The sequence below is a fragment of the Lampris incognitus genome, chromosome 2 (genome assembly GCF_029633865.1).
Source record: "Lampris incognitus isolate fLamInc1 chromosome 2, fLamInc1.hap2, whole genome shotgun sequence".
Classification (NCBI taxonomy): Eukaryota; Metazoa; Chordata; class Actinopteri; order Lampriformes; family Lampridae; genus Lampris; species Lampris incognitus.
The window spans coordinates 102,904,761-102,976,849 of record NC_079212.1 but is presented as its reverse complement, the minus strand read 5'-3'; the positions used below and the strand labels follow the sequence as shown (position 1 = coordinate 102,976,849).

General features: G+C 41.8%; 4 protein-coding genes across 4 annotated transcripts in view; all 4 read left to right on the top strand.

Annotated features, from left to right (window-relative positions):
• The window catches only part of LOC130134298 (deoxyribonuclease-1-like), a 12,273-nt gene extending 12,018 nt beyond the window's left edge, over positions 1-255 (top strand). The window contains exon 10 of the mRNA XM_056302215.1: positions 1-255. This exon is cut by the window's left edge and continues 133 nt beyond it. The gene's annotated coding sequence lies outside the window, so the exon portion shown is untranslated.
• A 1,944-nt stretch (positions 256-2,199) lies between these two features.
• si:dkey-222f2.1 (intermediate filament protein ON3) lies at positions 2,200-15,420 on the top strand. The gene is made up of 10 exons (XM_056302040.1): positions 2,200-2,514; positions 10,147-10,355; positions 11,422-11,482; positions 12,874-12,969; positions 13,405-13,569; positions 13,791-13,916; positions 14,289-14,432; positions 14,537-14,613; positions 14,909-14,955; positions 15,314-15,420. The coding sequence occupies exons 1-10, from the start codon at positions 2,200-2,202 to the stop codon at positions 15,418-15,420; spliced, it is 1,347 nt and encodes a 448-aa protein (XP_056158015.1).
• A 6,099-nt stretch (positions 15,421-21,519) lies between these two features.
• On the top strand, positions 21,520-58,308 carry rbl1 (retinoblastoma-like 1 (p107)). The gene is made up of 22 exons (XM_056273921.1): positions 21,520-21,778; positions 23,280-23,413; positions 29,438-29,641; positions 29,748-29,812; positions 30,993-31,121; positions 37,537-37,700; positions 38,161-38,225; positions 39,651-39,825; positions 39,996-40,162; positions 41,292-41,404; positions 42,200-42,303; positions 42,486-42,623; positions 42,905-43,069; positions 47,544-47,682; positions 48,003-48,248; positions 48,446-48,639; positions 49,309-49,485; positions 49,858-49,929; positions 50,302-50,389; positions 51,227-51,375; positions 52,671-52,835; positions 56,770-58,308. Exons 1-22 carry the CDS (start codon positions 21,617-21,619, stop codon positions 56,962-56,964), a joined length of 3,210 nt encoding a protein of 1,069 aa, XP_056129896.1. The 5' UTR covers positions 21,520-21,616; the 3' UTR covers positions 56,965-58,308.
• An 8,944-nt stretch (positions 58,309-67,252) lies between these two features.
• LOC130131259 (protein ATP6V1FNB) lies at positions 67,253-69,386 on the top strand. The gene is made up of 4 exons (XM_056300899.1): positions 67,253-67,413; positions 68,398-68,584; positions 68,869-68,974; positions 69,268-69,386. The coding sequence occupies exons 1-4, from the start codon at positions 67,253-67,255 to the stop codon at positions 69,384-69,386; spliced, it is 573 nt and encodes a 190-aa protein (XP_056156874.1).
• The last annotated feature ends 2,703 nt before the right edge of the window (positions 69,387-72,089 follow it).

The following is a 72,089-nucleotide window of genomic DNA, read 5'->3' as shown; positions in this document are numbered from 1 at the left end:
AATCACAATTTTACAGAGAATTCAGACCAAACTATAAAATCAAATTGCATCAAATAACATTATTTTGTGTGTGTTAGCAACAGAACAGTCTATCTGGTATGTGTATTCATACCACAGGAATGAGAAGCATACTTCTATCTGTATAAGCAGTGGACAAACAGATGTGCATTCTAACTGAGGATGGATCATGTATGAAAATCTTATGTTTTGGAGAACATGTATGAATGATCTGAAATCATCCAAAAATGAATTAAACTGATTCCAAAATGTATTTTTACATCTGTGATGTCTGGGGCTGATACACACATGTGAACAATAAATACAGGGAGTGGAGCTGATCAGTTAGCTCAGTGTGTACAGGGATCCACCATGAGACAATATTTATATACAATTGACAAAGCATTCAAAAAGTCAACCTGCCATCCGAAGACCAGAGACTTGTAATTGATGACTCATATATCAGTAGGAGCTACTGTACCTCTATGTCAAAGTCCCCCCCCTTTTTTTCTCCCCAATTGTACTTGGCCAATTACCCTATTTTCTGAGTTGTCCTGGTCACTGCTCCACCCCCTCCGCCGATCCGGGGAGGGCTGCAGACTACCACACGTCTCCTCCGATACATGTGGAGTCACCAGCCGCTTCTTTTCACCTGACAGTGAGGAGTTTCACCAGGGGGACGTAGCACGTGGGGAGCTCATGCTACCCCCCCCCCCCCCCAGTTCCCCCATCCCCTGAACAGGTGCCCCGGCCAACCAGAGAGGGCGCTAGTGCAGCGACCAGGACATATACCCACATCTGGCTTCCCACCCACAGCCACGGCCAATTGTGTTTGTAGGGACACCCGACTAAGCCGGAGGTAACACGGGGATTCAAACCAGCGATCCCTGTGTTGGTAGGCAAGGAAACTGCAAACCACTGCCCCACCTGAAAATGAACTTGAAATGGTTCTGTTAAATACTCTGTAAATATGATTAAGTTAGTATAGATATACTTTGTTTTGTTTTTGTTTTTTTTACAATAAAACTCTGTTCATTTTGGTGCTCACGCTCCCCAAAATGGGAACGTCACAGAGTCACAGAGTCAGACGTAGAGCAGCAAGGCCAAGGCATAGTAGGTGCATTTGACTGGAAGAGAAGAGAAGGTCCTCCATCTGCAGAGCTATGATGGATGACACTGTGCATAGAAATGGTGCTATAATAATGTGCAACAGACTCTGCCACCTCAGAGCCTGTTGGGGATGAGAGAGTAAAGCACTGCCCTCTAGCACCGACCAATCCCATTCTTCCTGGTTGTCAGTCCATGTCCCCTAACAGTATTTTTCATGTCTTCAGAAGATTTTGCATTGACATGTGATCTCAAATGAGGATAAGGTTTGGATTATGGCGAGAGTAAGGTGATATATTCAACTTTTGAAGTGAAAAGGCCTTTGCCGTTTGTCCCCACCCTATTTGTTAGTTCTCCATCAATGAATATGCAGTACATCCCCTCTACCCGTGCTCTCTGTGGCTCTCTTGTGTATGTTTGTTTTCTTTTTTCTTTTTTTTTTATCTGTTAGGGTTATCAAGGGCAAATTGTTCAGCCAGTTAGTTCACTTAGTCTTAACATTGTGGTGCCCGATCTGACATGTGATCTGCATTTCATGTCATAACACCAAAGTGATCTACCTGAAGCATAAAAAGACAAAAAGGGGAATGAAACGGGATCAAGTTAAAAAGAAAGAAAAGAAAACAGATGCTGATGGTGACTAGGCTCCCTACTTTTTGCTAAGCTCTGTGACACCTGACTCCTCAGGTGTATCCTCCCCTGACTCCACCCTGACAGACGTTTAAAAGGAGACCTGTGTGACGCCACAGGGCACATCATCGGGGGTCAGACCTCTCATTTTTCACCCTCCACTGCTTCTCTCATTTCTTATCACTCACTCGCTCACTCATCTGCACATTCAGAGCAAACTCATTCTCTACACTCACACTATTCTCTGTTCACCTGTTCCCTTCTCTGGTCTGTTATTAAACTTACTCATCAGCTCCTTCTGACGTCCACCCTCCAGTTTAAGATTCTCTTCCTTTCTCGTTTCACTCTGCATCTCTGTCCCTTCATACTCCTGTCACCCTGCTAACTTTTCATCTGTCTTTCCATTCTCCATCTCTCCATCATCTCATCTCTATCGCTCTGTCTCTCTTTTGCTCTCTCTCCATCATGAGTCTGAGTCGTACCAAGCGGATCAGCTCCAGCAGCTCAGTGCGCTGCAGCGGTGGCAGTGGGAGGAGGCTGAGCGGCTTCGGCCCTGGTGTGGCGGTGTTCAGCGGCCTCTCCCTGAGCAGCAGCTCGCTGTATGGGGCCACCAACGGCCATCAGCCCAGCCTGGGCACCCCGCTGGCTTCCCTGTCGGTCAACAAGAGTCTGCTGGCGCCCCTCAATCTGGAGATCGACCCAAGCCTGTCGATGAACCGAGCCCATGAGAAGGAGCAGATCAAGAGCCTCAATAACCGCTTCGCCTCTTTCATAGACAAGGTACCGAATTTCAATTGGAGAAAAGTCGACTTCGCTTTAGCTAACCTTAGTCAAACCGCAGGAGTGTAGCCAGGGGGGAGCCGGGGGGGGGCTCCTTTAACCTAATTACCCAAGAAATTGAAAGGTTCAAAAAGTCCAACTCAAGTGTATTCAATAAAACCAAGCAACACCTAAAAACAAGATATTTTAAGCCTGACATATCAACGTGCATATTTAATAATCCTTCCACTACGTTGATTACAAGTTTCAGTATGCCATAAAATGTATTTGTAGCCATAGCTGGTCAATGCTAGCTAACATAAGGTATCCTGTGCTTGGAATAAAATGTGTTGTTTTGGGGAAAAAAGGACTGTCAAGGAGGCTGACTACAACCCTAATCATGTTAAGATGAACTTAACTATGGCCACCAGTAATTAACTAGCACCAACATCTACAGCCAGCATTTTACTCTTATATTCCAGCCATGAGTCATTGGTGTCATGCTGGGGAACATTTTTTGGTTTTGGAAAGGTCTCTCGAAGCCCTTTTAAGACATTGAGAAGAGAAGCAAAATATTGGCTCATCTACTATGTATAACTGCAACTAACTTACATATATGTTAATTTTGATTAATATATCAATTATCAATTGATTTATTAATTGATTAATAATTTATAAAATGTAAAAAAAACAAAATAAATGACAATTTTTCTTTAAGCCTTTGCTTTAAAATTGTTTACCTAGACTGAATATAACAGCTAAAAATCCCCAGTTTTTCTTGAAAAGAAAAGATGAATGAAATGAAATGAAAGAAAGATGAAAGACTATGAAAGAAAGTTTTTCTTTTCATAATGATATGAATATGACAAATACGAGCAACTCTTAACATTTGAAAAATTGTAAGCAGAAAATGTTTGGAATGTTTACTCATGAAATGACTCAAATGAATAATCAATTACCAAAATTAGAATCAATCAACTATTTGTTTTAGCACTGACTGCAATGTGAAATTAAAAATGATTTTACACTGCATCATGGATATGATCTTTGTAAAAATGTGTCACCACAAGTCATTCAGCACTAATTAGCTACTTTTATTGACAAAATTTGCAGAACAGCTTCTCTAAAAATTATTTGTTTCAATGTTTTACTGTTCCAACTCCTGTTATTTAGCTCAACAGGTAGGCTAATCTCAGTATGATCTCTGTATATTTTTAAGCAAGAATATGAATCAATACTTTCGTGCATTATTAGGCTAAATATTCATGAATTAATCAAAGCTAGAATTTCACTAAGCCAAGATGATTCAAGAATTTTGAGCTGTCATAGAAAGTCCCAATAACGCTGTTCATTCCCTAACTCTGACAACAATGAAAAAACTGCCTCTTCTACCTTACAACAAAAAACAATCTCCCCTTCTTTAGATCATAACTGCACATCGCTCACATTTTACTGTAGGTGTTGTGTGCAACTGTCATTGCAATTTAGATATCAACGCACCGACCACAAATCCTCATATGTACAGGAAGTACAGGATTTCTCACTAACTAATTCTATTCATAATCCAATTGTTATGAATTAAAAACCAAATACCGATTGAACATTTGCATTTTACTACAGTGTTGTGCTGCTATTGTTTTATAAAAGCAATTAAAAAAAGTTTCACAAAAATGAAACGGATGAGCTGTGTGGAAGCCATCCATCTTAGATGTGTTTGCATGCCAGGTCATCAGGAGTGTTTTGGAAGTATGCGAAATGCTGGTGTCCAAGCTCCAGTGAAGAACAGGGACATCACAGATTTCCCATAGACAGAGAGACTAGCTCTGTGATAATGTCGGACATCGATACCCTACTTAGAGAACAGGTCTACTTTCTCACGGAGTAGGTAACACGCTCAATAGAGGCATTGTTGCATGAGCAGAGATACACTCCAATGCCCCCAGTCATAAACCCTGTCACGATAGCAGGGCTATGGCAACAATAGGTTTCTTTCTCACATAGGTCACCGTAAAAATATCAACCACAATAAAAGAAAAAAGAACCCTTTTTTCAACTTGGTGGGTTAAATGAGCAATCTTATGGTTCTTCCAGTGAGCCTTAGCTTCACCATCCTGAAAATGAGGCATTGTTGTGCATTATTTTAACAGGGACTATTGAAGCTGTTTGCTTGACAACTGAAATCAAACATAGGTCAGATAGCTGAAATGTTTACATATATAGTTTTTAGAAAGACAGGTATGGCAGAGATACACATTTCATTTTCCCCTTTCATTTTTTCCTTTAATTTGTTTATCTACCCCCCCCCTTTTTTTTCTCTTCCAATTGTACTTGGCCAATCGGCCCACTCTTCTGAGCCATCCCGGTCACTGCACCACCCCCTCTGCCGAGCCGGAGAGGGCTGCAGACTACCACATGCCTCCTCCGATACATGTGGAGTCACCAGCCGCTTCTTTTCACCTGACAGTGAGGAGTTTCACCAGGGGGATGTAGCGCGTGGGAGGATCGTGCTATTCCCCCCAGTTCCCCCTCCCTCCCGAACAGGCGCCCCTACTCACCAGAGGAGGCGCTAGTGCAGCGACAGGACATACCCATATTCGGCTTACCACCTACAGACATGGCCAATTGTGTCTGTAGGGACGCCCGACCAAGCTGGAGGTAACATGGGAACTCGAACCGGCCATCCCCATGTTGGTAGGCAATGGAATAGACTGCCATGCCACCTGGACGCCCTTCCCATTTTATTTTTAAATCGACCTAGATTTCCAACAAAGCCCAAGGAATTGCTTCCCCATTTTTGCTGTAATTGGATGAACATATCTCACTTTCTTGATGGATAGCCATCAATTAACTCAGAAAGTTTCCTAGTGTATCACCACCCTAACGTTGCCTCACCTGTAGTGTTTTGATATTTTTGCAGCGCTGGTGAGGAATTCACTCAGCCTTCCAAACAAAGCTGCTCATCGAGGATTAATTTTAGTTTTCAGACCCTACAAGGCTGCTGAGTCAACTTTGTGTGTAATCTGCCCACTCGCAATAACACATGTTTGCTTACCAGTTGCAAGAATATTATTTTTTTAGAAACTTGCTTCTTCTATTTTTTTTCTTCTTTCTTTTTGCTGTTTATTGGCAGCCAGAGAATTTATCAGTGACGATTACAGATACTTTACTTCATGACTGTTTTCACAAGTTACATCTCACAACAAAACCAACAACATCCAGGTTCAAAAGGATCTTCGTAAGATTTGTCATCAAGACAGCACTGATGACGAACTGTCACTTTGGAGACGATGACACTGATGAAAAGACAGGAGGCGGAGCTGGAGGTGGCAGAGTTGAAGATGCTAAGATTTTCATTGGGAGTGACGAAGAAGGACAGGATTAGGAATGAGTATATTAGAGGGACAGCTCAGGTTGGACAGTTTGGAGACAAAGCAAGAGAGGCAAGATTGAGATGGCTTGGACATGTGTGGAGGAGAGATGCTGGGTATATTGGGAGAAGGATGCTGAAGATGGAGCTGCCAGGAAAGAAGAAAAGAGGAGGGCTAAAGAGGAGGTTTATGGATCTGGTGAGGGAGGACATGCAGGTGGCTGGTGTGACAGAGGAAGATGCAGAGGACAGGAAGAAATGGAAACGGATGATCCATTGTGATGACCCCTAACAGGAGCAGCTGAAAGTAGTAGTAGTCATCATCAAGACAGTCATCTCTATTATCTGAAGGAATCTTTTATTTTACGTTTCCTTTACATAGAAACTTACTTCTAACAAAAGTAAGTTCACAAAGTGCTGACCAATGACTCTTCAAATGAGATGTTCCCACACAGCTTCAAAGTCTGCTTTCCACATTAGCAAAACCACACTTCTGGGCCCTGAGATTTAATACTTCACAAGGTCAGACATCAATAACCTCAGATCTGTATTGCATTTTTGCAGTTTTTGTTGATCTAGATCAGGAATTCTGTCCGTCTTTATGAGCAACAACAGATATAGGGAGCCATCTTGAATTATTTACCTGAGGTAATAAGACCGACTGTTGTTTCGGACCCACATTCAGTTCTTGCAATGTCCCTTTGCAACCACTGATGTCCTGTTGTCCACCAAAGAATTGAATTGAATGCCTTTCTTAAGAGCAACTCAGCAGTAGTCATTTTAGTCCAATGCAATTTCCTGAATCCAGTGTCATTATGGTTCAGGAAAGAAGTCTTCTACATGCTGCATGTTAAAGGTTAAAAAATATTATGCTGACCTATTGCCGGTGATCTACAAAGACCTATCTTATCCAATGAGTTAGAGCCATTAAATGGACCCTCATCCAGAGATGAAAAACAAAACATGGAACCATATTTGCAGCTTATGCATTTGGGATTTAAACTGCTCTTTTTAAATGTTAAATACAAGATCTTGTGTCATTGGACATTTAAGATATCTGTCCCATTTGCACTGCATTGAAATGAGTTGTAATCTGATGAAAGAGGTCAGATGTGGTGTGGTCATGTCCCAGACGGGATTAGTCGCCAAATAACACAAAATGGGCTTTGTGTTAGAGGTGGAACACACAATGGACAGAGTGAATACACCTGGCCATGGGCTGGAAATACTAGCCCCACAGATAGGCACTTGGAAGACAGTCAAAAGTGCTGGTATTTTGACACTGAGATAAGATTTTTTTTTCCTTCGGTAGACTCATCCACCAGAATAACAACAAATGTACAGTCTTGTTAATCCAGGAAAATTTTTGTCGGCTAACATTTTTTCTTTTTTACCAACTTGCCTCTCTTCATATTGACACAGTAATACAGACTGACAGCTTGGAGATGTCCCAGTATGACTGCAGTCACCTGCTGTTAGGCACTGAACAGCTCCACTGGAGGAGATGAGGGGAAAAGTCCTTGCTAAAGAGCACTACTTATCCGAGGTTGTTATGTGGTTACTATACCTCTCCCTCTCTCCCTCTCCCCCCCCCCCTCTCTCACTCTCTTTCTCTCTCTTTCTCTCTGTGCATGCTGACAGTCGATGTGTGACTGGGTGTGTTTAATGAGAGTGACCTGCTGTTAGTAACTTCGATGTATTAATCCAATTTATAGTAGTTTTTTTTGTTTTGTTTTGTTTTTTGTCTTTAGGGCTGATGGTTTCAAGCTGAGTTTGATTTTTTTTTTTGTCATGGGCTACATTTGCTGTATGTAGTCTGTGTGTTTTGTTTGTCATGTTTTGTTTTGTTTTGTTTTGTTTTTTTCTGTGTGTGAGAGATGGCATCCTCACAGACACTTCTCTCTCTATCCGACGTAGACTGCGGGTTCAGCCCGATCCATCTGTTCCAATAGAGGCGGTTCTCCTGGCTGTGGGACACACAGTCTCCCACAGCCAGGAGAACTGCCAAGAGAACCTGGAGACATAGGACAGGCCAACCTGTCCTATGTTTCCAGTGAGCCCGAGTCAGGAGAGGGATATAGCAGGCAGGCAGAATCAGTCCGGGGAACAGCGAGTTGATTCGGGCAGTGAGAATGTAATTGATGACAGCTCGTCTGTCCTGAGTATCACAACAGAAGAAAGGAAAGGAATAAAGGAAAAACTGGCAGCAGGGAAAAGCAGAGGAAAAGGGCCTGCAGCTAGACCTGACCATAGTCAGGCTGGTGGTGCAAAGGAGAGAAAGGTTGTGTCGTGCATAATGGAGTGTTACTGGTGAGGATAAGGTGGAGGAAATAGGGTATGACACTGACTGACTGTATCTCTGTTACAGACTCACAGTCACACAGTGGGGATCTTTACACGCTATAAGAAATTAATGGTTTCTTAGATGACACCTTTGGAAATTCTGTAAAAGTATCTGTGCATTTTCCAGATACAGGAAAATTTGTTGAAAGCATGTTGACTTTGCATAAAGTAGTTGGATTTGATTTGTTAGAAGAAAAAAATATATTTGTGTTTGAAAAAACACATAACAGGTCTCAGAAAGATGCTTAAGACTAATAAAGGAAAAGGTTCAAAAAGGTTAAAGACTAAGTAAGTAAGGTCATGATAATTTTATTGACCTGGGTGATCTTCCTCTTTCCATTTCTTCTAACTGTTTATTTTATATCATTGCTCTCTCTGTTTTTTTATGTACAATGGGAAGGATTGCTCCTCCTCCCAAACTGCTATGCCAGTGCCAATCAATGTCAAGGTAGCTCTCCTGAATCCCACAGCAACCAACAGAACTGACTTGATCATGTGCCGACTTGACTCCAACTTTAGACTCCAACAAAAGGGATGCCAAACATACACTACCCAATGCTGCTGCAAAGAAAGCCTTCATCACAGAGATGCCTTCTTCCTCAGGCCAGCTCGGTCAGGGAAAGATGATTGGTCACAGAGGTGTGGATGCTTCAGGAGAGACCACCTACAAGAAGCCCACATCCTCTACCCTGAAAGGTGCCATCCAGTTGGGTACAGGTTACACAGCTAGTAACCTGAGCTCCAAGCCGGAGAGATATGTTTTGATGCAGGACTTCTTCATGGTTCTTCCCCAGTGAGGGCAGCAATTTGACCCCAGCCCACCATTTCCCAGACTTTCACTTCAAAACCTACACTCCTGTGGCTTTTCCGCTATTTCAGAGAACTGTGTGGCATCAGACCAGATGATTACCTGTACTCACTGTGTAATGAGCCCCTGATCAAGCTGTCCAACCTGAGAGTAAGTGGGTCAGTTTTCTATCTGACCAAGAATGATGATTTCATCATTAAGACTTTCATCTATAAGGAAGCTGAGTTTCTACAGAAATTGCTGCCCGGATACTAAATGTGTGAAAGGTTGGAGCCTGCAGCTTCCTTGCACTGGCTGCTGGAGGAGCCCCTGATTCATGAAGCCAGGCTGGATTTCCAAGATCAGTGCACTCCAGGACTTTCCCAAAAACTGGTTTCCACCAGGAACATCACCCTGCAACGCATAGTGGCTGCAGCAGGATCAGGACTTAACAACACCGAGGTGGTAGCTCAGCTGCTTAACATGAGGGCTACACACCACACAAGAGACATTTTAAATCTATGGATCATGAGTGTCCTTTTGATAACATGTTTGAAACTTTTTTTCATGCTTACATCGAGTGTAAATTACTCAAACCTTTTTGTGCCATTCTAGAATATTTATTTGTGTCTTTTGGAGAGGTATGCACTCACATTGGTTTTACTTATGGTGCCGGGTGCAAAAGTCATATGGCAAAACAAAGTGGTAATTGCCTTTATACAGGGGACAGCTAAACTAGCCATATACAAGAGCAGATAGATTGTGTTGAAGAGTGGCCAGGACCTGGGAGCAGATGTCCTGTTTGCTGCTCTGGTTAAGGCCCAGATCTGGGTGGACGACAGATTCTAAACACACTGATGAACAGTATGGAAGGGTTTATCCAACAGTGGTGCTATGTAATCTCCTTTGTGACAGGAGAAAACCTCACCTTTAGCCCCATCTTTTATTAGTTGACAGGAGTGCTTTTTTTAAAAAAATTTGTATTGGTATATTTTGCTATGTGTACTTAATTTGGTCACAAAGATGTCCTAAAATTATGTAAATAAAGGTCTTTTAAAAATCAAATCTCTCTCTCCCTCTCTCTCTCTCCCTCTCTCTCTCTATCTCTCTCTCCCCCCCCCCCCCTCTCTCTCCCTCCTATTGGTGCCCCACCCAGGTGCGCTTCCTGGAGCAGCAGAATAAGATGCTAGAGACCAAGCTAGAGTTGCTGCAGGGCCAGATGGTGGGCCGCTCCAATGTGGAGCCCTTGTATGAGGCTTACATGGCTGGCCTGAGGCGTCAGATGGACCTAGTCAACAATGACAAAACCAAGCTTGATGGAGAGCTGAGGAACATGCAGGGTCTGGTCGAGGACTTCAAACACAAGTTAGTTAAAGGGAAATTTCACCATTGGTTTTGTGTATGTGCAATCAGTACTGATGAGTAAAGTGGTGGATTAGAGCAATAAAGTCCTTACTGTGTACTATAATGACAGAGAAATTAGTGTTGTCCTGCTCAAAGTTTTTCTCTCAGCGCCTACATGTACCAGAATGCATTGCGTGTAAGCCTCTGTATCATCGTCCATAAAATCCTCTGGGCTAGTGTTGTTGGATGTTACTCCCCCCATCAGAAACAAGGCATAGCTGAGAGGAGGGTTTGTTTTTTGAACAACATGTTCAGAGTAGATTAGAGCATCAGAAACCCTGCTAGGGTTTCAATGCCGCTCCAGAGATGCAGAAACAATCGAAAAACTTCTGTAGGAGATTTTCATGCACTACCCCCTTCACAGATAGACAGAGATAAGGTTAAAAATTCATGAATTCTCCCTTTAAAGTTAGAATCCTTGATAGTGCTCATAATAAATAGGTGATGGATTCAAACAGTTGACTTTTAGTCCATGTAGTTAGTAGTTATCATTTTATATGTAATATTTGTAATGCATCATTTATGAAGGTAATGCACTGCAACAAGCGACAGTATTTTGTAATCAAAAGCTAAGGAAAATTCAGTGACAGCTGAGGATTTCTTGTTCATTTACAAAAAAAATATACACCACTGTATAATCAGACTCTTATTTAGCCATAGTATTACCATGTAAGCAAGAGCGTTGAGCGCCTCCAAACAAATGTTCTAAACTTCAACTCAAGGGGACCCTAACGTGGTTTTGTGCTGTCATCCATGTGTATTCCATAACAAAATTGAACTTCTAAAACACAAAGATGTCCGTCAATATATAATTCACATTACATTGGCTTGTATACAGCCAATCTTTGTGTATATATCTGAAGATTGTTGTGTTGTAGTGTTATTATTCTATGTTAAGTACACTGAGAGAGCCATGAAACCAGAGTCAAATTCCATGTAGTGCAAACCTACATGGCCAATAAACATGATTCTGATTCTGATATAAGTGCAGTCATGGTGTGCCACATCTCTCTCCTCTTTGTCCCAGATATGAAGATGAGATCAACAAAAGAAACAACTTAGAGAATGATTTTGTCATCCTTAAGAAGGTCAACACACGCACACACACACACACACACACACACACACACACACACACACACACACACACACACACACACACACACACACACACACACACACAGTCACAATCCCCCACCCCTGGGAGCTACTGTCTCCATTCCTGGTCTCAAAAGCCTTGTCACTCAACCCTGAGTCAGCTCATACTCTTGTTGTCATTGTTATCTCTCTCTCTCTCTCTCTCTCTCTCTCTCTCTCTCTCTCTCTCTCTCTCTCTCTCTCTCTCTCTCTCTCTCTCTCTCTCTCTCTCTCTCTCTCTCTCTCTCTCTCTCTCTCTCTTTTTAGTTAAATAAAGACTTGTTTTAAAATTCTAAAAATCTCTCTCTTTCTCTCTCGGACTGATACACCCTGGAGAGCCCAGCTGGGTTTGGGAGAGAATGTGAAGCCAGTCTGGAGGGGCTTATACAAACCACCGTTAGTTAAAAAAGCTGGTGATCTGCAGTGGAGGGTCTTGCATGGCATAGTGGTGGCCAACGCTTTTGTTTCTGTGCTAGACCCTAATGTGAATGACAACTGTCCCTATTGTGCCCAGAGAGAAAAGTTTTTCATTGTTTTTTAGAATGCGGGAAGCTTACACCTCTGTTTCTGCTATTAAAACATTTATTTAGATCATCTGGGGAAAGTTTTTGCAAACGGAATTTTATTTTTGGTTTCAAATATAGCGAATGTGTAAAATTTAAATGCCAACTCTTAAACTTCATTGCAGGGCAGGCAAAAATGGCTATTTATGTGAGCCAGAAAAAAAAGAATTGAGTGTATACAATGTGATGTTGAACTGTTGTTTAGCAGGATGGCCAAGGCCAGGATAAGGGTAGATTTCAATTATTACAAAGCAATGAAGGATGTGGACAAACTCACAACCATGTGGTGTTATAAAGGGTTGCTGTGTTCGACCATTGAGGATGAGCTGGTTTTTGCTGCAGAGCTCGGATAAAAGGGGTCTTACCTGGTTTTTTATGTTTTGAGTTGTTGTTGAATGATTGTTTTTTTGGGATTGTTAAAAGATGCATGTTGAATGTTGGTTTGCAATTTGACAAATATTGTTTATGTTAAAAATATTTCAAGTCTGTTTTTTGATAATTTTTTTTGTTAAATAAAGACTTGTTTTAAAAATTCAACAAAAAAATCTCTCTCTCTCTCTCTCTCTCTCTCTCTCTCTCTCTCTCTCTCTCTCTCTCTCTCTCTCTCTCTCTCTCTCTCTCTTCTCTCCGTTTTTCTCTCATCCATTTAAACAGTTCATTAGATTTCAATTTCAAAGTGAGTTTGAGCTTTACTGGTATAAATGCAGTTGCACCAGATGTTGCCAAAACATGTGTGTTTATGTGTGTGTGTGTGTGTGTGTGTGTGTGTCTGCTTTCAGGATGTGGACTCAGCCTATCTAGTGAAGGCAGACCTGGAAGACAAGGTGGGAGCTCTGACAGATGAGATCAACTTCCTTCGCAGCGTCTATGAGGAGGTAGACACACCTTAATGGCCTCAAGCACTGTTTCATCCACAGCCATTTACCACAGCATTTGCTTTTATTATTATCATTATTATTATTATTTATTTGACCATATTGTTTACTCCTTTTGACTAATGGTGAAGTTTATCTGTCTCAAAAATTTAATATGTAAAATTACTTAGAGTATTGTTCCTCACCTATTGTTAAGTAACTGTCATTAGTTTCTTTATCACATTATTATTAGTTAAAAAGATTTGATTTGTGCTGTGGCGAGATACAGTCACTCATTCATTTATTTATGCATTGCTAAAGTCAAACTGAGAACATGGAATACATTGTTTTTGTGAGTCATGCATTAAATGTATGCTTTCGTATTTCAACAGTAATAATTTTGAACAGCAAAAAAATGACTCACATGCAATAATTTGTTTCCCCAACCCTGCCCAGGAGCTGCGTGAGCTGCAGGCCAGCATCAAGGACACTTCAGTGGTGGTGCAGATGGACAACAGTCGCAGCCTCAACATGGAGCAGATAGTGGCTGAGGTCAAACTCCAGTATGAGGAGATCGCAGCCCGCAGCCGAGAGGAGGCAGAAGCCTGGTACAAGAGCAAGGTGAGGATGAGCAAATCAGGTATGGTTCAAAATCTTACTTACATCTTTGCCAGTGGCCAAATGCCAACATATTCAAAGTCATTTTTTTCTTTGTATGTAGTGATTTACAGACCATTATCATAAGATAAATTCATATTCTCTAAAACTTTATGCTTGGGGGGGGGGGTCAGTGTGATGTTGTCAAATCGTGATTTAGTTGTGTCTTTTCGTTCTCTGTGTAGTTTGACCAGATGGCCGTGCAGGCTATCCAGTTTGGAGATGAGCTTCGCATTGTGAAGGGAGAGGTTGCTGAAGTCACCCGACTGATCAGCAGGCTGCAGAGCGAGATAGAGGCTGTCAAAGGACAGGTACACACACATATACGCATGTACACATGCACACACGCACGCACACACAGCACAAACAAACATATACAGTATATATACTCACAATAACACACCCCTGCACACTGGCATTAGTTAATACACACAAACTGCTTCTCAATATTTGAATTGAGAAAGTAAGCGTGAACAGAAGTCGTTCTCCTCCTGCTCCTCCTGTCCCTCCCCTCCTTCTCACATCTATTTGTCCACAAACGATCCCTTTCTCCTTCTCCACTCCATCCAGTTTATAGGCCGAGGAGCCAGCGGGACCAGAGACATGCACACAGCCTTTAACATTTATCTTGATCCATTTAACCATCCCTCTATCATAGCTTCTCCCACACCGTCTCTCCATAGCGGGCCAGTCTGGAGAACCAGCTAGCTGAGTCTGAGGAGCGCGGGGAGCTGGCTGTCAAAGAGGCCAAAGCCCGGACCAGGGACTTGGAGGATGCCCTGCAGAGGGCCAAACAGGACATGGCCAGACAGCTCCGAGAATACCAGGTGGGTGGAGGAAGGAGGCAGTGAGAGAGAGGGGGGGGGGTGTTTCAAAAAAAAAAAAAAAAGATCCAACAAATCACAAGATCATTTCCCTTCTTACCTACCAGGACTTGATGAACTTGAAACTGGCTCTGGACATTGAGATCGCCACCTACAGGAAGCTGCTGGAGGGGGAGGAGGACAGGTGAGAGACGAGGCAGGAGTCATCGGGGTGCGTTTGGTTGACGGGGTTAGTAGAGGACATTGGACATTATATCTACTGGTGGTAGAACAGATCAGAGGGAGAGGTGTGTATGTGGACGATAGTAGAGTATCTTCACTGAGTTCCAACTTGAGCCATCGTGACCAGTCTATAAGAAAATCAAGACGAGTAATAAGAGCCTGAAACATGCCCTAATTTGCTGATAGACATCAGTTATGTTGGCTAGTAGACATGGACGTTACGGACATGCACATTAAATGGTGTCTAACTTCCACAGACTTGGACAGCAGTCAATCCTCAACATCCAGTCTGTCTCCAACTACAGTAAGTACAAATTCAACAATATTTACAGTACTGTCCACCACATTCTATCATACCTAAAACAGATTTACTATTCCATTTTTCTATTCTTTGATTTTTTTAGATGCTCATTTCTATATTTTCTTAGATACCTCTTGTTTTTCCTACTTTTGAATGCCATGTCTTTGGGTTCTTTACATTGAGAGTCCCATGCATGTCAAAATCCTTGTGTGTGCAAACTTACTGGGCAAACAATCTACTACTACTTTCGGCTGCTCCCGTTCGGGGTCGCCACAGCGGATCATCCGTTTCCACTACTTGTCTCCACCTCCCTCTCTCCCTCTCTCTGTCCTAACATCTCTCCCTCTGTCGCCCTCTCTAGGTGCCAAGAGTACTAATGGTTATCACAGTAACAGTAGCTCTCCTGCCGGTAAACTGCTGATAAAGACAACCGAGACCAGAGACAGCTCCCGATTCAGCATTCACTGAGAAGATTATATGCGCTCACATGCACACATATACACACAAATGCACAAGCACGCACACATGCATTTAAATGCACACATGCAAGCACATACAACCACACATAGATTTATAGATTATATAGACACGCACACAGGATCTTGTACATTTATACAGCACCGAAATGCTCATGTGAACATATAAACATACATCCATGCACAAATGTCTTTATGCATGCTCAATAATCCAGGAAAGAAAATCACAGAAATTTGAATCAGTTCATCTGGACACAACATTTATTGAGAGAAACGTTTCATCACTCATCTAAGTGACTGCTTCAGTCTAAACTGACTGTAGGTATTGCCACCCTTATAAACAATACAGTGGCATGAATACATACATATACATACATACATACATACATATACATACACATACATACATACATACATACATACATACATACATACATACATACATACATACATACATACATACATACATACATACATACATACATACATACATACATGCAGAAGTCCATGTAACATGATATTGGGCTATAAAAATAAAATTGACTTAACAACCGAAGGGGACACACACACACACACACACACACACACACACACACACACACACACACACACACACACACACACACACACACACGGTGACAACCTGAATGCATGACCCCTACAGTGTGGGGGTGTGGGGGCTCTGTTATGCTGTGGGGGGCGTTTTTCTGCCATGGTTTAGTTCCACTTGTCCCTTTAGAGCAGGGGTGGGCAATCTTATCCAGAAAGGGCCAGTATGGGTGAAGGTTTTTGTTCCAACCAAGCAATTACACACCTGTGTCTCCTAATCAAGTTCCTCAGCAAAGATTCTACTGGTTGATTAGTGGGATCAGTGTGTAACTGCTTGGTTGGAATGAAAACCTTCACCCACACTGGCCCTTTTTGGATAAGATTGCCCACCCCTGCTTTAGAGGGAAGGGTCACTGCAAATCATTACAAAGGGATTCTGAGTGATCACCTTTATCCAATGATGAGACATTTCTATCCTGATGGGAGTGGTCCCTTCCAAGATGACAATGCCCCCATCCACAGGGCACAAGGGGGTCACTGAATGGTTTGATGAGTATGAAACTGATGTAAATCATGTGGCCTTCAGTCACCAGATTGCAACCCGATTGAACATCTATGGGAGGTTTTGAATCAACGTGTTAGACAGCGCTCTCCACCACCATCATCAAAACACCAAACGAGGGAATATCTTTTGGAAGAATGGGGTTCATCCCTCCAGTAGAGTTCAGACACTTGTAGAATCTGTGCCAAGGAGCATTGACGCTGTTCTGGAGGCTCGTGGTGGCCCAACACCTTACTAAAACACTTTATGTTGGCTTTTCCTTTAATTTGTCACCCATCTGCATATATATATATATATATATATATATATATATATATATATATACATTTTGTTGAATGTGCATTTACCAGAGATAACTTAGAAAGTATCAGGGTTCAAGTGTGCACAAGGGAACTATAGTGAATACTATTCTCAATCCAACTAACCTAAATGAACTTTATTTGAGAAGTCATATTAAAATGACGTCTATTATTTACTGTTTTACTGAAACACTGAATACAATTCAATGTTTAATGAGAAATGTCATTTTTACTGTAGACTTACATGTAGGATTCTTAATCATTCATATTGGCCAGAAATCATCATAGCCATATATTCTTCCTACTAAACCTTGGCTACCTGGAAGGAGACCTGCCATTGCAAACCCTGTGTACCACTTTGGGATTCTAATTAATAGTTTAAGAGAAATCATTTTAGACTGCCGCACTATTAATTCCATGTAACTGAACATGTAACCTGCATTAATATTAAGAGAATATAAGAATGATAAGTGCTATAAGATAAATCCGAGTATATCCTTTTTACAGTAGAATTATATCACGTGTGTTTGTTTGTTATGGCAGTTCTGCAGCGTTAATAAAAAAAGTACAACAGTTACTGGTGTTTTTCTTTACTGATGTTGATGGGTCCATTCACATCACAACACAGAATTTGATAAAGTACGTGTATCATTAATAGTAATTTGATATCCAATGGTTTTAACTTATTTTCGAATATTGGTCCATGTTGTATAATGCAAATCAATTATTTAATATTACTGACTTTGACTTCATACAATTCTTTAAACAATTGTATAATTGTGCAATCTTTTGATTTATAAACTCTTCATAGCCTACACTTCTTTATACAGTTGCAGACAGATATGGGCTGTGTTCTAAATCATACAGGATGTGTCACATTGCGCAATCAGCAGTTCTTGGAATTGAGGAAGTTCAAGGACAGGGCGAGAGAAGTGGGAGAGAAGGAGGGAGTTAAAGAAACGATGTAAAGAAAAAAGACGAAGGAAGGAGGAGCAGGGGAGAGAGGATGAACCAGAAAAGCAGGGATTTACTGATGGTACGAGGGACGGCCTACAAGAGGAAATCCAGAAGTGTTGGATTGAGGAGGGGGGCTGAGGAGTGGGGCTGAGGAGGGAGGCTGAGGAGGCTGAAGGAGGCAAAATCAGAGGGAGGAAAAAGGACAAGAAGAGAAGGAGGAAGTAAATGGAGAAGGGGGGAAAAGAGAAGAAGAGGAGGAGCAGGGTGTCTGAAGGGTGCTGTAATAAACCCTTTTGGTGTTTATTGTTAAAATAATCCAGTGTCCAGTCTTAGGATGTTTGTTTTGTTAACCTTTACTTAGCGTAACTCAAGCACTACATTCATGCATCACAGTCACCGTTCTCCCCACGTCCAACCCCCTTTACGGCTATACCACTCTGCTTTACATCACTCACACTGTTGCAATCAAGCATACCATTTCATCTCCCCCATTAAACGCTTTCCCCTCTCATCATAGTGCAACTGCTCAACATTTAAGTAACAGTGAAGCATATTCTGGTTCACTACAAAACATTAAATAACCTGAAATAGAACATTACATTTCTGTTACTGAGTTTTACTGTTCCAATTGGCTACTTTTAGTTTTCTTACTTTTCTAGAACTATTTTTACTTTACAGGAACAATAAGTAACCACTCATTAGTTTACAGTTTTCTCTGGAGCTTTTTTTCCTTCACATTACATAAGTATTTCAACGGTCCATTTCTTGCCCATACACCCCCCCCCTTTTCCCATTAGTTTTTTTTCACAAGTCCAGTCTCTTGACTGGTTTATTGGCTCTGCAGGACCTGGTCCGTATCAGTTCATCAGTGTCTTTGGGTTTACTCCCGCTCAGGACAGGAGGATCATTCTTTGGCCTTACTTGGGTGTCCGGCGGCTGGTCTGGGGTAGGTATGGGTGTGGTGTCTGGCACCAGTGATCCTGCAGTGGGCACTGTCTGGAGGTGGCGCCTGTTATGGCAGAGTGTAGCTCCCTGCTCCGTCTCAATGAGGTAGGACCTCGGTGTGAAACTCTCGTTGGTCACTACTGCAGGTGTAAGCCAGGACTTTTGGTTGTCTAGCATCCTTTCCAACTCCTCCTTGATTGGCTTCAAGAGAGGGATGGGGAGCCCGTGTGTGGTGTGGACTGCGTAGGGTTGTGCGTCCTCCCTTAGCACTATTTTTACTGGCTGTGTCTTGAGCAGGCCAAACTCTCTGGTGTTGTGAACCACATAAACTTTGTTCACTAGGCCCATTTCCTGTGTTACTGGTCAGCTGAGTAAATTAATCACGCTGTCTCCTCTGACAACATAGACCTCAAACGTATAGTTGTTGTCCTTGTGCACCGCGTGTGCTGTGAATTGGCCTACACAATTCAACTGGCCGCCTGGGCCACACAGTCCAGTCTTAGCCTGGCGCAACTTTCTCTCTGGTTTTAGTGTTTTGAAGGTCTCCTCACTCATGACACACACGTCGGCCCCAGTGTCTATTTTGAATGTGACATGTGTGCTACCTATGTCCAGTTGTACAGTCCACTGTTTGTTGCTTGTGAGTGTGCTATTAACTGAGCCCAAAAAGATGGATCCTCGTCACCCTCTGTGACGTCACTCACCAGTTTGCTTTTGCACATCCTTTCCCAATGTCCTGTTTTCTTGCACCTGTGGCATGTGGACTTGGCTGCGGGGCATTTATCTTGCTTCTTGTGCATTGCTTTACCACATCTACCGCACGTTTTGGTGAGGTTCGGGGTGAGTTGTAGCTTGAGAGACAGTTCCTGATCCTGGATTCCTACCACGATTCGGTCCCTAATGTGTTCCTCACGTTTAGCTCCGAAATCACAGTGCTCTGAAAGCTCATAAAGAGCGCGAATAAATGTCTCCACTCTCTCCCCTGCACATTGCACCCGCTGGTAAAAACAGGCTCTCTCGTGAATGACGTTACGCTTCGGTATGAAGTAGGCGTCAAACTTCTCCATAACCACCCCATAGTCCGTGTCCTCACCTTCCTCAAAAGTGAACGAACTAAATATATTGTAACGATCATGGATCACCCGTATCTCTCGCAACGCGGGTGACAACTTTACCCGCTCGACTAAAGGGTCCGACCCGTTAGCCAAGGGCTAACGTGTCTACTTATCCATGCACGTTACAATGTGTTCTGCCTCGCTACCTAATGCATAGATAGGAGGGCTTACTTGCACGCTTCCGTCCTCTTTATCTAGCTTTGTAGCTGTCCGATAGCGCGTGAAGCGTTTCTTCCAGTCCTCCCACTCCGCTGGATTTTCGAGGCAGAAATTCTCCAGTGGATTAAACTTTGCCATCTTCTTTCCGCCGCTTCTGACACCATGTAATAAACCCTGTTGGTGTTTATTGTTAAAATAATCCAGTGTCCAGTGTTAGGATGTTCATTTTGTTAACCTTTATTTTGCGTAGCTCAAGCACTACATTCACGTATCACAGTCGTCCGCCTCCCCACGTCCAACCCCCTTTACGCTCTGCTTTACATCACTCACAGTGTCACAATCAAGCATACCGTTACAGGTGCCACAGCAATGGTTTTAAACTCTTTTGTTTAATGATATGAATGGATGGGAGACCTGACTGTGGTCCACTGTGGAAAGCTTGTAAATGACTCTAAAACTCATTTTAAATTTGAAAATTTTAAGGTATTGGCATTTAGGATGTTTTTGGTCAACCCACAGTAATAATACTAAAAAATTATGTCACACACAAATTATTTTTCTTTTTTTTATAAATATAAAAAAAAAATCAAAATAGTTGCGCTTTGGCCTACTGGACTAATACTCATAGACTGATTTCATAGCTACTATAATTTTTTTTCTTGGACAATGCAATGGTAGCTTGCAGATGATAACAAAGATTATATATATATTTTTTAAAAAAGGTTGTCTTGATGCATGCTCAATAGTCCAGGTAAGCAAATCAAGGAAGGTTCAGTTCATCTGGATACGTTTATTGACAGATTGGTCACTTGAGTGATGAAAGGTATCTGTCAATAAACGTTGTATCCAGATGAATTGATTCAACCTTCTTTGAAAGATTAAAAAAGAGTTGTACTCCTCCGTTAGATTTGTTATTCTTACGTTATACTTTTTAAAATATTTGTCTGTCTGGATGTGCCCAAATCCCCCCCCCCCAAAAAAGCCTTCATAGATGTATTGTGAGGTGAAAACCGTAATGACTTCAGCTCAAGTTTTGATGTGTTAAAACTGGCAGTCTGCCCCACTAGAATCCTATCGTTATGTCAACGCTGAATTTTCCCCCTTTATTGTCTAATTAGCAACAAGTTGTACATGTCACATTTTTACAACATGAATGACTACAGTACAAACAAATAAAAATTGATAATAAAAAAGGAAAACAAAACAAAAACATTGAAGACACAACAGCTGAGATCACAGTGCATTTACATACATATTTTACTGAGAACACATACCATTACAGTTCTGTTTTTTTTTTGGGGGGGGGGGCTTTTTATTGGCACGTCAACGTTGAATTGTGAAAGATATATAAAGCGAGAGCTGGTTAAAGCGCCACGAGGCGAGAAGAGGGTTGGGCGAACATATTGTTCCCGCCCATGTTTATTCGTCTGTCATTGGATGGAGCTGGGCCCTTTTCGCGCCAAGACAATGCATTGTGGGAGACAGTGGCGGAAGTTGGTCCGGGACGTGGTGTTTAGGTCTGGACACTTTACTAGTGTTTTGGTTGCTAGACTCTGAACGGGGATTTTAAACTTAACCGGACTCTGTACTTAAGTTTTACGAATGCGGGGAGACGAGTCGTCCGATTCCGATTCAGGAAGAATGGACGAAAGTTCAGCGCGGAGGAGTTTGGAGACGCTCTGTCAGGAGTTGAACATGGACGAGCAGACCGCTACTGAAACTATGGAAAACTTCACCGCAATGTGGAACACGTACACACTGGAGGTAACGGTTAACATGCTTGTACTTAGCTGCTGGACTGTCACCTTTTTGTGTTAGCTACACATTCATGGACACATTCACACGGCTCTCCACCGACCCTTAGTTGTTCTTGAGGAAAAACCCAACCTAAAACTTAGATGTCAAATGAAAGACGAACACCGATTTGTGCTTTACCCCTAAAATGATGGCTTTCGTCAGCATGTTAACGTTATTTCCCGAAGATTAGATCGTCTACACAGTGGAATGAAGTGTGTCGTACAAAGCTTTGGTGCTTCAACGCTTTATCAGTTATTACACAACTTATCATAATATGACACTTCCTCATGAGCATGTTATGTCACTGGCCTTGCTATTTTGGCCAGCATCCTCAACAAACTGTGTGTATGGATCAAATTGATCTTGTAGTGGCATTGTGTTGTATCTGCTGGTTATGGCTGGTTGTCCTGTGATATTTTGGCCAGTGACTCACCATTGTTTGGGTGCTCCTGCAGCTGATAAAGATAGATTGGTGAGAGTAGCTAGGTAATACTTCAAACACCTGCAGCTTGTGAAGAACAAATTCGATTCACTTCAATTCAAAAATTTATTGCAGACTCAGGGTCCACAACAAAGACAAATAGGTAAAAGACAAACCCTTGACAGTATACAGAGTAAACACAATAAAATAACATAAATGGAACAAATCAGTGTCTTATAAGAAGGCAGCTATACCAGTGGTCCCACCGCCAGGATTGGTAGCGTGTGGCACTGAATCTTTATATTAGTTAAACCCTTGATGATTACATTATCAGAGTCATTGAGCCGGCAAATAAATTTGTACGTGAGATTTCTTAGAAGCGCCTGAAAGGTATTGACTCCTGCAGCCTGCAAGCTTTTCACTTGCAGTACACCATCTAGGTCTTTTTAGTTGTATTCTCGTTGCATCATTATAAACTTCTCTGTAAAGTCTCTGTAAACTTACTTTTGTGTAGTTTGACCTGTATTCCTATCCTGATATTTATAGTTTGTGACTCAGGTCCTGTGTTGCCATTGGAGTTGTTCTCGGTAATCTTGTTCTAAGTAATAATTGGTTATACTGTCATTGTGCAGTAGGTTTTGAACAATTCAAATGTGAAATATTCAGCTGATACAGTTGTTCTTTCTATGTAGCATGTTGTTTCCACTTTCCTTCAAAATCCTGTTTTGCCAGATTAGAAAACAAGATCAGCCAAAGGCAATTACTGATATATACTATATTGTTATAATACACTTGTAACTGTGTATCCTGTTCCAAGCAGACTGATTTTCCATGTTGTATATTTTTTGCTGTTCTTGTCAGTAAATATCATATTTGATTGATGTGATACAGTAACTGTCATGTTCTCTGAAAGCAAAGTTGCTTTAGTTGAAGGAAGCTGTGGTTGACAATGTTACCACAGCACCTTTCTCATAATCATCACCTTGTTGAAAAGTTTCTCCTCCCATGCCATTATCACTGTGTAATAATAATGGTATCATAATCCAGGGGGAGGTGGTCCACTGGCTGGCCTGCTCCCTGTATGCGGCCTGTCGGAAGGGCTCTACCCCAACCGTTGGTAAAGGGCTGATGGAGGGAAACTGTGTCTCTCTCACAAGGATTCTCCGGACGGCCAAGCTCAGGTCAGTACCAGTCAGCTCTTCATAGTCAAAAAAAGAAAGATTATGGTGTTGTCTGTGCCCAGTGATGACTGGGTGGTGAAGTCCCCTGCCTTTGGTACCATATGTACTGCCACAGTGACTTTGCAGTGAACCCTGCCAGAGAGTTTCTCCTGTAGTCTGACTACTCTCCTCTTTCCAAACTGTCTGAAATCCATCCATCCATTATCCAAGCCACTTATCCCAATTGGGGTCACAGGATGCTGGAGCCTATCTCAGCAGTCATTGGGCAGCAGGCGGGGAGATACCCTGGACTGGCTGCCAGTCCACAGGGCATCGCTGTCTACAGTATGCAATGAAATTAATGCTGTGGCCCTTCTCAAGGGGATTTTATTGTCTTAGAAGAGTGAAATTTAGTTTGAATCAAGGTGTAAAATTAAAATCGTATAATAAAACCAATAGTATCCATCAATCAAAAGATAATAATGTAGCAAATGACAAAAGTGTGCTGCAAGCTGCCACAACAGTTGATGTGACCAGATAGCAGACCTGAAAGCTTGACATGGTGCAATGGTTTTTTGGAAAAAAAAAAAAAGTTGATAATGTTAAAATGTCTTTATGCATGCTCAATAATCCAGGTAAGAAAATCACAGGAAGTTGAATCAGTTCATCTGGACATAATGTTTATTGAGAGAAACGTTTCATCACTCATCTAAGTTACCTCTTCAGTCTCCCCACCCATATAAACAATACCCAAATCAAAATCATCTTTAATGGCCATGTAGGTTTGCACATACATGGAATTTGACTTGGGTTTTGTGGCTCTCTCGGTGTACTTAATATAGAATAGCAACAGTACAACACAACAATCTTCCGATATATACACAAAGATTGACTATATACAGGCGAAATAAGAGGCAATTAAGTGCAATGGTGCAGAGAATATATCAGAGATGCTGAAATAAATGTTAACAGTTTACTTACGTGTTTGAGGTAGATGGACATGACAGAGCATACCAGTGTATGTACAATGTACAGTATATACAAAATTGTTGGCTTTATTGACAATGTTAAGCATTAATTTGAATGACAGGCTGCAGAAAGAAACTTTTTATATCTGGTTGTTTTGGGGTACAGTGCTCTGTAGCGCCTACCCGAGGAGAGGGGTTGGAACAGGTTGTGACCAGTGTGTGATGGGTCTGCAGTGATGTTGCCTGTCCATTTCCTGACTGTGAATGGAGGACGGGTTGGCACCAATGATTTTCTCTGCAGACCTAACTGTCCATTGTAGTAGTCTGTCCCTGTCCTGTTTAGTGGCCGATCCAAACCAGACAGTGATGGAAGTGCAGAGGACAGACTGGATTATTGCAGTGTATAACTGAGTCAGCAGTTCCTATGGCAGGTTGAACTTCTTCTTTTTTTGGGGGGATTTATTTTCCCCCCCAATTGTACTTGGCCAATTACCCCACTCTTCCGAGCTGTCCCGGTCACTGCTCCACCCCCTTCTACTGATCTAGGGAGGGCTGCAGACAACCAAATGCCTCCTCTAATAAATGTGGAGTCGCCAGCTGCTTCTTTTCACATGAGTGAGGAGTTTCACCAGAGGGACACTGTTCCCCTGTCCCCCGAACAGGTGCCCCGACCTACCAGAGGAGACGCTAGTGCAGTGACCAGGACGCATACCCACACCCAGCTTCCCACCCACAGACAAGGCCAATTGTGTCTGAGCAAGAGCAAAAGAGCAAAACCAGTGATAAAGTAAAAGCACAAGAAAGAGATATTTTTGTTTTTTGTTTTTTAAGTGAGTGAATACAATAAGTGCAAATAACAAGTAACAGGGTAGTGGTAGTTGTTGAAGAGGTGAGTTTTCAACCTCACGCTGAAAGATGGGTAGTGATTGCCAAAAGGATGGCGCAACACAGAAGAGCTAATGTGTCAGGCCAGGACGCCACAGTCTACACCCATCTACAGGCCATAGATGGCCAAAGAGGCCATTTGTGTGAAGAGGGAACAACCATCCCTGAACCGGGGGGGGGGGGGGCACTAAGAGTACATCTGTCGCCTTCTTACAATGCTGTAATTTCAACCATTCCCCAATCTTCTGTGAATAGTACACATTGCCATTGTAACTCTGGTTAATGGCCTCAACAATTTGCATATGAAACCGATTGTTGTTTTTGGTCGTTATGTCACTGTATTGTTTATAAGGGTGGGGATACCTGCAGTAAGTTGAGACTGAAGAGGTCACCTAGTTGAGTGATGAAACGTTTCTCTCTCAATAAACAGATGAACTGATTCAACTTTCTGTGAATCAGTGTTAAACGTGAGGTCATTAGCTCTCCATAGGAAGCTACGTTATTTTGTGTTTGACTTGGTTTGTTCATCCAAACTAGGGCTGAACGATTAATTGAATTCAAACTGAAAGTGCGACTTAATAGAACGAGATTTTCAAATCGTAAAAGCTGCAATAAAAAAAAAGTTTTTTTCTGGCTTTTTTTTTTGTTGCTACATGATCTTGCCAATCAGAGGGTCGGAAACAACCTAACCACATGGGGTTCACTTACACACATGCTACCTCTATGCTCACGTGACATGCGAGTGAGAGCAGTAATTGAAGAAAACAACTTGCCACGCTATGCTTTGATTCTAGCAGTAACATTACTATTTTGTGAACATGGCGTTGGCAGAACCGAACACTGAAAAGGTGACTTTAGTGTCAAAGAAGAGCAGTCCGTCGGTTGTCTGGACCTATTTTGGATCTAGGAAAGAAGATGCTGCACAGTCAGGTATTGTGCAGAACATGTCTTGCTACCGTAACTACAACAGGGGGCAACACAAACCTGTTCCAGCATTTAAGAAAGCACCACAAGGCCATCTATGACAGTTGCTTGGCTAAAAACCCAACCCCCAGTATGTCAAATAGACTGAATACCACCCAGCAAGGATCACTGACCGAAATGTTCGAGAGTATATCTCCATATCAATGAGATTCAAAATGGCACTGCGAAATTATTCAGGCGATAGTGGACTTCATAGGGAAAGATATGATGTCCCTCAACACAGTCACCAAGGCCGAGTTTACGGCTTTGGCAAAGACATTGGATAAACTGTATGGAATGCCACCCCACACATATTTTAGCCAGGTTGCCATACCGGAGCTATATAAAATGTGCAGACAAAGTTGCAGCAGAGCTATAAACATCGGTGTTATTCGCTACTATCATGGACATGTGGTCAAGCTGTACAGCAGAACCCTATCAGAGTCTGACCATGCATTTCATCAATGAAGAATCCGACCTCAAAGCTCGCTGTCTTCAGACCGCTTACTTCCCGGATGACCACACTGGGGAGAACATTGCAGCCGGCCTGAGAGAAGGCCTAACCAGCTGGGACCTCGATGAAGACAACCATGTCTGCCAAACGACGGACAATGCATCGAACATGGTGAAGGCAGTGCAGCTTAATGAGGGGACCAGGCTCAAGTGTTTTGGCCACCGATTATATCTTGCCATTGGTAAGTTGTTTTCAGTATTTGTGTGTGTGTGTGTGTGTGTGTGTGTGTGTGTGTGTGTGTGTGTGTGTGTGTGTGTGTGTGTGTGTGTGTGTTGTGTGTGCGTGCATGCGTGCTTGTGATAGCCTAATAACACTAAATTTAAAATGTCTGAAGTAGACTTTTTTTTTTTAAATTTCTTTCAGAAAATCCATCCATTATCCAAGCCACTTATCCAAATTCGGGTCACGGGACACTGAAGCCTATCCCAGCAGTCACTGGGCGCAAGGCACCCTGGACAGGCCGCCAGTCCAGCACAGGGCGGACACATTCATACCTAGAAACAATTAAGTATGGCCAATTCACCTGACCTACATGTCTTTGGACTGTGGGAGGAAACGGGAGCACCCGGAGGAAACCCACACAGACACAGGGAGAACATGGGAACTCCACACATAGGACAACCTGGGATGACTCCCAAGGTTGGACAACCTCTGGGTTTTGAACCTAGGACCTTATTGCTGTGAGGTGACTGCGCTAACCACTGTGCCGCCGTGCCGCCTTCTTTCAGAAAATGCTATAGAAAATGACAGTGTCAGCAGCAACAGGGCTGTGCAAGAAGCACATATATTAATGTTCACACAGTGTTTCTTTTTCTTTTTAGATTTTATTAAAAATGCAAGCCACATGTTTATATATTACATGTTTATTACAATGACTTTGAGTTATCTAAATATTTTTAGAGTGGTAGAGCCACAGATTTGTTATTTTTTAATATTTCTGCACTAGTTTGTGTGATTTCTTACTGTTACTGACTGGAGATCAGTAAGAGTCATATTTATTTTCATATTAATCTTCACACCAGGCCTGTTGGTCTGCAGTGCTTTGTTGTTCCTCTTTCAGATTTTATTAAAAAGTTAAGTCATGATAATTACATGTTTACAAGCCTTAATGTCAAATGGGTCAATATTCTACTGTGATTAAAGTTTTGTCTTTTTACGATTAAATAGTGAAATGGAAATGTGTTATTCATATTAATTCATGCATCAATGCCTCTCATTTCATCATAACGTAGGCCTGGCCTACAGGAAAGAGCAGTTTATATGTTGGCTGTTGTGTTGTTCATACTATAGGATGGTTTATTGCTGTGTTTAGTGGATAACACAGAAGATAACGAACTTTGGAAAAAATCGCATATTAAATCATAATTGCAATATTGGTCTAAAAAAAATCACAATTAGATTGTTTTCCCAAATCGTTCAGCCCTAATCCTTACTCATAGTGGCATTTCAGTGGATTTCCTGAACCACATAATTGAATGCACACTGTTTGACTGAGACTCATCTACCCCCTTAGATTTTCTCTTTCCTCCACCAGACTCTGAATGTCTGATAGTACCTACAATAGTTTCGATCGTTTTATTTATTTTTGTGCCACTGAAAGAAACGTTTGTAAACCTGTGTCAACTAAACGGTACAAAATATAAGTTTATCTACTTAAACAAACAATTAAATAGAAATATCACATCCATGGGAACCTTATGAATAAACTAATCAAAGTCTTGCTTTTACAAAAAAAAAAAATCACCCATTTTTTATGTTTTAAAAAAAAATGTTGGCCCTAAAAAGTCTGTTATGTTTTGGTCTGAATTCAGATGCAACGCTAAGCCATGCATTCCCATGTGGGACCTGCTGTTGTGTTTGAATTCAGACCACAACACAACAGCTTTTGTAGGGCCATCAAAGTTTCTAAAACAAAGAAAGATGGGGAATATTTTTTTGGGGGGGGGCAATACTTTGATTAACATATTTCTCCAATTCCTGTGGGTAGGCTATTTTCTTTTGTTGTTTGTTTAACAAGACAAACTGACATATTATACGTTTTAATGCTAAGAAGTGTTTCTCAAATGTGCAGAATTTTTTTTTTCATGTCTATGTGCAACACAATATTTTTCCACATTTATAACTGTAGATATTTATGATTTTGGTTCTTGACCACTACATATATAACTGCTAAACGATTATAACTCCTCTATCGGTCAGCTTTACCTTCATTCACTTCTGATGACTGATAGTCGGGTAACTAAACCTGACAGTACAATTAAATCCTTACCTGCTAGGCGATGTGAAAAACACCTGTTGAAAATTACTAAAGCCACATGACCTCTCCCTTCCCAACACTGGCCTCTTCCTCTTATTTCCTACCAAAAGGACGTACCAGTGCACAATCCTGACAGAGCCAATGATCTTGTGTTTAAGGACTAAAGCTGCAGACTGAAATTTAAATAATTTTTAGGTTTAGTAAACCCTAAAAGTTCAAATGGGTTAAATGTCACTTAGCAACAACAAGGCAACGTCTCCTCAAGTTTTTTGTCAAATTAAGTTATTTGTGAAAAACACACTGTGAGTTGATGTGACTTGGTCAGAGCTACATTTAATGGTTCCTAGCACAGCTGTTTAAGTAAGATGTGCTGGGATACGTGAGCACAATGACGATATTATTAAAATGCTCGTATTAATATCTTCGTTCCCTCCCCTCACTTCTTTGTCGTTCTCCAGTCTGATTCAGTTCTTCTCTAAGATGAGGAAATGGGCAGATATGTCAAACCTCTCACAAGACTTCCGTCTTCGCATGGACCGCTTGGAGCGCAACTTTGAGGTCTCTACAGTGATATTCCGCAAGTTTGAGCCCATCTTCATGGACATGTTCCAAAATCCCCTGGGAGGAGAACCACCCAGGCAGCCTCGCAGCCGGAAACACAGGTAGAGAGAGACACACACACCTTTTACCATGTCAGTAGTCTTTTTATGTTTGTCTTCATGGATAGTGGTGCTCAACATAATGTGCTGCCCTCCCCTGTCTTCCTAGGCGGTTGCCCTGCCACATCAGCGATGTCTTCAAATTTTGTTGGACCTTGTTTGTCTACACTAAAGGTACTAAAGCTAAAGACCACATTAATAAATTTGAAATTCTTGAGGTCCGCCAGACTCGTAAACCATAAACTGTCTTGGTTTTTATGTTGAAACCTCTGGCCAACTAGATCAACAATTTCAAGAATCATGTACAGGACAAGAAACTGATTAATCTACCAACTGCATTTTATTATATCTATTAATATGTTTTATGTATGCATATTTGACAGTCCTATGTAAAGGGCAGTGCAGAAGCCTCATAGATGGAACTGTTGCTTCACAGCCATAAGGCCTTGGTCCCAGTTCCAGTTCTTTCTTTATTGACTTTGCATGTTCTTGCCATGTTCACATAGGTTTCTTCTTTATTCCCTGGTTTACTCCCACAGTGTGCAGACATGCAGATTAAGTAAATTGAAAGTTATAAATGGTGTAGATATGAGCGGCAGTGTGAGTGATTAGCTGAAAACCAAATGGAGCCCTCTGGACTCTTGGCCTATCAACTTTCAGACGTTAATAGCTGATTTTCAGGGACAGGTATGTCAGTGAGCGAACAAGGGCTCAAAGGCATAAAAAGGGGAAATGGAACAGCCTTTGTGTCATTACATATAGCAAATAAAAAAATGTAAATCACATGCACAACAGGATTAACAATTACATGTGAGCAAAAAAAACAACCAAAACTATCAATATCTGTATTTGCACATTAACATTTTCTTGTAAATTTTAAAACATACTAGCTTGTTTAGATTTAAGGTACTCCCCTGATGTCTCTATTGAGATAAAGCTGAGGACACTTCCCTCTGATAAGTCCGGTAAAGTCTGCAAATATGCGGATTTGCCAAAAGTTTGTAGAAATGTCCACATAACAGCCTTCATGAGCATATCACTTCTGTAGTGGGACAGCACTAAACCCTTGCGGATTTAACAGGAATGTGCCTGATAGTCTGAGAATCCACAAGTCTGCCGTATGGAATTTGGCCATTGTGTGTCTGTGCCTGGGTTGTGATGGACCTGTCCAGGATGTCTCCCTGCCTTCCACATGATGTTACCCTAAAAAAGATTAATTAGGAAAAGAGGATTTTTATATGGATGGTGGATAGATGGATATTTAGATAGTCCAAGGTAACTTTTTATCAGAACACTAGACCTGTCCATATGTTTATACAAACAACTAAATTGTGTGTGTGTGCATATGTCATAGGTAACTTCCGAATGATAGGCGATGACCTGGTGAACTCCTACCACCTCCTGCTGTGCTGTCTGGACCATGTGTTTGGGAATGCCCTTCTTTGTGCCAACAGAAAAGACCTCATCAACCCAGCATTCAAAGGTAGGTTTCTGCCTGCAGAAACGGTTTCAGTTCTGCTCAGTTTATCCACTGAACTATTCTAGGCATTATGGTTGGTTATTGTTTGGATTGTATGGACTCCAATTATGCTTATCGAATCAGGTTCTTAAGGAATACCGGTTCTGATTTTTCACATAATTTTGGAGGAAGAAACTAAAATGTAAACAAAAAACAAACAAACCAACAAAAAAAAAAAGATTAAGGTATAGCATTAGTTAACAGCTCGTTTGAAAAAAAGAGTACTTAGCATCCCTGCACCACCCACGCTAAGCAGTCCTCTAAGTCTAGACACTGTCTCACACCCCCTATGGAAACTACACCCCACTGGTTGGTTAAGGTAGGTCACCTGCCTGTTTGTCATTAAAGGCCTGTATATGACTCTGTGCACACACATGCACCGATCAAAGTCAGTGCGACAGCAGTTATGAGAGCCTGCTGTGTGTGCGTGGTGGAATCTGTAGCAGGTGGGAAGGTGGGGCAAATTCTGTGAAGAGATTGTGCTTTTTTTTTGCAGTGCAATGGTAGCTGGGGGTGTTTGATAGCTTATATTTCACCTACATTAGTCTCACTCGTCTGCTTCTGTGTTCAGCCAAACACAAGCCTAAAAAGAGCAAGAACAGATCACAACAAGACCAAGGCGGTGATTGGCCGCAACCTGCCAGCCCTCCAGGACCTATACACCTCAAGGACACTGAAGCGTGCAGGAAAGATCATGGTCGACCCTTCCCACCCAGCACAGAGGTGGAAAAACCTGGTCCAGAAAGTAAAAACCCTAACTGTGTCTTTACTCCACCCATGTACTAAACCATCAGATTGCACTGACTAGTTTCCCAAATCAGCTGGTTTAATACATGGATAGAGTAAGGACATGGTTAGGGTTTTTACTTTCTGGACCTGGTTGTTCCACCTCTGCACCCAGGCCGTGGTCTCTTTAAAACACTTCCCTCTGGCAAGAAGTTAAGGTCTATAAAAACCAGAACCTCGCACCACAAGAACAGCTTCTTCCCGGCTGCAGTAGACTTTTCCAACAGGCCCCCAGACACCCACAGATACTGATGCTGCTTCCCACCCACCCGCCAACCCCTTTGACCCTCTCTCTACACCACAATATGACATACACCTACGTACATGCACACACACTCGAATGCACACAGTGCAGTATATCTACCATGCCATGTACTGTTTACGTCCTGCGCTTCCCTCCTGGAGCCTCCACTTCCTCCTGTGGTGGCATGTGATGGTACTGTTCTGCCCACTGACTCCCTCCTGTGGCCTCATCTGTCATTGACCCTCTCACTGGGAGTGTTCCTGAAACAGACCATTACACCCCTTTCACACTGGCCAAAAAACCTGCTAATGTCTGCCTTTGGTCAATGTAAAAAGGTGGATGTTTTTTGGCAAATGTGAAAGGGGTATTATTAGGCACTGTGCCTTTCATCCACATGACGTATCTAATTGTAGAAATAACAACAACCGAATATCTGGAGCAAATATCTGCCATTTGCGTCCTATTTGTTGCACTCCCATTGGTTTTAAATCTGCTTTGACACCAAACAATTTTGGCCTCTTGAATGTGAGAGCTCCAGGTAATAAGTCCTTTATCATTAATGATTTTATTGTTTCTAATAATCTGGACTTTTTTATAATTACTGAGTCATGGCTGTCCCCAGGGGACACTGTTCCCCTGATTGAGGCTAGCCCCCCTGATTTTTCATATTTTCATATTCCCAGGCCATCTGGTAGGGGGGGTTGTCTACCTGTTTTGTATAAGTTAGGTCTTAATTAAATTAAATTAAATTAAGTTCAATTCAATTCAGTTTATTGTCATTAAAAACAATGTGCAGGCACATGTTAAAAATGAAATGAGGGCTGTGGCTTCACTACACAGTGCAAGACAGACACAGACAAACACAGCAAACACAGTATAAGATATACACACATGAGGACCAAAAGCTAAAAATAAGTTAAAGAAAGAGCAAGAGTACAAAATATTTAAAAATGTCTACAGACATTCAGTGGGTAGCCAGGTTCAGGTGGGCAACAGCTTGTGGAAAGAAGCTGTTTTTGAGCCCGGTAGTGTGGGCTCTGAGGCTCCTGTAGTGCCTCCCAGAGTGCAGGGGGGAGAGCAGTCCATGGTTGGGGTGGGTGGGATCTCTGCTGATGCTCAGACCCCTTCGAAGGCAGCGTTTATGATAAATGTCTTTTATGGCTGGGAGCCGGGTACCAGTGATATGCTGGGCCGCCTTGACGACCCGCTGTAGAGCTTTCTGGTCTACTGAGGTGCAGTTGCCGTACCACACTGAGATGCAGCTGGTCAGGATGCTCTCTATGGTGCAGTGGTAGAAGCTGGTGAGAGTTTTGGGGGATAGAAAGGCGCTCCTCAGCCTCATCAGGAAATGCAGGCGTTGTTGGACCTTTTTCACAAGGGCCTGGGTGTTTGAGTGCCGTGCTGTTACTTTGGTAATTTTATCTCATTTGAGGTTTTATGTTTTTTAATCATTGGCCCTCCCCCTTTACTCTGCATCTTAAATTTATAGGCCCCCTAATTCAGCTTTCAGTATCTATTGTCATGCCAAAATATGACAGCGCTTATTCTTGGTGATTTTAATATTCATGTGTGTTGTCCTTCCCATTCCCAGACTTCACATTTTTTGTATGTTATAGACTCTTTTAACCTCATTCAATCTGTTAAAGGGGCCACACATTCCAAAGGCCATATCTTAGACCTTGTACTCTCAACTCATCTCTCTTGAATGTCTTAATCTGGGGGTTATGCCTGTATCTGACCATAAAGCTGTCATTTTCAAAGTCCCACTACAGCTCGCTGTTCCTAGTCACTATCCTAAAACACGCTGTCATATTCTCAGTGCTGGCTCTGCAGTTAAATTCTGTGATGCTTTGGAGTGTCTGGGTAGCATAGCGGACGATTCTGTTGCCTACCAACACGGGGATCGCCAGTTCGAATCCCCGTGTTACCTCCGGCTTGATCAAGCATCCCTACAGACACAATTGGACATGTCTGCGAGTGGGAAGCCGGATGTGGGTATGTGTGGGTATGTGTCCTGGTTACTGCACTAGTGCCCCCTCTAGTCGGTCGTGGCACCTGTTCAGCAGGGAGGGGGGGCTGGGGGGAATAGTGTGAGCCTCTCACGCGCTACATCACCGTAGCGAAACACCTCACTGTGAGGTGAAAAGAAATGGCTGGCGACTCCAAATGTATCGGAGGAGGCATGTGGTAGTCTGCAGTCCTCTCTGGCTCAGGAGAAGGGGTGGCGCAGTGACTGGGACGGCTAGGAAAAGTGGGGTAATTGGCCAGCTACAACTGGAGAGAAAAAAAGGGTGGGGGGATCTCGTCTTAAAACGTTTCTTTTCATGAAAGCTTTTACAAATGTTTAATATTTGTTTTTATTCATTTATATTGTTTTTACTCTTACTTATTTGGTCTTACTCTTTTTTTGTTGCCTTGTCTGGTCTTATTTTTTTGTAAAGCACTTCGTAGCATTGCTTTAGAAAATTGCTATATAAATAAAGTTATTATTATTACATGGACACTTTGCATAAGCCCAGACTACCCTGTAAATAACTCTTATTCTACAACAGTTTATCATTCTGATCAAGGCTAGTCCCTCTGATTTTGCATATTTTCATATTTCCAGGCCATCTGGTAGAGGAGGTGGCCTAGCTGTTTTGTATAAGTTAGGTCTGAAGTGCCATGCTGTTACTTTTGGTAATTTTATCTCATTTGAGGTTTTTATGTTTTTTAATCATTGGCCCTCCCCTTTACTATGCATCTTAAATTTATAGGCCCCCTAATTCAGTTTTCAGACCTTCTATCTATTGTCATGCCAAAATATGACAGGGTGCTTATTCTTGGTGATTTTAATATTCATGTGTGTTGTCCTTCCCATTCCATGACTTCACATTTTGTGTATGTTATAGACTCTTTTAACCTCATTCAATCTGTAAAAGGGGCCACGCATTCCAAAGGCCATATCTTAGACCTTGTACTCTCAACTCATCTCTCTTGAATGTCTTAATCTGGGGGTTATGCCTGTATCTGACCATAAAGCTGTCATTTTCAAAGTACTTTGGAAGAGTGGGGTAAATGACCGGCTACAACTGGGGAGAAAAAGGGGGGGAATCTTGTCTTAAAACATTTCTTTTCATGAAAGCTTTTACAAATGTTTAATATTTGTTTTTATTCATTTATATTGTTTTTACTCTTACTTATTTGGTCTTACTCTTTTTTCTTTTTTTTTGTTGCCTTGTCCGGTTTTATTTCTTTGTAAAGCACTTCGTAATATTCCTTTAGAAAATTGCTATATAAATAGTTATTATTATTACATGGACGCTTGGCATATGTCCAGACTACTCTATAAATAACTCTTATTCTACAACAGCTTATCATTCTGTAAAGAACTTCTTATTTAAAATTTCTCATTTAACATTTTGTAAATAGAATACTTTCCATATTCCCAATGTTTCCACATTATTGCACTTTATTTAGATTATTTTTATTTTATTTTGTCGTGTGTGTGTGTATATATATATATATATATGTTATTATATTTTTATTATTCTTTTAACTTTTACCTTACTGTTGCTGTTAATTTTTCCCTCATGCACCAACATACCAAGTATAATTCCTTGTATGTTATTGGCAATAAATATGATTCTGATTCTAATATTTTATAGCAACTTTCTTGGGGGTTTAACATCATTAAGAAGCAACAAGTCTGCTAATTAGCTATAATGACCATGATTTATTGTACTCATGATAGTGAACAGTGAGTGTCTATTGAAGTCATATTGGTTATGCTGCTGACAGTGAATAGAAAGGCAACATATAGACTTTATTTATGTAATCCAGAGTTATCGTGGATTGCTGTATATGATATTTGCGTCACATGTAAGTTTGATAGCATAATGTAACACTGCAGTAGAGGATGACCATACACTTAACCTCATTAGTTTATTACTGAGCGAGAGACTGTTAAGCTATGGAAAACTATGTGTGTATCTGCCATTCAGTGAGTGATGTAACACCGGAGGAGTCTGATGTAACGTAATCAAGCACTTTTCTAAACAAGGTTACAAATTGCTTTACAGAACACAATGAAATTGTTAAAAATGACACATTAAAAAAAAATTGTAAGAGAATAAAACAAAAAGCACTAACAGATAAAACCATAAAATAAGCAAAAGGAAAGAAAGGAATTTTTAGATCAAAATAGTTACAAAATAATTAAGAGTAAAAGTAAAAACAGTAAATAAATAAAAACAATATCAAACATTTGTAAAACCTTAAATAAAAAGAAAATCTTTAAAATTATATTTAAAAAGCTAAAGACTCGGTTTGTCTTAGTTAAATAGGAACAGAGTTCCGTAGTGTGGGGGCTCTAACAGCAAAAGCCCAACCACCCTTTGTGACAAGGACTGGGAATGACGGGGAATAACCAGCAGGGCTCCATCTGCGGATCGTAATGGTCAAGAGGGTGTATACCAGGCCAATAAATTGGAAATGTAAATAGGAGCAAGACCATTTAAGGCCTTTGAAAGTGAGCAATAGAATTTTAAAATCAATTCGAAATATAATAGGGAACCAGTGTAGGGAGGCAAGCACAGGTGTGATATGGTCATGCCTCTTTGTCCCATAATGACCCGAGCAGCTGGATTTTGTACCAGCTGCAGATGGTGGAGGGAGCCCTTGCTGATACCCAAGTAAAGTGCATTGCAATAATCAAGACGAGAATAGATAAAAGCATGTACAACTTTTGCAGATGGGCAATTGATAAAAATGGCCTAATTTTGGAGATTACCTTAAACTGGAGAAAGCAAGACTGAGCAACATGTTTGATTTGATGATCAAAACCGAAGTTAGCGTCAGAATTTACCCCAAGATTCCTAGCAGCCTTCTTCAGATTACCTGACAGACCACAAAGATTAGCACTGAAAGGGCTGATGGAATTTGGGGAACCAAACAGAATGACCTCAGTCTTATCGTCATTAAATTTGAGAACATTTTTGGACATCCAGGATTTAATTTTAAGAGAGGCAAGTTGTGAGATTTGCTAGAACACTAGGATCTGTGGGTTTTAAAGGCATGTATAACTGAGTGTCATCAGCATAAAAATGGTAAAACACATAATTTTGAATGACCTGGCCAAGGGGCAGCATGTATATAGAAGAAAGAGGGGGGCCAAGAACGATCCTTGAGGGATACCACAACTCAGCTGAGCCATCGAGGAAGTTGAGTTACCCAGAACAACAGCAAAAGTACTGTTATAGAAGTAAGAGCATAAAGAGCCGATGGATGTTTATGTTAGGCTGTATGTATGTGTTGATAAGTGTGTATACACATCTTATAGTCTGTGTGTGGTTCTCTTTGTGTGTGAAGGCCTGCCAGCTGTCTACCAGCTAGACAGCCATGTCTCTTCAGACGAATCTCCCCCGTGTGTGTTGGAAAGACTGTGCGAGCTACATGATGGGCTGGTAGTGGAGGCTAAAGGCATCAAACAGCACTACTTCAGACCATACATCCAGAGACTGTTCCAGAAACAGGTATTCCTGCCTACCCCAGCTTATATTTCCTTTCTTTATTTTCTTCTTTCCAACATCTCTTACTCAGGCATAAGTGGTTTGAAGTTTTGTGGAATATTTGTTTATTTATTATGTGTCAGACCATATTTATACACTCCTGTCTGTGCTGGACACGACACCTGAGTGACATCAAAACTGAACGAGGAGATTTATAATTTTCTTATGTCAGTTTTTTTGTAGCAGAGGTTTCCAAAGTTCAGGCAAACAAAAAAGTGAGATGATGTTACAAGAGAAAAAACAAAGCACAAAATCTATAAGGGTGGGAGATTCGATATGTACTCTGTGTAAAGTAAGGGTTTAGTGTGTTAGCTTGTGAGTGTGTTTGGTTATGGGCTTGATTAGTGCTTATGCAGTGACTGTGTAATTTAAAGAAGTGTGATTGTGTTGGGACTAACTTCACTTCTTTTCTGTATTCTGGCAGATTCTGAAAGGCAACAAGGAGCTGTTGACAGAACTGTTGGATCCCCAGAACTTCATAGATAATAAGTGAGTCTGTCCTGCTGTCCGGCTCAGGGCCTTGGGTCGGGATTCCAGGTAGAAGGAAATTGCCTCAAATTTAATTCTGCCCACTTCTCCCTCCCCCCAACACTCATTATTACTTCTCACATTTTCTTTTTCACACGCAACATTCATGATTTACAAATGTAGTAGGGATGCACCGATACCATTACCGATATCAGGTATTGGTCTGATACTGTCCTCATACTTTTACTCGTAAAACTGCTCTGATACAAACACACCTGATAAGTGACTACATAATTCCTGCTGAAATTGTGAGAAGTGAGCAGTACCTTTTTTGTCATTCGTACGGGAAGAGGAAGAGATGGAGCCAGATAGACGATGCGGTGCAATGGCCGAGAAGAAGACATTTGTCCAAAGGGAGCAAAAAATGACAAAGTTACAAGCACGTGCAACTTGGATAAGTGCAGATAGCCCAGGCATGAACGCAGTGTGTCATGTGGACGCAGTGGAGTGGGTTTTTTCTACTTGCTACACCGACTGTGACTGTGTTGCATGCCAGCTGTGTTTTCTGCTTTACTTTTGCTTCAACAGGTAAAAACTACATAGAACTATGTAAAAAATGAGTACAATCTGTTTAAAATGGTTGGAATAAATACCTCGTTGTAACAAAGGCAATGCGACACAGCAATGCAACCTTATGGGTTTGTTTTTTTTTCATGCACATTAAAATAAATCATTCAAATCCATGTGTATCCATGATCATGTACTTAAAATGATGTAGTTAATTAATTTAGTACCAGTTAATATAACCTACACGTCTAAATCCTGCATAACCAACTGCATTGTCACTTGGCAAAACTGACTATGGATGCAGAAATCTCTTCAGAAAACTCCTCTGAAAATATGGATGGCATGCAACCATACACAACACATACTCAGTCAGTGCCATGTTTGTTAAAGAAAACACAAAGTTGAATTTTAAATGACAGCAAGAGAATCACATTGTATATTTAATTTATTACAGTAAGAAAGTGAGGAAAGTCTTATAAAATAAAACATGTTTTCAAAGTCATTGTTAGAACTTTAAAGGTATTATTAAGTACTCATATTGGTACTCAGTATCAGCAAATACCTAAACGTAAGTACTTGTACTTGGTCTGAAAAAATGTGGCATCGGTACATCCATAAAATGTAGAATCCTGTGTAAGGTTACCTATTTGAAAACTGACCGGAAAGTGAATTATAGCTTACACAGGCACAGGGATGGACGTGTAGGAAATAAATGGAAAGGACACGGCTAGTTGACTTCTTTTTTGGCAGAGCAGAGTTTCTCTGAAGTGGAGATTTTTCTTTGTACTTTTGCATTCAATTATGTATTTATTCTTGCAGTAAAGCCAATAAAGGGTATTAGGAGTATGTGTTAATGATGTGTTTCTGTGTTCCGTACAGTAAAGCCATTAATAAGGAGTATGAGGAGTATGTGTTAACGGTTGGGGACTTCGATGAGCGTGTCTTTCTGGGAGCTGACGCGGATGAGGAGATTGGAACTCCAAGGAAGGTCATTGCAGAATCTTCTGCTGGCCAGACGAGCACACACAACCACCTACAACAGCATGTAGAGAAGGTAGATAGGCACGCACACGCGCGCGCACACACACACACACACACACACACACGAACTGCCTCCAACAGCACACAAAAGATACACTTTGAATATGATTTAATAATTCTAATAATTCTTTCTCTTACTCTGTGTTTGGATGTGACTGTGTGTCTCCATCTCTCTGTATCTAGTCTGCTTCTCTAGCACCCTCCACCCCCCTGACGGGGCGTGTCTACCTAAAGGAGAAGGACCTGCTTGTCACACCCGTCTCCTCAGCGACGCAGAGTGTTGGTCGCTTACAGACCATGGTGGCTGGACTAAGGCCCGCTCCCAGCGAACAGCTGATGCAGATATTCAAGTGAAGACTCAACTTCTCTTTTTCTCATTCAGTCTCCCTGTCTTGCTCCATCTTTCTCTGTTGTTGATTAGATTACAGCAGACTTGAACATATTGCACTTAAATAGGTTAGAGCAGGGATACTTTTCTTTCTGACCTAACACTACACCAGCTGATTTGACTGCCTCCAACAGAATACAGAATAACTGGGACGGCATGGCTCAGGCGGTAGAGCGGGTCGTCTAGTAATTGGAAGATCGCTGGTTTGATCCCCGGCTCTTCCAGAGAGTGTGTCAAAGTGTCCTTGAACACGACACTGAATCCCTAACTGCTCCTGTTGAGCAGGTTGGCGCCTTGCATTGCAGCCTCCGCCATCAGTGTATGAACGTGTGTGGATGAGTGAATGTGAGGCATACACGTCGCAAAGCGTTTTGAGTGGTCGGTAGACTAGAAAAGCACTAAATAAATTCAGTCCATTTACCATTTAATGATTGGCACACCTACATCCAGACGGGGGAATTCTAGTCAGTGAAACCAGTTGGTGTTGTACTGGTTTGGGATGAAATTATGCATACACATAGTTAAAGCATACACATCCATGGCACATGATTGAGTGTCAATGGATTGGAGCAAAGTGGAACAGATCAGAGAAAACAGAGCCAAGTAAATTAGATCATAACAGAGTAGGATTGAGTACATCAGAACACAGAATGAAAAAAGAGATAGGCAGAGAACGTCAGAATATAATTGAGTAAGTCATGTTAGAAAATAGTGGAATTAACGACTGTAGAGTGGAGTAGAGATGAGTAAATGTGACTGGAGGAGAAAATGGAGTAAATGAGATGCAATTGGATAGAACAAGGGAGGGAACAGTGTTACATCCCTACAAAATGACTACAATTATTGGTCTTGATTTCGAGCAGAACACTTGTTTTGTTTTATCTTTAGCATTTTATTAGATCTTGGCCATTTTCAAGTAAAGCTCGCATTAGTGAAGTAAAGAAAAGGTAATATTCCTTTGTGGTGAAATGCCATGAGTTATGATTAGACATCCTTAATTTTGAGTGTTGACCAGACAGTGAAATATACAAAATACACACTTTTGCACGATGACCTTCCTAACACAGAGTTTCTTCTCTTATCATGAATAGCTCCTGTTCCAAAGACCCTACAGAGTCTATTCTGAATACAGTCAAGACTCTGGGACAGGCATTCAAAGAGCACTACACCAATGACTCAGAGGACATGCCTGGCTCACATATAGGTAACACACACACACACAAACTCTGTCACTCACACCTCCATTTATTAATTTTGGTACAGCATTTTTCTTTGATTATGCTATTTTGAACACTCTTCATAGGTTCTCATCAGTCGCTCATTCATCATATTGTGTTTGACATCATAGCATTATTTCAGCAAAAGGGAAGTTGACACTTTTGCATCCTCGACACATATTCAGCCCTATTCCACTGCACTGTAGCTTTATTGTGAAGCTATTGTAATAACAATGGGAAAATAAAACAGTACTGAAAAGTGCTATATAAATAAAAGTATTATTATTATTATTATTATTATGTGAATTAACAACAAATCAGTCATGTTGAAGACATAAAATGGTAATATACACACATTTATACACACTGATATTTTTGTCATTAGAAGGCCCACCGAAAAAAGAATTTAAGAAGTCGTGAGCATGCAGTCATTACATGAATGAGTTGATCTCCCTTCGTCCTTCCCGCAGAGTTAACTACCAACCTGTAGGAAATGCTGTCTAGATAAACTATATAAGGCTGTCTTAAACTCTGTACTGTTAGATGAACATATCTATCTAATCTGCAAATCTTTTTTTTTTCCTCAATCTTTGCTATAAACTACTATAGGGAAGTAATCGAGCTCTGTTGCAGTAACATTGTCTATTGTTTTCTCCATCCGTCTGCCTATCACTTTTATCTTAGATTTGGTTGAGAATACCATAAAGTTAGCCAGCCACTGCTATTATCTCCTGTTATCTTTCACTTTCTCACTTATCCATCTGTTTTTTTTTTTATTTCAGACTTTGCAGAGAACCGTCTTAAGTTGGCTGAAATCCTGTATTACAAGATCCTAGAGAATGTCATGGCTCAGGAGACTAAACGACTGCATGGCAAGGATATGGCTGTAAGTAGGACTTTGTGTCTGTGTGTGTGATCTCTGGATAGTAGGGGTGCATAGGGAAGGGGAAGCCTACCATATACCTCTAAAGGGGGATAATGAAAGTGTGTGTGTGTGTGTGTGTGTGTGTGTGTGCATGTGCGTGTGTGTGTGTGCATGTGTGTTTGTGCGTGTGTGTCCATTCCTAGGTGCTGTTAGATCAGGATATCTTCCATTGTTCTCTGATGGCCTGTTGTTTGGAGGTTGTGTTGTTCTCCTACAGCTCCCAGAGAACCTTTCCCTGGATTATTTCAGTCTTCAAACTGCCTCCCTTCTACTTTTTTAAGGTAACACACAAACAAAAAAACAAGTGGACATGTTTTCATCTTTGGAGACATTGAGGGCCCATTAAGACAGTGAAGGCTACCTGGCTTTTTATCTCTCCTCAGAACTTAATAACTTACCTCAGTACTTCTCAGTTATATAAAATCCTTCAAGGACACAATGGTATTTTCTTCAATTTGTCAGGAGGGTAGTGTGGCTCTGATACTTGCACTGTCTAATATCATTTAAGTATCTTATAATGTTGGTTATCTAGAAAATGTGTGTGTGTGTGTGTCATGTCTAGGTGATTGAGGTGTTTATCCGGTCAGAGGAGGGCCTGTCCAGAGACATGGTAAAACACCTCAACTCCATAGAGGAGCAGGTTCTGGAGAACAGAGCCTGGACCAGAGACTCTGCCCTGTGGAATGCCCTGCAAGAGGCTGGGAACAAGGTCCCCACTGTGGAGGAGGTCAGTATGGTGCACAGTCACACAAGCCAAATCCATGCTGCAGCATACCTTATTGCAGTCTTTTATCCATTTAAGGTCCCACACCGTTGCGTTATGACAGTGAAAACTACATTTGGCAACTTCTGTCCCTCTTGTAAAAGTCAAGGTACTGACTACCGCATTACAATGGGGATACGGGGCGTCTGGGTCGTGTAGCAGTCTATTCCATTGCCTATCGCCGGTTCGAATCCCTGTGTTACCTCTGGCTTGGTCGGGCGTCCCTACAAACGCAATTGGCCATGTCTGCGGGTGGGAAGCCGGATGTGCGTATGTGTCCTGGTCGCTGGACTAGCGCCGCCTCTGGTCAGTCGGGCGCCTGTTTGGGGTGCAGAGGGAACTGGGGGGATAGCGTGTGCTACGAAACTCCTCGCTGTGAGATGAAAAGAAACGGCTGGCGACTCCACATGTATGGGAGGAGGCATTTGGTAGTCTGCAGCCCTCCCCGGATTGGCAGAGAGGGTGGAGCAGCGACCAGGACGGCTTGGAAGAGTGGGGTAATTGGCCAAGTACAACTGGGGAGAAAAAGGGGAGAAATAAATCCAAAAAAAAAATAAATGGGGATGCTGTTAGTCTGCATGGTCTTCACAACTACAGGTAGTCTCTGGGTTATGAACACCTGACATACGAACTCCTGTACTTACGAACCGACCTCCGTATAGCCCATTATTTTAAAAAATCAAGTTACACACAATGGTTCGTACTAATGAACGGATGGACTACTTTGCATGACGCTCAAAACACTGCACCTTTTAGGCGGTTGGTCGGCCCGAGAGAGAACAACGACATGCCATCATCCCCATTTTAAGTCGGATCATGTAAACATTGTTGTGTGCATTGTGTTTTGACATTAATTTTTCATGTGTTTACCCTCAAAATTATGGCTTCAAAATGTAAAGCTGATGCGAGAGATTGTGATGCACCGAAAAAAAGGAAAATGATCACGATTGAAACGAAAGTGGAAATGATACAGCGTTCAGCGAGAGGTGAAACGCGCTTATAATTTTTTCACTTACTCGGTGGGGCGGGGAGGCGAGCCCTGAGCAAGCTTTCGTTTCTGGCGTCAAAACGGATGGCCTCTACTGGTTGCAACCTGTTCTCGGCACATTGGCAGGTGGGGTGTTTGAAATGTAAGAAATGTTTCTTTTAAGTTTTTTATACCTATACACACATTCTGTCTAACAATTATAAATACTATACTGTAGTTAGATTTATTATTATTACTGCATTATTATATTCATAATGTTTTAGGTAAAATATATACGTATACTAAGGCAAACATTTGACTAATTGACACTAGATGTGAACTGTACATAACTGTTCCGACTTACATCCAATATTCGACATAAGAAAAGACTCAAAACCGGAACTCATTCATAACCCGGAGACTTCCTGTATTGCGTTGGACAATTTGTTAAGAGATGTTAAGGCACTACTTGTGCTCCTCAGCTACTGTATCCCTCTCCATCTGCTGCGATCCTGCTCCTGTCATTTCAAAGTATGACATTTGTCAGAAGAAATGGCATATGCTTCGCTGTCTGTTGCAGTTTGTCATTACTTGGTAGGAAAAATGTTGCCTCCAATAAGTGGAGATGTCAAGTGAGCTGAAAACTCTGTCTTAATGGACAACAGCAGTAGTTTTTTTTTTCTTTGCTCTGACATAAACATTACAGATGGTTTTCGCAGCCATCCTAAGATAGGAGACATAGAGTGACGCCCATGACTTGTACATACACGAGTGGAGCCACATTGACTCTACTCTGCTCTGATGATTAGCATACAGTTGGACTGGAAAATTTACTCTCCCATAACCACATATATGTGGTGTGTGTGTGTGTATATGTATATATTAGTAGTGGGACTTGATTAAAAAAATTAATTGAATTAATTATGGACTTTGTAATTAATTAATCGTAATTAATCACATTTTAATCGCATATCGATATTTGACACCAGAAGCAACATTTTTCAATTCAAGCAGGTCTTGGTAGATGACTAAATCAATGAATAGACACATACATAAGTTTAAACAACAAAATCCTGTTTATTTTGTTCAAAACAAGTTTGTTTTGTAAACACAGTAGTTTTTGTAACCCCTGATCTTCTACCACTGAAAGTGGTCTACAGTCCACAGCAATCCATTTTGCCAGTGAGTTTGTTAATTTATCAGGCGTGGACTTACTCATCTTGGCTTTGAAACCCATCATCTGATGGAGAGTCGGTTGGCGACTCTGCTTGGTTGTACTAGGAGCACTAGCGTTAGCGTTAGCTCCGGTGTTCGTACTAGCTGCAACATGTTTCACATTTAGGTGGTACCGGAGGCCTGAATAACTGCGGTGGAATGCAAACTCTTTGTTGCAGAGTCTGCACACAACAGTGCTCTTATCTAGGCTTCCATCCGACCGTTTTTTAAATGTAAATTTCCCATCCACAGAGCTAAGCAACGCGGTGTCATCCTTGTCGTCCATCACATCTGTTGTTAGCATACTAACTTGTTAGCCTGACCTACTCCGCCTTCCGCTTGACTGACGTCACTCGGGGCATCGGTATAATCCGTATGCCAGAAACGAGTGCACTGAGAGGCATTCCGTGTTGACTGGAGTGTAAATTAAAATGCGATAAAATGCGTTAATTTTTTTTAACGCCATTATTTTTCTTATAATTAATTATCGAATTAATGCGTTAAAGTCCCAGCCCTAGTATATATATATATATATATATATATATATTTTTTTTTTTTTCTGAAACCGTCAATGGTGTTATAAGTGCTCAACTAATTAGGAGTAGAATATCAACACAGATACAGGGAAAAAAGATTTTAATACACTGCAGTACAGGCCTGTTTCCTGTGTCGTGCACTCATCAACTGCTAATCTGACGAGTGCATGGCACACGAAACAGGCCTGTACTGCAATGTATTTGAAAAAAATTCCTGTGTCTGTGTTGATATATATATATATATATATATATATATATATATATATATATATATATATATATATATATATATATACAACTACCGTTCAAAAGTTTGGGATCACCCAAACAATTTCGTGTTTTCCATGAAAGGTCACACTTACTCACCACCATATGTTGTGAAATGAATAGAAAATAGAGTCAAGACATTGACAAGGTTAGAAATAATGATTTGTATTTGAAATAAGATTTTTTTTACATCAAACTTTGCTTTCGTCAAAGAATCCTCCATTTGCAGCAATTACAGCATTGCAGACCTTTGGCATTCTAGCTGTTAATTTGTTGAGGTAATCTGGAGAAATTGCACCCCACGCTTCCAGAAGCTGCTCCCACAAGTTGGATTGGTTGGATGGGCACTTCTTTGAGCAGATTGAGTTTCTGGAGCATCACATTTGTGGGGTCAATTAAACGCTCAAAATGGCCAGAAAAAGAGAACTTTCATCTGAAACTCGACAGTCTATTCTTGTTCTTAGAAATGAAGGCTATTCCATGCGAGAAATTGCTAAGAAATTGAAGATTTCCTACACCGGTGTGTACTACTCCCTTCAGAGGACAGCACAAACAGGCTCTAACAGGTACTATTTAATGAAGATGCCAGTTGGGGACCTGTGAGGCGTCTGTTTCTCAAACTAGAGACTCTAATGTACTTATCTTCTTGCTCGGTTGTGCAACGCGGCCTCCCACTTCTTTTTCTACTCTGGTTAGAGCCTGTTTGTGCTGTCCTCTGAAGGGAGTAGTACACACCGGTGTAGGAAATCTTCAATTTCTTAGCAATTTCTCGCATGGAATAGCCTTCATTTCTAAGAACAAGAATAGACTGTCGAGTTTCAGATGAAAGTTCTCTTTTTCTGGCCATTTTGAGCGTTTAATTGACCCCACAAATGTGATGCTCCAGAAACTCAATCTGCTCAAAGAAGTGCCCATCCAACCAATCCAACTTGTGGGAGCAGCTTCTGGAAGCGTGGGGTGCAATTTCTCCATATTACCTCAACAAATTAACAGCTAGAATGCCAAAGGTCTGCAAGCTGTAATTGCTGCAAATGGAGGATTCTTTGACGAAAGCAAAGTTTGATGTAAAAAAAATCTTATTTCAAATACAAATCATTATTTCTAACCTTGTCAATGTCTTGACTCTATTTTCTATTCATTTCACAACATATGGTGGTGAATAAGTGTGACTTTTCATGGAAAACACAAAATTGTTTGGGTGATCCCAAACTTTTGAACGGTAGTGTATATATATATATATATATATATATATATATATATATATATATATATATATATATATATAGTACATCACCGCAGGAAAGAGGATGTAAGAAAAGGAAAAGAGCATATAGACAAGATACACAGACGCACACAGAATTTCTCCTGCATTGTTATTCTGCCTCCTTTTCAACCAGTGTCCCATCTTGAGTATCTTTCTCATCTTTCTACCCCCCCCCTTTCTCTCTCTCAGGTGAATTTCTCTACCAGTCTAGACAGTGGATCAGGTTCCTCCAGTGCAGGCACCTCCCACTTACCTCTGGTGGCCCTGTCCCCTATCATCCACCCCCGTATTAGGGAGTTCAGATGTGGACTGGGGAGCGCCCGCAAAGGTATCCCTTTGTGTGTGTGTGTGTGTGTGTGTGTGTGTCTGTGTGCGCGTGCGTGCACATATTCAGTGCATATTGGTGTATGTTTTTGAATGTTACAATATTTTGGTTACGTTGTTCTTTGTGTGTGTGTGTGTGTGTGTGCACTAATAAGCGTCCCCATGTTCAACCAAGTGTGCTTGCATTGTCAGTGAGGTTTGCTTTTCCTAAGAAAATGTATTAAGAACGCTCAATATGAGAATGCATGTATAGACTCATTGTCGGCTTTAAAAATCAGCCTCTTTTATTTATCTCTTTGACCTTCCCTTTCCCCCTCTTTCCAGATGTGCCCCCATCTCCTCTGTCAGTCCATGATCGGTACAGCTCTCCTGCGGCAGGCAGTGCCAAACGACGACTGTTTGGCGATGATCCCCCAGCGGCATCTCCTGCTGGAAGCCCCCTGTCCTCCCCAGCCAAGAGGCTGACGTTTGGGTCGGCCAATACCCTGAAGATAGGCACCCCGGGGGGCCAGACCACTGTTCTGACTTTGAACACTTCCAATGGACAACAGCTCAATATTCCATTGCAAAGTAAACACACACACCCACACAAACATCCGTACAGAGGTTACATGATTAAACACATATACAGCCATGTAAACACACTCATCTACACATACCCAGTTTCCTGCCATGTCAAGTTTTGTTCAATACATATGCAAATATACATTTATAAACACTCATATGATAATGTTTGTTTATGCATGTTTGTATAAAATAATCTCCAGGTGGGAAGAATGAAGGCGGTATAACACTGATCCAGGTTCAGCCAGGTACATGTGACTCCTCTGGCCCCATCACAGCCCAGGTCGTTCTGACCGCCTCGCCCAGCCACTCAAACGTCGCCCCTGTGACTTCTGAAGTTCAGCCAATAGCCAATAAGCCACGACGCACCGGATCATTGGCTCTGTTCTTCAGGAAGGTGAGAGCTGGGGGGGGGGGGGGGGGGGATGGTCGTCTACTTAACTGAAACCCATGATGATACTAGTAACAGCACTGGTGTTTGCTCACTTCAAATCCCAGTGAAACTGAGTGGCCATGGCAACTGCAGTGCTGATGTCAGCCCTGTCCCTGGTCTTAACCAAAAAACAAAACATGGTTGAGCTTTATTACTTGCCTTATTCCTCCATATTCGACTACACAGGTGAAATCATATAATGCGGTGCATCATATCATTTTTCCAGAGGGAAGTCTGACCCAATAGTAGTCATTCAAATGAACAACCACAGAAGAGCTTATGGTGTGGATATTTATGGATTAGCTGTTGTCTTAAATACCCTAGCTATAGGAAGTATAAATAAGGGCATTTATTTGCATGTAAATCTTCAGGAACGTACCTTTTAACTTAGGTATTTAAAAAAATTAAAAGAAAGGACCAACCCTGGAAGAGGGTTGGTCAAGATTGCTTTGGGATTTTATTATTTTCTGCCACCTATTTTTCTTTATTTGTGTTTATGTTAGTCAAAGCAAGTCAAAATAACATTTACAAAAATATTAGCTTTTATTAAAACAGTCTTGAGTATAACACAGAAATGAATCATAAATGTAATTCATCAAGATATCAACATGTATGTCTGGCTTTCTGTCCCAGGTCTACCACCTTGCCAGTGTGCGCCTGAGGGACCTGTGTGCAAGGCTGGACATCTCATCAGAGCTACGTGGGAAAATCTGGACATGTTTTGAACATTCTCTCATCCACTGTACAGAATTGATGCGAGACAGGCACCTGGACCAGCTGCTGCTGTGTAGCGTTTATATAATATCCAAGGTGAGTACCCCACAACAGTCAATAAACCCCATCTCTGGAGTCACAAGTTTATCCATGCTGGACAGGGATTGAATCTTACCAGAGCTTTCTTCCCTACTCTGTCTTCCTCTCAGCGGTCAGACAATTAATTTGTCAACAAGTGGATGATAACAGGGAATTAAATTATTTCCCCTTTCACAGCAGTTTGCCACCAATAATTTAAATTCTCTTGTTTTCTTTTATTGAACCAGTTTTTTTCATTAGCAACATTCGATGTTGGTTCATTTAATTTAATGGTTGGTATTTCAGCTTTTCATTTCAAACTTGGTATTTTATTTAGAATAAAATTATAATCCTTCTCTCTCCTTCCCTATTTCTTCTTTAACCCGGTAGAGCACCAAGGAGACACACACCTTCCAGGACATCATGAAGTGTTACCGCTGCCAACCACAGGCCAGCAGCCATGTAGGAAACACACACACACACACACACACACACACACACACACACACACACACACACACACACACACACACACACACACACACACACACATACATACATACACAACTACGAGTACAGACAGACAGGTGCTAACACTTGTAGACACATGTACACACACACAGAAGTGGATGGACAGAGACAAATGCATACACATACAAGCTACACTGTTGTTGAAGTTTAATTAGAATTTTGCATGGCATCCTTCGTTTTATGATGTACAGCAGAGCCATGTAACTCTGACAAATTGTGGCGATAACTAAGAATTATCTTCTTAATTTCCTGACAGATGTTTTTTTGTCTTTTCATTTTGTGTCTGTTTGTACATGTGCACAGGTGTACCGTAGCGTGCTATTGCGTCACACATCTAGAGAACAGGTGGCTGATGAAAACATGGAGGTGGACCCTGCATCTGGTGGAGAATGTAAGAACACACACACACACACACACACACACACACACACACACACACACAAACTACCTCAAGTAGATGGTTTTACAACACTCTCCCAAATGAACTCACAATTTCATTTTTTTCAATAATTTTTTGCATCGTGTAATTCAGTTTTATTGCTAGTTAGATTTAAATTAAATAACATCAAAATATCAGCCTCACTATTATATCTGTATTTCTTACTTTGCAACGTGAGCTAATTGTGCATTCTGTCTAGAAGCAGTCAGTACATAAGAGGGCCAGGGCTGAGCTGGTAGACCACATTAGTTTGATTCACACCAGCTCTCACTTCCCACTTACAGTATATAGTGACTGGCAAAAACCTGTTATCAGTTGAGCTGTTCCAGTGGCGTCTGGACACTGCTTGGTATCCTGCTCATCATATTTTTCATAAATCTTATAATTCCATTATAATTCTGTTGTCCTCTTTCAATGTTGTATTCTGTAAATTGTGTAAACACAACAACTCCTCTGTTGCTCTCCCTGAGGTTTCTTCCTATTTTTCTCCCTGTTAAAGGTTTTTTCTTTTTGTGTTTTTTTTAGGGAGTTGTTCCTTATCCAATGCAAGGGTCTAAGGACAGGATGTTGTGTTGCTGTAAAGCCCCTTGAGGCAAATTTGTCATTTGTGATATTGGGCTATACAAATAAAATTGACTTGACTTGACTTGACTTGACTTGACTATGCCCTGCCAGGACTGAGCCCATACAAATCTTGTGGAAATGGTAGGATTTTAGTGGCTAGCCTCTTCCTAGTTAGACTCCTCTAGACTCATATCCCCTGTTTTATCCTTTTTGTTGTCCTGCCAGCCTCAGAGAAAGCCAATCATGGTTCAGGAGGGGTGAGTTCTGACCAATCAGGAGAGGAAGAGCGGGGCGACCTCATCCAGTTTTATAACTCGATCTATGTCCTCAAAATGAAGAGCTTTGCACTTAGATATGCAACGCATGACAACAGGGTATGACACACCAACAGACACACACACAAATAATAATACATGTTGCATTAAAACAAAAGCACACACAAATTTTATACCAATTACGGCGTCCGGGTGGCGTGGCGGTCTATTCCATTGCCTACCAACACGGGGATCGCTGGATCGAATCCCCGTGTTACCTCCAGCTTGGTCGGGCATCCCACCCACAGACACGTCCTGTCGTGTCTGTGGGTGGGAAGCTGGATGTGGGTATGTGTCCTGGTCGCTGCACTTGTGCCTCCTCTGGTCAGTCGGGGTGCTTGTTCGGGGGGGGGAGCTGGGGGGAATAGCATGATCCTCCCATGCGTTACATCCTCCTGGCAAAACTCCTCACTGTCAGGTGAAAGGAAGTGGCTGGCAACTCCACATGTATCGGAGGAGACGTGGTAGTCTGCAGCCCTCCCCGGATCGACAGAGGGGGTGAAGCAGTGACCGGGATAGCTTGGAAGAGTGGGGTAATGGGACGGATACAACTGGGGAGAAAAAGAGAGAAAAAATCCTAAAAAAAAAAAAAAAGTATACTACTTGCAAAACTAGATAGCACACATTTTCACCTGTGTTGGTGTAGAGACTAAGCCTACACTTGCTAGACAGGCACCTAATTGGTGCGCTTGTCACCACTTTGCATTATGTGTGTCTATGGAATAAAATTCAGATTTGTTTAAGTTAAAACGTTATGATATTTATTGATCACCATGATGTTTCAGTCCATAAGCCATAAAGCGTCATACATCCATAAACAGTCCAATAATCCAGACTCACACTTGTATCGCTTGCCAGCCTAGCGTGGCCTGCAGCAGCAAAGCGGTCAAAAAACTATGGGTGCTCCCCTCCATCAAGCAACACCTGTCACCTGCATGAATGTGCCCACCTATATTGCTGTGAGCCCATAGCAATTAGAGTAACACCTAGTGGACCAATTAAGTGCTTACAAGATGAGACCAAATGGCTCCTACAGTTGGCATAATAACTAAATATGACTGTTTAGGAGAAAAATACAAAAAAATTGTCCACACACTGTGCTACATTAAAACATAACTGAACATGACAAATTTGCACTCCCTGTCTTTCTGTTGTCTTTTGCTGAAACATCCCTTGTGTAAACTAGATTTACATATCAAGTGATCAGATAGTCAAAGGTTCGCCTTCTATCCATTTACATATGATGTACTAGATGAGATAGTGACTGCTTACTGTGAAATGTGGCTGCTTATTGTGTGTGTGTGTGTGTGTGTGCGTGTGCGTGTGCGTGCGCGCGCGTATCTCCTTCCCCTCAGATGGACGTCCCTCCTCTCTCTCCGTTCCCCTCAGTGCGGGCTCAGCCGCTTTCTCCTCGCCGTGTCTTCCAGAGACACTCTATCTATGTCTCCCCCCACAAGAACTCTGTAGGTTGCCTCACACCAAACTCTTACACCTACAGGATCAGCGGGAGTCCATCTAAGGTACAAGAGCACACAAACAAATGCTTATCGCTTCTCCAACACCTTCAATGGCGAGGTGGTGTTTAAAATTGGAAGAAACTCATTTTACAAGGAGACTCAGATTCATACCTCCAAATATTTTGTTATCTGCCATGCTGAAGTGTCTGTGGGTATGACACTTTATCTTTGCTGGGAGCTGTCCTCCATTTAACCCCTTTCACGTTGTTGTGTTGTAACTGTTGAGCACAGTTACACACAAGTGGTGGGTGGTTAGATTCTTTTCTTTCAGTGGATTTGAGTCAGGATATCATTGAGTCAAACTTTTTGAGTATTTCAAGTTTCTGGCACATCCTTTACAAGAATGCTCAATTTTCCTGATTTGTGCAGTCCATTAAAGAAAGGTAGAACGAGTAGGATTTGTCTGTTGATGTTTGTAAACACAACATTCAAAGTTGGCCCCTCATCCCCGGCTCAGCGACACCAGAGCTGACTGACCACAGTTACCAGAACACATCCCAGTGTACAGGCCAACTCCTTGTCGCTCTTCATTCCCATCCTCTCCTTCAGTGCTTGCCAGCGGCTGAAGCCAACCCCAGAGTAACTCTCGTTTTGGAATTAATTTTGTCTGCTTGTCATTTCGCCTCACTATATATGCGTTTTTTCGGCGCTGTATCTGCCATTGTTGTAGCTTCCTCTCGGATGCATGCTTACGATCTCCATCTGGCACCTGGTTGCTATGTTTTTATAGAGTCCTGCTGACCAAATGCCCAGAAACGTCTCGTAGACAGCAAAATAAGAAAATACAGACAGAGGACAGGGTCTCTGCAGATACAGACACTGCCACACAGTTCTACTGGGTCATAAGTGCTGATTGAGAGGGATTATTTTTGTATGAGTCTATACATTGATTTTTTAGGAAAATCCTACTTATTATGTATTGATGCATGCTCAATAATCCAGGTAAGGAAATCACAGGAAGTTGAATCACTTCATGTGGACACAACCTTTATTGGGAGAAACATGTCATCACTCATCTAATGCCCCTTTTCCACTACATGGTACTGGCTCAACTTGACTCGACTTGCCCTTTTTTTGTTTTCCATTACTGGAAAGTACCGGCATTTTGGTAACTGTTACCACTTTTCTGGTACCATCTTTGTCGAGGTTCCAAAAAAACTGGAGTGGGTACCAAAATCAATGCAGACCTCTGATTGGTCAGACAAACACGTCACAACATCATTTTGCGTCACTGCGTCATCAGTACACACATGGGATATCACCTGGCATTTTTGAATATCGAAGCGGCGTTATCTTAAAAGTTTGTTTTGAAATTGAAAGCCAGGCATCACTACACTGGGGTGGTACTGTTACGGTAATGGAAAACGACACAGAAGCGAGTTGAGTTGAGCTGGTACCATGTAGTGGAAAAGGGGCATAAGTGACTTTTTCAGTCTCAACTGACTGCAGGTTTCCCCACCCTTGTAAACAGCACAGTTGCATAACGACCAAACCAATCATCAGTTTCATATGCAAATTGCCTTGACGATTAACGAGTTACAATGGCCATGTGGACTTTTCACAGAGGAATGGGGAATGGTTGCAATCACAGCATTGTAAGACTGATGTACTCTTACTCGGCACAAACAGAGCAATATATACTGCTCAAAAAAATAAAGGGAACACCTAAAAACACAATATAGACCTCGATGAATGAAATATTTCAGCTGAAAATCTTTATTTATTAAACAGAGGAATGTGTTTAGAGCAAAATAACCTAAGAATGATCAATGGAAATCAAAATCATTAGCCCATTAAGGTCTGGATTCAGAATCATACTCAAAATCAAAGTGGAAAATGAGAACATAGGCTGATCCAACTTCTGTGGAAATTCTTCAAGACGATTCAAAATGAGGCTCAGTAGTGTGTGTGGCCTCCACGTGCCTGTATGCACTCCCTACAACGTCTGGGCATGCTCCTAATGAGACGACGGATGGTCTCCTGAGGGATCTCCTCCCAGACCTGGATCAGCGCATCGGTCAAACTCCTGGTCAGTCTGTGGTGCGACATCGCGTTGGCGGATGGTACGAGACATGATGTCCCAGAGGTGCTCGATTGGATTCAGGTCTGGGGAACGTGCAGGCCAGTCCATAGCATCAATGCCCTCGACATACAGGAACTGCTGACACACTCTGGCCACATGAGGACGAGCATTGTCATGCATGAGCAGGAACCAAGGGCCCACTGCACCAGCATATGGTCTGACAAGGGGTCTGAGGATCTCATCCCGGTACCTAATGGCAGTCATGGTACCTCTGGCTAGCACGTAGAGGTCTGTGCGGCCCTCCAAGGATATGCCTCCCCAGACCATCACTGACCCACCGCCAAACCGGTCATGCTGGAGGATGTTGCAGGCAGCAGAACGTTCTCCACAGCGTCTCCAGACTCTCTCGCGTCTGTCACATGTGTTCAGTGTGAACCTGCTCTCATCTGTGAAGAGCACAGGGCGCCAATGGCGAATCTGCCAACCAAGATGTTCTCTGGCAAAGGTCAATCGGGCTGCACGGTGTTGGGCTGTGAGCACAGGCCCCAATTGTGGACGTCGGGCCCTCATACCATCTTCATGCATTCTGTTTCTCACTGTTTGAGCAGAAACCTGCACATTAGTGGCCTGTTGAAGGTCGTTTTGTAGGGCTCCGGCAGTGCTCCTCCTGTTCCTCCTTGCACAAAGGACCAGATAGCGGTCCTGCTGTGGGGTTGTTGTCCTCCTGCGGCCCCCTCCACGTCTCCTGGTGTACTGGCCTGTCTCCTGGTACCTCCTCCATGCTCTGGACACTGTGCTGGGAGACACATCAAATCTTCTTGCCACAGCACGCATTGATGTGCCATCCTGGATGAGCTGCACTACCTGAGCAACTTCTGTAGGTTGCAGATACCGCCTCATGCCACCTCTAGTGGTGAGGGCACTAGCAAAATGAAAAACTAACCAAAGATCGGCCAGAAAAGATGAGGACAGGCAAATGGTCTGTGGCCACCACCTGCAAATCCATTCCTTTTATAGGGGTTGTCTTGCAAATTGACTAATTTCCACCTGGTGGAAATTAGACAATTTACCAACAGGTGAAATTGATTCACGAATCAGTGTTGCTTCCTAACTGGACAGGTTGATATCTCAAAAGTGTGATTGACTTGGAGCTACATTGCATTGCTTATGTGTTCCCTTTATTTTTTTGAGCAGTGTAGTATATGCTGTTAATTGCTGGGAGGATTGTCATGAATGGTATATCGGCAGAACAAAACAGACACTGGCAAAGAGGATGGCACAACAAAGAAATAGCTACCTCGTCAGGCCAGGACTCTGTAGTCTACACCCATCTACAAGGATGAGGATGTGCACGTCCTTGATAGGGAGGAACGCTGGTTTGAACGGGGAGTCAAAGAGGCCATCTATCTGAAGAGGGAATGACCATCCCTGAACTGAGGGGGGGGCGGCCTAAGAGTACATCTGTCACCATCTTACAATGCTGTGATTGCAACCATTCCCAAATGCTCTGTGAATTGTACACATGGCCATTGTAACTCTAGTTAATGGTCACGTCAGTTTGCACATGAAACAAATCATTGGCAAGTTCGTTATGCAACTGTGCTGTTTATAAGGGTGGGGATACCTACAGTCAATTGAAACTGAAGAAGTCACTTAGATGAGTGTGAAACGTTTCTCCCAATAAATATTGTGTCCAGATGAATTGATTCAACTTTCTGTGACCTCTCATTATACCTTTAAGTAGTCAAGTAGACTAGAAAGTACTGAATTTAACCATCACACTTTCTCTTGCTGTCTAGCTCTTGTCTTCTCTCTCTGTCCACTGACTTTTTATTTTCACTTCTGCATTGTTGTCTGCTTTTCATCACCTCCATCATCTCTCTCTTCCGCTCTTTCTACTTACCCCTCAACCAGGAATTATCAGATATCAACCGCATGATCCGTCAGGGCGGTGTCAGCAGAAAAAGAGCCTTCACCATGGAGGGAGACATCATGATGTCGTCAACCTGCGACTCCCCCAGCAAACGTGCATGTCCCGAGAACAGCAGCAGTCCAGACGTGCTGCTCAAACGCCTGCAAGATGTGGTGTCAGAGAGACAGAGTCTCTAACGAGCTGAAAGAAAGACAGATGGGCAGGCAGAGGGAACGAACTGCTCTGTGTCTAAAATGTACATGTAGAAGTAATGAGTGGACATGGACTGCCTCACTTCAGTTATTAATAGCCAGCAATTATATGTGGGGAAAATTGAGCATTTCCCAATTTATTGACTTGTTTGTTAACAGAGATGTAAAGAGGAATGATGGGGAAATTACTGGGATTCTTTGACATACAGCTGGAAGGCTGTAGTTCACGCTACCCCAAGCCCATATCACTGTAAATAAGGATCCTATTTTGCATTTGTTTATCATTGATACCCATTTTGAATTTATGACCAAGGAGTCATGAAATTCATTGGGTACATACATGTCTCATTATATAAGCCATGTTGTGGCCACTTTTAGTGACAGCGTCCCATAATTCCATGATGCCAGAATACTTTTTTTTTTTTGGTACATAGAAAGCTCCAGTAGAAATTGACATAGTCTGATGAGCTTCACAGTAATGGAGTCCTTGACCATAACAGTGTTGGAACTATGCTCATTGAGCAACACAGCAAATTGAACCTCTAAACCTGGCACTGTTAGTAGCATTGAGATACACAGGATATTGGACCCTTATGTCAGTGTCATACATTATCTGGTGGAATGTACAGGAAATGGTACCAGAACAATGCTCTACCCTATGAGTTACTAAGGGAATGGAAGCCCTAACAAAATTCAAATGCTCCATTTATCCATTCAGCAGCACAGGCCCATATGTAAATGACCATCTAAAATTGTATATTAATGCAGAGGAAAAAAAGCAGGCCAGGGTAAAAGGTGCAACAGTCCTATTTCTTCCCTGGGATGTCATATATGTAAAGCAAAGTCAAGGAAAACTAAGAACCGATGATAGGACCATGATCCTGTTTTTCAAATAGAGCCCAAGCTCATGCATGGTCAAAATATATTTGAACTGGATCTCAAATATTTAACTTATTCAAGTAGATCAAGCTCAATTATGTATGCATTTGCTTTTGTTCAAGATATGAGCTGCCAGGCAATATTTTCATGTCTTCTGTTGTAATTTTGTCCAGGTCTGCTGTATCGTTTTTGTGTTACAGGTTTATCACTCAGTTTTGTCTAATTTTATTCTTTATTGTACTATTTCCCATTTTTACCTTTTTTGGTTCAGAACCAAACTCTTACTTGTCATTGCAGATAGTTATGACTGACTTACCACTGACAGTGATCAAATCAGCGTTATTCTCTTTGGTTGTGTAGTATCTACACTTGTTTTATATTTCACCTTTATATTTCACCAACGTTATTGTTCTATAAGTGCTGATAAAAGCAAACTGTAAAGCTTTACATTCAAAATTTGCTCATGTGTTTGTGCTTTTCTTCACACACACACACACACACACACACACACACACACACACACACACACACACACACACACACACACACACTTTACATGGAGCACTGTGGCTCACCAGAGAGGAATTACTTAATGACACAATGGTAAATAGGTTAATAAATTAAGTTCCCCCAGTAATGAAGGAAAAGAATAATGTTCTAGATGAGCATGAGGACAAAGACTTTATAGTGACAGGACGTAAAAATATCTCTGGTTTTACTCGCAATGCTGTCAGATTAGATATGAAAGGAATTTCCCAAGGTTTAAATGAGACCCAGCAGTACCAAGCATTGTAAAGAGACAGGAACAGTACTAAGACTGACAATGGAGATGGATAACAGCCATCTCAGGTCAAGTCTTGAGATTTAATGATGTAACCTTAAGATGTCCTATCTTTAAAATTGTTTCCCCAGCAGTTATGTTAAAACAACAAGTTGAATCGTAGCATGTTGATGTTGCTTTTTTTTCCCCACTTTGCCCTGCAAAGTTGATTCTGGTTTGGGTCCTCAGACCGGCGGAGGAAGCCGGGGCTGTTAAAGTTAATGAGCAATTTTATCCAGACCTCTGAAGTGCCTAAATAGTGCCCTAGCATGTAAAAAGAAAAAGAAAAAAAAATTAACAAATCTGCAATTGGAAAATTAATATATGACCAAAATACTTAAAAAAGAAGTTAATCAAGGAATAAAAGAAGAACCTGTTCCCTTTTGTAGCCACATCTGCTTTAGAGCTCTTCATTGCTGTTACAATCCCATCTCCCAGTTTAGTACTGCCCATTAAGACCCATGGTTTTGACTATGTTTTGTCATTTAGGGCAATGGTTCAGAAAGTGGGATGTCCACAACCCACAGCTGGGGGTCTGCAGAATAATTTGCTATAAATGATAAAATTGTGCTTGATCATTAAAAAGTGCATATCTGCAGATGGGGACCATCTGCGCACGTATGCACACAGATGGTCCCCACCTGTGTGATATTAACATGATTCAAATTGAAACATGTTTCTTTTTATCACTATGAAACAGATCTGAAGTATTTAGGTTGAAAAGTTTTAGAATACAAATAGGCATAGATGAGTACAAATGGTAGTAAGCATATGCTTAATCTGTGTTATCATTATGAGGGGGTCCTCGGAAGATTTTCTCTCCTGTAAGGTGTCCCTGGCCCCAAAAAGTTTGAGAACCCCTGATTTAGGTGATTGGCAATTTAGATCGTTGCCCTGAACGATTCCTGAATTTTAACAGCGACATTTTATTCTTAAGTTGCTGTAAAAGCTTTCATAAAAAGAAGTTTTAAGATGCAATTTAAAAGAAGCTGAAGACTTGGTTTGTCTTAGTTCAACAGGAAGAGAGTTTGATAGTGTGGGGGCTCTAACAGCAAAAGCCTGATCACTCTTAACAAACAGACTGAGGATTAACCTGCTGGGTTCCATCTGCAGATCTTAACGGTCGAGGGGGCATAGACCAGGTCAATAAATCAGAAATGTATGTAAGAGCAAGACCATTTAAACCCTTAAAAGTAAGCAATACAATTTTAAAATCAATTCGAAATATAACGGAGCGAATGTAAGGAGGCAAGCACAGGAGGAATATGGTCATGCCTCTTTGTCCCGGTAATGAGCCAAGCAGCGGCATTTTGTACCAACTGTAGATGGTGGAGTGAGCCCTTTGCTGATACCAGAATGAAGTGCATTTCAATAGTCAAGCTGAGAATGGATAAAAGCATGTACTTTTTGCAGATGGGCAATTGATAAAAATTACCTAATTTTGGAGATTAGCTTGAACTGGAGAAAGCATGACTGAACAACATGTTTGATTTGATCATCAAAACTGAGGTTAGCAGCAAATAGCACCCCAAGATTCCTAGCAGCCTGTATAAGACTACCCGACCACCAAGATTAGTAACAAAGGGGCTGATGGAATTTTCAGGCCCGAACAGAATGACCTCAGATTTATCATTAAATTTGAGAAAATTTTCGGACATCCAGGATTTAATGTAAGAGGCAAGTTGTGAGATTTGCTGGGGCACTAGGATCTGTGGGTTTTAGTGGCATGTATAACTGAGTGTTGTCAGCATAAAAATGGTAAAGCACATGATTTTGAATGACCTGGCCAAGGGGCATATGTATATAGAAAAGAGAAGGGGTGAAGAAGTGAGCCTTGAGGCACACCACAACTCAACTGAGCCATCGAGGAAGTAGAGTTATCCAGAACAACAGATACAGTTCTGTTGGTGAGGTAAGAGTATAGTACGATAAGAACTGAGCCCTTGATGCCAACCCAAGTCTCTAAGCGATTTAAAAGAATATTGTGATTGTGTCAAAGGCAGCACTTAAGTCTAAAAGGACTAAAATTGAGCATATTGTCTATTACTTTACTGACTAGAACCTATTCCCATGTGGGGTGTGAAAATGAGTATGCCTCAAAATGAACATTTGGATAACAGATCAGAGTCAACGTTGTTATCTCTAAACCTACTGTCTCAACTCTTTATTTGGCTACAGTATATGTAATAAAACAGCCCTGCTTGCACATCAAACCCAACAGAGATGAGCCACTAAGCATTCAAATGTTTAGTGGTTCCTCACTCGCAAATGAATCTTGATCTGTGGATCAGCCTTTGGAAGCAATATTGTAAGTATGTATTTAAACTGTATCAGTACTTTCAATATTATTTTTACACCTTTGTGAATATTATCCATAAGGGACCTTTATTTAGGATTTGCACATTATCACTGTGTACTTACCTGTAGGTTTATACTACATTGATAGATACTGATATTTACATAAATTAGCATATGTTACTGAAGAGGTTTTATATATACAATTTGCCTTTTTGATTTGATAGAGAAGGTTCATTTAAAAAGCGTGCCAGTTTCTGACAACTCTGAGCCAGAGTGGTGTAACGCTAGCTAATCTCTCTTCTGTACAATAGGGTGTCAGTCATCAGATGTAACTCTATACTGACCTCTCCCACAGGCAGGTCAGAGCAGCTTGAGAACAGCAGAAAGTCTGAGGTGGGTTGGGATTCAGCTCAGATGATGCTTGTTGACACGTGGCTTTTATCAGGGTCCTTTGGCAGAGAATGGTCTCCCACAAACAGCGCTGTGTCAGCTCAGCCCCCGCCCCCCAAGAGAAAATGGTGATTCACTGTTCTCCTGCATTTTGTTCCAGTGTTTGGTTTATACAGAACCTAATAGCAGTCTCGATAAAGAATATGCTGCGGGTAAACAACTTTCAGGTCTTTCATAAAAATGGTGCTCTTTTGCTAGAGTATGTGAATGTCATATCAAAAACATTAAAAATTGAGATATTAGTAAACCTGATAACTCACCTGGATAATTGCATTAAAATGCCTTTATCTGCATGGTATAACCATAGGAGGAACATTAAAGACTGGGGTGGCTATAATTAAAACCCACTCATAATGAATGATGTCTTCATCAGGATGTGGAGATCATATTGTTCAGTAGATTTTGTGAAATCTGAACATTAGCTGTAATCTTTGATCCCTGATGAAACGTGAACGATGCAAGTGTTTGTCTTTATGCGGCACATCCAAATATTCAGCATGTTTGCCAAACGACAGAAAGGCAGGACTCACTGCAGCTGAAAGCGATCTCCCCATGTCGTGAAAGCAGATGTGACAGAATCTAGGGGGAACACGTCTATTCCTACAAATCATTCATATTGTGATTTATGATTCATATCACCAAGCCCACTTCATAAGTTCTACACTGAAGTTGTGCAGTAACTAGTGAGCTGCTGAAATCTACAGGTTAAAAATTATATGAAAGTTGAAAACATGCCAGACTTGTCTTTGTACTCTGTGATGTTAGCATTGCAAGATAAACAGCTACAGCTAATAACATTAACAATGACACTGTTGGATGCAGGTGTGTTAAAGAGCCAGTACTGACAGCATACCTATCAGCATTGACAAACAGACAGACAGAGCCAACACTAATAGCTGTCAATAGTACTGTCAATGCTGACAGGCGGGTGACAAATTATAGGAAAAGCCAACATAAAGTGTCTTAGTAAGGTATTGGTCCACCACAAGCCTCCAGAACAGCTTCAGTGCTCCTTGCCAGAGATTCTACGCGTTTCTGAACTCTTCTGGAGGGATGGAACACCATTCTTCCAAAAGATATTCCCTCATTTGGTGTTTTGATGGTGGTGGTGGTGGTCGTGGTGGAGAGCACTGTCTTAACACGTCGGTCCAAAATCTCTCATAGGTGTTCAACTGGATTGAGATTTGGTGACTGTGAAGGCATATGATGTGCATCGTTTTCATCCTCTTCAAACCATTCAGTGTCCCCTTGCGCCTTGTGGATGGGGGCATTGTCATCTTGGAAGAGACCACTCCGATCAGGACAGAAATGTCTCATCATAGGATGAAGGTGATCACTCAGAATAACTTCATATTGATTTGCAGTGACCCTTCCCGGGGACAAGTGGACCAAAACCATGCCAGGAAAATGCCCCCCACAGTATAACAGAGCCCCCGGACCCCCTCACTGTAGGGGTCAAGCATTCAGGTTTTTCTTTTCATTTGACCCCCATCTGTACATTGTAATATTGGTAATGTTATTAGCTGCAGCTGTGTTTAACCTGCCATGTTAACATCACAGAGTACCAAGATCAGCCTGTCTTGTTTTTGACCTTTACATGGTTTTCAGCTTGTAGATGTCAGCAAACTCCCTGAAATGATCTAGAGCACAGTTGCTCTTTAAAGATTCAACAGAATAGAACATCAATGTTAATGTTTTGTTTTGTTTTGTTTTTTTTTCTGGCTGTCAATTCTAATTCAACCAAGAATCGGTGATAGAACGAACCTTTAAAAAAGACCCAGACTTATCTGATGCCTCTCCGTGACTCACTGTGTGTGTGTGTGTGTGTGTGTGTGTGTGTGTGTGTGTGTGTGTGTGTGTGTGTGTGTGTGTGTGTGTGTGTGTGTGTGTGTGTGTGTGTGTGTGTCTTCCTAAATACCTGTTCTCATGTTTCCTTCCTAGCCACAGGATGTTTCACTGCATTAAGTGATCCACAAGCCGTTTCCACCGAGAGGAGCTTATCTAGTCAGCTCTTCACCAGCCAAACCAAAGGTATGTTAGGATTCTTCAGGTTTTAATCAAGGGAGTTTCTGTCAGTGGGGCAGTACTTGTCATACAATTTCAACATGTGTGATAAAGACTCTTCTCAAAAAGCTTTGGAATTTATCTGCACTTTATTTGCTCCTCTCAGCAGCTATGTCAATTATTGCCTGAATTAGATATTGGATATCAAATCAAATGACCAATTGAAATGTACATTTAGTCTTCTGGCATGCAATGAGGTTAGGGGTTGCTTTCAGTAAAGGACATCATGGTTGGTTGTTTTAGAGAGTCTTCATTTAGTGGGAAAATTCTGCATTAATGACGCAACGAGTTAGGAAATCCCTATTGGATGACAAGCCCCTATACTAGTTATTGTTAGTTATCCAGTCATTTCTTTTATAAAACTGTCTTCTCGACTTGGATGCATGAAATCTGAAAGTGAGTTGGGAAACTGGTAGAAGGTGCTGCTCCTTGAGTTAATAATAATAATAATAATGATAATAATAATAATAATGATAATAATAATGACAATACACATTTTATTTAACAGCACCTTTCATCAAATACACTACCTTACATCAAATACAATAAAACAAAGCAGTAAAAAATAGTGCAATCAGCAGTAAAAACACAAAATAAGCAATAGAGCACACATCAGCGGGAGCTGAAATAAATATTAATTTGATGATGTTAATGCTGTTAAAGTGAGTATGTTAGTTTAAAAAGGTGGGTTTTAAAAGCAGTATTGAATTCCATAATGGGGTCCCGTAAGCAGATGTGATGGGGAATGGAGTTCCAGAGTTTGAGTGCAGCATAGGAGAAACCCTGGCACCCATTGTGCTGAGGTTGACAGCTGGTAGTGCCAATATGACTGCTGGTGAAGACCACAGGGAATGAGATGGAGTGTAAGTCTGAAGGAGGTCTGAAAGAAGCAGAAGATAGATTATAAAGAGCTTTGAATGTTAATAATAAAATTTTGAAATGAATCCATTGTGACACAGGAAGATAGTGTAATTGAATCAGCAGGGGAGAACCATGGTCAGTGGACTTTGAACATGTAATAATCCGTGCTGCAGAATAGTGGATGAGTTGAAGTCAGTGAATAAGTTTGTTGGGGATGCCTGCCAAGATCACATTACAGAAGTCAACATATGATGTGACCAAAGCATTGACTAAGACTCCCGTGGAGTGTTGTGATAAAGCAGGGCATAGTCTGGAGATGTTTCGCAGATGGAAAAAGAAAATCTGGGAGACATTGTTTATATGACTGGAAAAGGAAGGAGTACTGTTGAGGGTAACGCCAAGGCTTTTCTTAGTCTATGAGGAGACATGTATGGTGGTTCCAGCAATAGGGAGTGAGAAAATATTCGTTTTTGAGAGTGTAGATCTATTGCCAGTGAGGAGTATCTCAGTTTTACTACTGTTGAATTTCAGAAAATTGTTAGTCATCCATAGCTGTATCATGGAGACAAGCAGTGAGGGTACTGGAGGGGAAAGTGGAAGTGGGCTTAATGGACACATAAAGCTGTGTATCATCAGCATAACAGTGGAAATTGATACCATAGTTCCGGAAGATGTTGCCAAGAGGGAGGAGGTAAATAATAAACAGGAGTGGCCCCAACACTGAACCCTGTGGAACTCAATGTGGAACTATCAAACTTTCTGACTGGTAATTCTGAATTTGTACAAACTGTGTCCTGTCTGTAAGGTAGGAAGCAAACCATGGATACACAGTGTCCCCAATTCTAATGCTATCCAGATGATCCATGAGGAGCTGTTGGGATATAGTATCAAAGGCTGCAGTGAGGTTAAGGAGTATCAAGATAGAGAGTAGACTGGAGTCTGCTGCACAAAGGAGGTCATTGATCATCTTAACCATGGCTTTTTCTGTGCTATGTTTGTGGCGAAAGCAAGATTGGAATTGTTCAAAGAGATTATTGTTATCAAGGTAGATCTGGAGTTGAGATGCAACTACCCTCTCAGAGATTTTGGAAATGAATGGTAAATTGGAAATAGGCCAGTAGTTGTTTTGGTCATTAGAATCTAAACCAGGTTTGTTCAGATTTTGTCTGATTATGGCACCCTTCCGTGAAGGGGGAACTGTACCAGTGGACAGGAGTTGATGATGGACATTTTCAGGGAGATGTTAGAGGGCAGAAATGTTTTAACTAGGGTTGTTGGAATTGGATCCAGGTGATATGTAGAGGTTATAGACTTAGCATCGCCGGCAGCCATACCAACATGTACTCTAGCTCTGCGAAATGATGTAAGCGAAGCAGGTATGGGCTTGGCTAGTACTTGGATGGGAGACCTCCCAGGAAAACCGAGTTGCTGTTGGAAATGGTGTTGGTGGGCCAGTAGGGGACAGTCTTCCCTCTGGTCCTAAAAAAAATTAAAACAAATAATAAAACAAATATCAAAATCCTAATGCCCCAGCCAGTGCAGTGATGGGGACACTATGCTGTAAGAGATGCTGTCCTTTGGATGAGATGTTAAACTGAGGTCGTGACTCACTGTGATCATTAAAGATCCCATGGCACTTATCACAAAGAGTCGGGGGTGTCCTGGCAAAATTCCCCACCTGGCTCTCTCCATCTGGCCACCTAATCATTCCCCATGTAATTGGCTCAATGATTCCTCCCTTGCCAGCTCAAGTTTATATGTGGTGAGCATTCTGGCACAAAATGACTGCCGTGCATCACCCGGATGGGTGCTACACATTGGTGGTGGCTGAAGTGAGTTACCCCCTTCAATGTGAAGTGTTTTGGGTGTCTAGAAAAGTGCTATATAAATGTAATGCATTATTATCATTAGTAGTAGTAGTAGTAGTAACAAGTTCAGAAATGTGGTTTTCAGTTGGAAGACTGAAGTCACATAGGACAGTTTCATGGCGCTTGCTGATGGTAAGTCAGTCTGCATGATGTTAGCAGAGGCTAGCTGCTCATGAATGGTACTAATTTTAGAGTTGAAAAACATAAAAAAAGCAGAGCATTGTTCATTGGAAAGGTTACTGATCATATTGGTTTCAATTGGATTTAGTAATTTTTTAACTGTGGAGAAGATTTCCAGTATTCCCTTCAACTCTACTAATGATATTTGCATTGGATATAGGATGTTTCAGCTGTTGAAAGAAAATTTTTGTAATGGAGTATATGATCCAAATACATTTGTGAACAGCAAGTCCAATCTTGGCACAAAGCCTCTCAAGGCCCCAACCTATAGCCTTGAGCTGACATAATTCAGGTGTGTACCAGGGAGCAGTATGGACAAATGAAACAACCAGTGTTTTCAGGGGGGCAAAGGTATCAAGTGCAGAAGATAAAAAAATATTTTTCTAGTAGTCCATACAATCAGGGAGTGAGGAGGTGGGAGTAGGAATGGGGTTCGAGGTAATTAAACTGCTGAGATCATCTGGATTAACAAATGTAATGTTGCGGTATGATAGGATATAATGCACCCTTGATTTACTGAGCAGTCGGTTAGAGTTGAATAACACAGCTTTATGGTCAGAGATGGGTAGTTCAGCAGAGGTGATGTTATATCTGCTTCTGGTGTGGGAAGATGGCAGCGTGAACTCACATTTGCAGTGGCTTCACCCAGTACCAACTATGCAGTGTCTTTGTCTATGTCTGTGTCTAAGTTTGTGTCATTGTGTGAAGTTTTTGTTTTGATCGTTAATTTTTTTCATTCAATAGCTAGGAGACGGGACAGTGGCGTGGTGGTTAGCACTGTCACCTCACAGCAAGAAGGTGCTGGGTTCAAACCCCGGAGTTATCTAACTATCACCCACCCATCTCCGTGAAGATGCGGACCCTGATGACAACCCAGTACCAGAACTTCTACAGGGAGCAGATCCAGAAGGAGATGTTCACCCGGCTGGCCTGGAAGAGCCGCTATAGCAAAGACTACCCACCCTGTTTTAGTCCCCGCAGCAAAGCCCCCCGAGACCCAACACGACTACCCAGGTGACCAGTCAATGCATGTTTATTTCACGTTGAATAGGTTTGTAAATGGATCAAATAGAAGATTTTGAATAATAGTGATATTGTTAGAAGCCTCCTGGGATACAATACAGCATTCAGAATTGTCATCTGCTCTTGCTTTTATTTTGACAAAATCTCACTGGAAGGTCAGAGATCAGGGTCAGCTCAAGGGAGAACTGCCATGGCTGATTTCAGAAGCCAATGCAGAAGTGCCTTAAGATGCAATTCTTTTAATGGCCACTCAATGTGGGCTCCAGAAAGACCTGGGCTGCATGGAAGCCAATGGGGGCAAAAAACCCAACTTTTCTCTTGAAATACAACGTCAGTACATTTTTTTTTTCACAAGAAGTTTGGGTCTCAGTAGTTCATGTCACTTCTTGTAATGTGTTTTTTGGTGGGGATTTGAAAATTATTGTTGAGAGGATATGAAGACTTAAAGATTGGTATGTTTGGTAGCATGTCTGTTTTGATTGACACGTCTCTCTCTGGCGTGATTGACAGGTTGCTCATGCGTCTTAAGCAAGCACCACTGCAGTACCTCTCAGCCTCTTTGCCCAAATTGAGATGTTTCAGCTTCAAAATCTCACAAAATTAAACACAAACTCATGGCTTCAGAAAAAGGCTCCTCAGAGACATGTTGGTGATGTCACACATACATGTTTTATACAGTCTATGGGTCAGCTTCAGAATAGCCTCCCTAGAGCTGGTGGGGATTCAGTACCTTGCACAAGAACACTTCAGCCACGCAGGTTTTTGCTAGTGTGGAGGTTTTGCACAAGAGGGTCCCTTTTGAGCAAAACAACTCCCTGACTCCCTCTTAAACAACTCCCTGACCAATCATTTACTCCCTGTTCCTGTTTTATTCCTATGAAGAGCTCTTTCCCCATTACATGGTCACAGGATAATTTGTTCCATTTACTGCCTGCACCGATATAATTGGCCAGGTCACATTGTGTTATGTTACAGCCACCCCAGAACGGTCCTGCCTCTTGTTACCAAGACCTCAGAGAAGCAGCGAGACACTCCACTACCTCCTCAGCCGTCTCCTCCTTCTCTTCATGTTGGGGCGAAGGAGAGACTCGGTGTGGCTCCCCTGATGAGACCAGTCTCCCCACAGACCAGACAGGCTATCTACCACGCCCCCCCTGACCATGTGAAAAGATTTGCAAACTTAATTTCTTCATATGTTCAAGTCACTATTCAATTTGAAATGAACCACTAATCATTATTGAACACCTCTTTTATTTGTTGGCCAAATACATAACTATCCTGCAAATGCTTAAAGGAGCTCAGGCATCTGAAACCTCCTTGTAGCAGAACTGTCTCAGGACTCACTGCACTGCAATCCTGTCTGATGAACAAGGAAGTAGACAACATCTAATCCTCAGTTATGTTTCTTCTTCTTTTCTTTTTCTTTTTCTTTTTACAATTCATTAGCGTGGAAAAGGACGGAGCTTGTACCTACACAGGCGTAGCCAGAAGAGACCAGAGGAGAAGTTTGACTATCCTATCCTTTCCTCGTGGGAGTATGGATGGAGACTTGGTAACGTTAAAACATGGGAAAGAGAGAGAGAGAGGGAGTGTGTGTGTGTGTGTGTGTGTGTGTGTGTGTGTGTGTGTGTGTGTGTGTGTGTGTGTGTGTGTGTGTGTGTGTGTGTGTGTGTGATTGGGTAGAACACCCCATCTACTTCCCTCAGCCCCAAGCTCCCACACCCATATATGACACCCATTAACAGTGGGCACCCATATGCTCACTGTTCCCATATGCTCCATATACAATGCATCTGGGAACAGCTGATCTTGATCAAATAGTTTGGTGTGTATCCATGTCTCCAGGTGACTACAGTCTGGACTACACTTCTCCCAGCCATGGTCGTTCATGTGTAGTGAAGAACACTTTCTATGCGAGGAACGGTGTCTTCAATTTCCCCTCAGCTACTGACATACTGGGCTGAAATTCACCCCTAAGCCACCAGACGGTTCAAAGTGTTTGACGTATTTCTAGTTATCGGGAAGGCTGAGACACATTGGTACCAAACTTCTTAAAACGATGTTATAAAGACATCAACAGCAGGTAAATCTTCCATTTCATTTTGAATCAGTCGATGATGACATACTAAAATGATTAAATGCTAATTTTCTCCCTAGGGTTGTAGTTCACAGGTGAGCTTGTCTGTAAATTAGTTAGTTGTTGTTTTTTTATTTTTTATTTTATTCTTGGTTTATTTATTGCAGGGTTTTTTAACCCAGAATCTTTGGTTAAAACAACGTGTTGAAACATTGACAAGTATGACTGTAAACTGCACTGACAACATAAATCCTGGAGTGATTTAACAAGTTTTTAAAGCTCACATTTTTCTTTGTGCGCCGTACATGACACGGGAATGGTCTGATGGTGAAAGAGTTCTCCGTGCATCCACGCAGCAGTGAAATGTGTGTGTGTGTGTGTGTGTGTGTGTGTGTGTGTGTGTGTGTGTGTGTGTGTGTGTGTGTGTGTGTGTGTGTGTGTGTGTGCAAAATGTGCAAATAAACTTTATTCAACAGTAATTTGAGATAAGCAAGTTGAAGACACGTTGCCACTGTGCTGACTTTTCCCACAATGCATGGCTGTCTGTCCAATTGGTTGCTATGCCGACCCTTACTGTATAATCGGGTGCACAGTGATCACTTTACTGTTGCTCTATGTGTATGGTCACAGTAACGAAAGCGGCTGAAACAATACACGCGTGCTGGTAAATATTAATAATAATACATCGGTTTTGTTTAGTGCTTTCCTAAATACTGAAAGACACTTTACATCAGAGGCAAAAACAGACAAGCAAAACAGAGGAAAAAATGTTGTTCAGTGCAAACAACAATACTCCACCTGTCACCATCATGCCCAAAGTCAGAGTTATGAACGCCTTGGCACTTGAGTGTAATTGCTCTGTGAAGACAGGATATGAAGAGGAAACTACATTCTTTCACAGTCCTCCAAGTTTTAAGTTATATTCCCTATAGGAAAATCCACAGGGCATACGTCCCATCCATCTCCAGGACATCCTGTCCAGGATAGGTGTAGTTCATTATTAATGAGTTTCTGTGGTCCCGACTACGTCAAACAGGCCTCACATCATAAATAATTGACATTTTTCAACCTAATACACTGCTGAGTGCTCAATACGCTTACCTTCATTGATGCCAGAGGGGGGCCATATGTTGAGATCAATTTGTAGAAGCTTAATTAGATAATATCAACCAGATTGTATCTTCCTCCAAGGGATATCATCCCCGTACAGGGTTGAATACATCTAAACATCTAAATCCACAGTTATTCAGTCTTTAGTGAGTGCTTGCCATGTTTTTCTACACCAGCTGTGAGTGTGACTCAACCACTCAGAACTCAGCACTACAAATCTCCATTTAACAATGGAGACGGCTGCCACCCCCAACCCACCCACTGAAACCCAATCTTTTAAGAGTTCCCTTCAGTGTCTGAGTTGTCATCAACTTGTCAAACAAACGTGTTTTGTGAAAAAATAGACTCGGCCACACACAGCCTCAAAGCTGAATAAGCTGACATCGCTGGTGCACAAAATGTGTTTATCCAATGGAAACACTGACGACAGCAATAACTGAATTATACTGCATGTAAGAGGTGTTTTCCAAGCAATTCTTTAAACAAATGAAAGTCACTGGGATGGGTCTTTAAAAGCTCCACATCAAGCCTCTGGTTTTCTGTTTCACATTAAAACATAGGTGATGGCCTGGCGGCCTGTTCAGGGTGTCTCCCCGCCGGCCGCCCAGTGACTGCTGGGATAGGCTCCAGCATGCCCGCGACCCTGAGAGCAGGATAAGTGGTTTGGATAATGGACGGATGGATGGATGTGCAAAGATAGTGACCATATTTTCGCAGTACTAACATACTTAGACCAAATCACTATGGTGGTGCTAGACTAGCTAGCTGTTAATCCATTTTGTGCTGATTTTTTTTCTTCTCGATTTCCCCCCGCTTTTCTCCCCAATTGTATCCGGCCAATTACCCCCACTCTTCTGAGCCATCCAGGTCGCTGCTCCACCCCCTCTGCCGATCTGGGGAGGGCTGCAGACTACCACATGCCCCCTCTGATACATGTGGAGTCGCCAACCGCTTCTTTTCACCTGACAGTGAGGAGTTTTGCCAGGGGGACGTAACACATGGGAGGATCACGCTATTCCCCCCAGTCCCCCCCGATCAGGTGCCCCGACTGACCAGTGGAGGCACTAGTGCAGTGCCCAGGACACATACCCACATCCAGCTTCCCACCCGCAGACACGTCCTGTCGTGTCTGTCGGACACAAGCTGGAGGTAAAGCGGGGATTCGAACCGGCGAGCCCTGTGTTGGTAGGCAACTGAATACACTGCTACGCTACCCGGACGCCTCCCTTGTGCTGGTTTTTAAGTATTTTACGGCATCATGTTTGTTAGTGTGGCACGGTGGTGCAGTGGTTAGCGCGGTCACCTCACAGCAAGAAGGTCCTGGGTTCGAGCCCTGGGATAGTCCAACCTTGGGGGTCATCCCGGGTCATCCTCTGTGTGGAGTTTGCATGTTCTCCCTGTGTCCATGTGGGTTTCCTCCGTGTGCTCCGGTTTCCTCCCACAGTCCAAAGACCTGTGGGTCAGGTGAATCGGCTGTACT

Excerpts from the sequence above, each read along its gene's own strand:
- rbl1 (XM_056273921.1), top strand. The coding sequence starts at position 21,617 with ATGCGGGGAGACGAGTCGTCCGATTCCGATTCAGGAAGAATGGACGAA. Across the intron at positions 40,163-41,291 it reads CAGCTGATGCAGATATTCAA|CTCCTGTTCCAAAGACCCTA; the intron begins GTGAAGACTCAA and ends TATCATGAATAG. Across the intron at positions 42,304-42,485 it reads TGCATGGCAAGGATATGGCT|GTGCTGTTAGATCAGGATAT; the intron begins GTAAGTAGGACT and ends GTCCATTCCTAG.
- LOC130131259 (XM_056300899.1), top strand. The coding sequence starts at position 67,253 with ATGCGGACCCTGATGACAACCCAGTACCAGAACTTCTACAGGGAGCAG. Across the intron at positions 67,414-68,397 it reads GACCCAACACGACTACCCAG|CCACCCCAGAACGGTCCTGC; the intron begins GTGACCAGTCAA and ends GTTATGTTACAG. Across the intron at positions 68,975-69,267 it reads GGAGTATGGATGGAGACTTG|GTGACTACAGTCTGGACTAC; the intron begins GTAACGTTAAAA and ends CCATGTCTCCAG.
- si:dkey-222f2.1 (XM_056302040.1), top strand. The coding sequence starts at position 2,200 with ATGAGTCTGAGTCGTACCAAGCGGATCAGCTCCAGCAGCTCAGTGCGC. Across the intron at positions 10,356-11,421 it reads GTCGAGGACTTCAAACACAA|ATATGAAGATGAGATCAACA; the intron begins GTTAGTTAAAGG and ends TCTTTGTCCCAG. Across the intron at positions 13,917-14,288 it reads TAGAGGCTGTCAAAGGACAG|CGGGCCAGTCTGGAGAACCA; the intron begins GTACACACACAT and ends GTCTCTCCATAG.